Consider the following 72,089-nt stretch of genomic DNA (forward strand, 5'->3'; position numbering starts at 1 on the left):
TGGAAACACGGAAGAGGATATTAATTTTCCCAGTGTCACACAGCTAATACGTAGTAGGGCTGGAATTTAAACACAGGCAGCCTGGGTTTTGATTCTGTGCACCTAAATCTAAATGTATTACCTCCCTCAAAAAATTATTTTTACTCATTAAAAGAAAAATACCTAATTCATACTTGTTTGGAAAAATTGGAATGTGGATAATGTGAATCTTTTGGTTTACTTCCTTCTAGGCTTTTTTCTACCTTTATTTGATCCGAGGTATAACCATAACCTATATGCAAAGTTACAGCTTTTCAAAGGGACTGGTTGCATAATTAACTCCACTACAAGTTCTATAAAAAATGTTTGCAAAGTGAAAATTTGAAAAACCTTATTTATTACTCACAAAACATTGGAATCCTTCCCAGCCCTTTGGTCGTAGGGGCTCTGACAGAGCTTTCCTCCCAGAATTTGAATTTGGAATATGGAAGCTGATAATGCTTAATTGGTGCTTATCCCTTGATTTTATACACTCAAGACCAATCTGCTGTTCCTCACGTCCAGCATCATTGTTTCCTTCACAATCTACTCAATACCCTCTTCCCCTCATCCCACTCCACACAGCTCCTTGTTAGGGGTCTATTTGGACAACTGCTATTGAACACAGCAGGGGACAGTAAGGACTTTTAACCTCTGAGTTCTTGTTAGTTTGTTCCTCTGGGGCCTGTGAGTACAATCTACAGAAAGTGGAGTCTGTGCTTTTCAAGAGCAGTTAATAAAGTTTATACAGCTGAACTTTGTGCCTCCTCTGCCCATTGCTGCTATCCATACGCAGCAGTTATTATTAAGCCTTCCTACGTGGTGAAAAGATGTGCAGGGTGCAAGCATTGAAAGCCTTTATTTTTTCCTGATATTGACCTATGATTTCCCAGCGAGTCCCCTTATTTCTCAACATTCCTTCACCTAGAAAAATATGGACCAAGGGAGTGATTCCCAATTTTGGTTGAATGTTGGGCAAAGAATCTGAATAGACATTTGTCTAAAGAAAGGCACCCAAATGGACACCATAAACAAATGAAAATATCTCAACATTGTTAGTGATCAGGGAACTGCAGATGAAAACCACAATAGGGTAGCACTTAATACCATTAGGATGGCTATAATCAATAAGACATATAATAACAATCGTTGGTGATGATGTGAGGAAATGGGAGCCCTCATACACTGCTGATGGGACTGAAAAATGGTGCAGCCACTGTGGAAAACAGTCTGGAAGTTCTTCAAAAGATTCAACACAGAGTTATAAGATAACCAAACAACTCCACTCCTAGGTACATACATAGGAGAAATGAAAATACATGTCCATACCAAAACTTGTACACAAATGGTCACAGCCACATTAGTCATAACAGCTCAGAAGTGGAGACAGTCCAAATATCCATCAGCTGATAAATGGGTACATAAAATGTGGTATATCCATACAATGAAATATTATTCAGCAATATAAGAGAAATGAAATATGTACTGATTGATGCTACAGCATCGATGAACCTTGAAAACATTATGCTAAGTAAAAGAAGTCAGCCACAAAACACCTGATATTGTATCATTCCATTTATATGCGATTTGCATAATAGCATATAAATCTTCACAGATAGAAAGTAGATTAGTTGTTGCTTTGGGCTGGGGTGGGGGATGGCAAGTTGGGAATGACTGCTAATGGGTGCCGGCCTTCTTTGAGGGGCTGTAGAAATATCTTAAAATTGATTGTGGTGCTGGTTATAGGACTCTGAATACACTGAAAACTGTTGTGGTATACAGTACCCCGCCTTATCTGTAGGTTTGCTTTCTGTGGTTTCGGTTGCCTGAGGTTAACTGTGGTCCTGAAGCAGATGGTCCTCCTTCTGACATATCATCAGGTCGGTAGTAGACTTACACGGCATCAGTATTCTCAGCATTCACCACACTGCATCTCACCATGTAGGCATTTTAGCGTCTCCCATCATCCCAAGAAGAAGGGTGAAGGGCACAGTATAATAAGATATCTTGAGCGAGAGAGGCATATTCACATAGCTTATTAGAGTATATTGTTATAATTGTTCTGTTTTATTATTAGTTATTATTGGTTAATCACTTACTACACCAAATTTATAAATTCAACTTGACCACGGGTGTGTATGTATAGGATAAAACATAGTATATAGAAGGTTTGCTACTATCCAGTTTCAGGCATCCACTGGGGATCTTAGAACATATCTGCTGTGGATGGGGGGGGGGAGGATCACTGTACAATTAAAGTGGATGAATTTTATAGTGATGAATTATATATCAGTAAAGCTATGTTTTTATAAATCAAGATAGTCAACTAATTCAGTCAGACATTTGTCATTTCATCATTAAGAGGGTAAGACACACCAATCAGAAATTTTGAACCCAGTCTTTTCCTTTGTTTAGATATGCTAGCCACTCAAAAACAACACAGTGTCTTATAATGGCAAGCATTTGTTTAGCTCATAAATCTGTGGGTCTAGTGGGTGGTACTGCTGGGCTGGACTGAGCTAGGCTGATCTTGGCCTGACTTGCTCATATGTTGGTCAGCTGGTCATTCAGCTGAGGGTTGGCCAGTCTAGGAAGGTGTAGGTTGGAGTGATTATCTCTGCCTCACATGGTCTCTCCTTCTCCAAAGGACTAGCCTAGCTTTGTTCACATGGAGATAGTGGGGTTCTAAAAATAAATGGAAGCCTGCCAGACTTCTTGAGCCCTAGACTGAAATTGGAAATTGGCACAGAGTCACTTCCACCACATTTTTTTTTTAAATTTTAGAGACAAAGAAAGTGCATGAGCAGGGGGAAGGGGCAGAAGAAGAGAGAAAAAATATTAAACAGGCTCCACACTTAGTGCAGGTACCAACGCAGGGCTCAATCCCCTGACCCCAGGATCCTGATCTGACCTGAAATCAAGAGTCAGACGCTCAACTGACTGAGCCTCCCAGGTGCCCCAACTTCCACCACATTTAATTAGCAGGTCATCAAGTCGAGCAAAATTAAGATGAGGTGGAGGAAGGTTCTGAAAAATCACATTGCAAAGGGCAAAGATACAGGAATCAGTAAAGAATTAAGGCAAGTTTTATAATCAATCTATCCCACAATTTTGGGGGCACTATGTCTAGCTTTTAATTTCATATTAACCACTCATTTTGTGGGTAGCTTTGGGCATATTTACTGCTTCTTGTAAAAGAGATAAGGCACACTTGACCTTCAATCAGATTTCCTGGTTGAAATTAGATTAAAAACTTCTTTAGCCTACTTATTTTTTTAAAAAATTAAGGTTATATACAAAGAGGATTCCCTACTTATTAGCAGCAAGTGTCTTATGATCCATGGATATAAAGAAGGCAGAGTTCAAACTATCACCTACTAGAAAGACCTGAGACTTCTGAGAATTAAAAATCTATTTAGGAAATACTTTCCTTGGAATGAAATCAGAGTACAGAAATTTTTTATATAGCCTGCATGATTCACCCATTTTAATCCATTTGATTTATCATGACCGGTAGAAGACAATAGGGATGAATTACAAGAATAAATAAGACTGTACCCATTTTCTCTAGGAGCAGGTTGAGGTGAGGACAGGGAAAGAGAAGCTGCATCCCAGAATCCAGAGGACTAGAGAATTTCAAGCAGGAAGGACAGTCAACAGCAGGAAACGCATCTGAGAAAACCAGTAAAGTGACAGTGAAAAGGACCCATTGGGTCTGGCCGAGCACATTCACTCAAAAATGTTAGCTGAGAAGATACATATGTGAGGCCCTTGGTTGAATGCTAACACACAGAATTAATGTCTTCTTGATCTCAAAGAGCAAGCCAGTGGGAGAAACTAGGCATCAAAAAATAACAGTACAATGTGAAAAAGAGTTTTGATGGAAGTTATTGGTCTCCTTAAAGAGTATGCTTTTGGTGGACAGAGAAAGACAAAGCAAGTCAGCTGCAGGTTGGGTAACGAAGGAAAGATAAAGACTAATAATAGTAATTGAAGAGAAGAAGCAACTGAGGAGCAACATAAGGGAAAGATGGAGTTCTGAAAAAGTTTGCTTTGGTTTGTCTTTGTTTTTGTTTTTGTATGGAGACGACCAAAGCATGTTGGAAGGCAACTGGGAGAAGCCAGTAGAAAAGAAGAGCTTGAAGAGAGATGGGGGTGGCGAGGGGGAAGCAATAGCATTGCCTCCCGAAAGAAAACTGGATACAGGACACAATAGGGAGGAGTTATTTTGGAAAGGAGGAGGAACCACTTCACCCTGTAAGCAGGAAGGGAAGCAAGAATTTGGACAAGTGCCCCTATTTTTTACCCAAATATCCGAACACAGAGCAATTTGTGTCAGTTGCAGTCAATGAGAGGTGATCCAGGGAGATTTACTTTAGATTCAAAATGATTGGCATCTGCAGGTATCCCTAAGGTTTACTGGGAGAACACGACAGGATCATTGAAATTGGGAGTTTCCAGGGGCGCCTGGGTGGCTCAGTTGGTTAAGCATCCGACTTCAGCTCAGGTCATGATCTCACTGCTCGTGGGTTCAAGCCCCATGTCAGGCTCTGTGCTGACAGCTCAGAGCCTGGAGCCTGCTTCAGATTCTGTGTCTCCCTCTCTCGACCCTCCCCTGTTCATGCTGTCTCTCTCTCTCTCTCTCTCAGAAATAAATAAAAAAATAAAAAAAAAAAAAAGAAATTGAGAGTTTCCAGGAGAGTGGTGCCATGTGTTTGCTTAGAAATCCTTTTTGGAGACAGATGTGAGGGAAGCAGGTCTGCGTTTTCCTGCTGGGGCTGGCATCGGGTCATCTGTGGACAGGGGCAGGTGGAGTGAAACAAGGGACTTGATGGAGAGAGTTAATCACTTGGAGCCATGGAGACAGGAGGGGAAAGGGTGCCAACCACGGGTCATCTCCCAAATTATCGAAAACTACTGCAGAGGGATTGATGTATTCCGGGAGAAATGCTGAAGAGGTCATGCTGGTTTATGGGAAGCCTAATTAGGAAAGTTAATCAGATGCAAAATTATCCCAATGAAGTCCATGCATTCCAAAGCTGGAGAGTTATGATTCGGGGATTGCCTGCTGTTCTGGATCTTGTGTGCTGCCAACTCCCCTCTATTACTGCAGATAATTGTGTTAGCTCCATAAAGTGTCTCTATATATAAATACGCAGGGCGTGTCACACTTTTCCTGGGTGCCACTTGTCTCTAGGACAGCGTGTTGCCTTTAAAGCTGTAGTCCTCATGGTTGTGTCTGGAAGAAGGACCGTGCAGCCAGACATGAAAGCCACCAAGCCTTCGATGGTGTGCGAGCGACATGGGTACCATACTAAATCCTGAAAAGCCATTATCTCCATCCCTAAAACATTAGCTCTGGTTCCTCTTATTAAAATATGCTTTCTTATTTGCTAGCAGCAAAACATGTTGAGGAAGATCACTGATGCTTTTGTATTTTTCTTTCTCGGCAGTAAAATTTAAAGTAACCTTACTGAAGATGAATTGCTGATGACGTCTAGTCATAATCTTGATGTATGTTTGAGAATTCCAGCACAGGTTTTGGAGTTGACAGTTCTAGACTAGAAAATCAGCTCTGTTGTCTGGAGTCTGTTAAGCCTTCTGAGCCTCTGCTTTGTTCTCTGTGCATTGCACCAACTATATGCACACAAACCGGTGTGTAGGGTATGCAGAGAACAGAAAGATGGGTGATTGATAGAAGCAGACAGACAGACAGAAAGATAAAGAATAGATATGGTGAACATGATGAAGATGGTGGGTAGGTAGGTAGGTAGATGGACGGATAGATACATAGGGATTATAGGGAAGGAGAAAGGAAAGGAGAGCATGTTATTCAAGGTGTACTACTAGTTAGGAGCACAGGCCTTACAATTAAACTGCTAAATCAAAGCTGAGATGTTTCAGTTACTAGCTATGGAAAGTTGGGCAAGGTCTGCCTCATTGGATGGTTGTGGGAATTAAACTCAATAATCCTATGGGGCTCCTGGATGGCTCAATTGGTAGAGCATCCGACTCTTGATTTCAGCTCAGGCTATGATCTCAGGGTCGTGGAACTGAGCCCCACATCAGGCTCTGCACTGACTGTGATGCCTGCTTAAGATTCTCTCTCTCCCTCTGCCCCTCTCCCCCACATTCTATCTCTCTCTAAAATTAAAAATAATGATAAAAATCCTATCTAATAATCCCTAGTACATAGCCACATTCATAACCAATAGTTATTCATGCCAATTCCGTGTCAGCTACCAAGCTAAGCCATGTATGCATGTTAACTTATTTAACTCTTCTGCCATCGCCCCAAGGAAGATATTGTCCCCGTTTCCAGATAAGACGATATAAGTCCAGGACACCATAAATAGCCAGGAGGTCTATGCATTGCCCACCCTTGGGGCTGCCATCTGCAAGGAATAGATGGGGCTGGGGCTTTAGAGAAATTGAGTAACTTATCCCAACTCATATAGGAAGCAAAGAGTAAAGCATTGATCTAAATCCAGGTATACCTGACATCTAAATGTGTGCTTTGAATGCATTCTACCATAAGCACTTATTATTATGTTACCCAAATGAGGCTGGTTGACAAATCAGTGTAGTATTCAGATGAATAAAGAAGGAAGAAAAGAACTGTTGGAAAGATAATCTTGACATGTCTCCATTTCTTCTCTGACCCCCGTCTTGGACACTGCACAAATTTCATTAGCAAGCCTACAAAGCCCGTTTACACTGGAATTTCCATCGTTTGCATTTAAAATCTGGTTGTTCCTTACTCCCAGTTAACTGGGTGTGGCTTGTCCTTTGCTAAATCATCTGCAAATGCCCCTTATTTCCCAACCAATAGTTACTGCCCCTTGTTGCCTCTCTGTCCTAGTGTTTGCTGAGGGAACAAAAGCCAATTTAAATCCTAGCCCTAGGAAATCTTAATTAGGAAGTCAGGGTGCTGTTCTCTTCCTCCCTGCTCTGACAGATTCCACAGCTGAAGGCCCAGCCTCAGCACAGTCAGGAGGGTGGAGACACTCATCAGCATTTAGATCATTCAGCCTGGAATAGACACTGAAGGGTCCAGGATTCAGGTTCCAACACATCTAAAAGTTGTCAGCACAACTTAGCCTGTCTTCTCCACATTGGGCTCAAATCCAGGGTTGAAGAGCAGCGTGACTAAAACATTTGAGGAACCCCTCTGTCCATGGTTCTAAAAATTAACACCTTGGAAGCATCCTCCTTCCTTTCTTTAAATACCATTGACTTCTGTCCAATCTCTGTGAGGACTGCAAAACTCAGTGCCTTTATTGTCTGTCTTGTAAACATTTCTGATAAGGGCAAAGCTTAGTGTTGGAAATGCAATGTTTTGACCCATGATGAACAAAATTTACATAAGAATGCAAAATATCCAGTTATTTAAAAGTAAATTATTCTTTTGTGTATTTTTTATATTTGATGGTGATTTTCTAATAACCATCTCAGTGGTTAGATCAACGGATACATTTAAATCACAATGCAGCATTTTATTTTTTAAATGTCAATGTTTATAATTCACTAAAAATTATATCCCTGACAATTATTTAAACTTCAGATGAAAATTTCAAGATGTGGATTCAAAAACTTTTGCGGAAGTATATGAATTTCCAAAATTATTTTAAGAGATAATAAGCAAACACATTTGGAGACTGCAGTTAAACCAAAGAAGAGCTATGATAGAGGAAAAATATGGAAGTGCAAAACTTTTAAATCATTTTTTTGGAGATATATGCTAAGTTTTAAGCACCCGTCCCTCTCCAGCTACTCTGCAGATTTGTTCATGGCTGGAGCTAATTCACAAGAGCGCAGCCAAGATGGATGATGCCTGCCATAGAAGCAGGCACACAAGCATAGAGTCCTTATGTAGAAGTGACAATTTCTCAAGGCTCAGGGGCTACCCATCACCTTCATCTCATTCCTCTGGCTTTCTTCTCCAGGTCCCTACACTGCTAGATGTTGCTCTATGAGGCAGGGAAGTTTCAACAAGAAGGCAGTGGTTAATAGAGTTTCCCCGACTCATACACTAATTGAAACATATTTATAATAACCTCAATTCTAAGTATGTTCCAAGTGGCAAGGAAGGCTTTGCTGTGGAAGAGACATTTCAGCCCAGACCTAAATGACTCTAAGGAGCTAGTGATGGAAAGTCCAGGAAAACAAACAAACAAACAAACAAACAAACATTCCATTTGTATTTCCCTGGTGATGAGTTATTTCCCTGGTAATGAGCATTTCCCTAATGATGATGAGCAGGTTAGTCATCTGGATGTGTTCTTTGGAAAAGTGTCTGTTCATGTCTTTTGCCCATTTCATCACTGAATTATTTGTTTTTTGGGTGTTGAGTTTGATAAGTTCTTTATAGATTTTGGATACTAACCCTTTATCTGATATGTCATTTGCAATTATCTTCTCCAATTCCATCGGTTGCTTTCTTAGTTTAGCTGATTGTTCCTTTCGCTGTGCAGAAGGCTTTTGTCTTAATGAGATCCCAATAGTTCATTTTTGCTTTGTTTCCCTTGCCTCCAGAGATGTGTTGAGTAAGAAGCTGTTGTGGCCTAGGCCAAAGAGGTTTTTGCCTGCTTTTTCCTCTTGGATTTCTATGGCCCTCTATCTTACATTTTGGTCTTTTATCCATTTTGAGTTTATTTTTGTGTATGGTGTAAGAAAGTGGTCCAGGTTCATCTTCTGCATGCCACTTGTCCAGTATTGCCAACACCATTTGCTGAAGAGACTGTCTTTATTCCACTGGATATTCTTTCCTGCTTTGTCATAGATTAGTTGGCCATATGTTTGTGGGTCCATTTCTGGGTTCCCTCCTCTGTTTCATTGACCTAAGTGTCTGTTTTTTTGCCCGTACCATATTGTCTTGATGGTTATAGTTTAGTAATATGTCTTGAAGTCCGGAATGGTGATGCCTCCAGCATAAGGATTGCTTTGGCTATTTGGGGGTCTTTTCTGGTTGATACAAATTTTAGGACTATTTTTTTTTTTAGCTCTGTGAAGAATGCTGGTGTTATTTTATAAGGATTGCATGGAATATGTAAATTGCTTTGGGTAGTATCAACATTTTAACAAATTTTGTTCTTCCAATCCATGAGCATGGAATATTTTCCTTTTCTGTGTGTTTATTCAATTTCTTTCACAGGCTTTCTATAGTTTTCAGTGCATAGATTTTTCACATCTTTGTTTAGGTTTATTCCTAGGTATTTTATGGTTTTTGTTGCAATTGTAAATGGGATTGACTCTTTGCCTTCTCTTTCTGCTCCTTGATTATTGGTGTATAGACATGTGATTGATTTCTGTGCACTGATTTCATATCCTATGACTTTGCTGAATTCATGGATCAGTTTTAGCAGTTTTTTTGGTGGAACCTTTTGGATTTCCCATATAAAGTACTGTGTCATCTAGAAATTTTGCCTATTATTACTTCCATTTTATAGATGAGACAACTGAGACTCAGAGGAGTTAAATAATTCTTGTATAATTATAGGGCTCATAGGCAGCAGAGCTGGGATATAATTTAACCAAACTGGTTCAAGAGTGACCACTTTCGAATACTATACAATGGGTTCTTAAACTTGTCTAAGCCATTGACCTCTTTGGCATTCTGGTGAAGCCCAGGGACCCTTTCATTTTAAATGTTCCAGCCAGAAGCAGCAGCATGTGTGAAGATACACAAGTGTGAAAGCTGCAGCAGTGTGTTCTTAAGAACACAGTAGCTCCCTATTGTTAGAGGGACATATTTTCCATTCCCCTGATGTCTTTCCTGTGGCCTCTTTCTACCCTTTTACACACTCCATCCCAGGGGAAGTAAGGTGACTTATTGGTAAGTTTAGAAAAGAATAAAACAGACCTCCCTTTATCCTCTGGTGAGAAAATTACATGCAAAGAGCAATTCTGTGCATCTTCATATTATGCATTTTACATTTGCTGGTTCAAGATTCCGTGACCCAGGATTGCCTGTGGCTAGATGGGGAACTTGCCTGGTTCAAGGGAATCTTCTGGCAGGTCCATGACACTCACAGAAGCTGTGTCATCTAACTTAGCCCCTTTTTATTTATTTTTGAGAAAGAGAGAGATTTTGTGAGTGGGGCAAGGGCAGAGAGAGAGGGAAGCAGAGAATTCCAAGCCGACAGCACAGAACCCAATGTAGGGGCTCGAACTCACAAACCATGAGATCATGACCTGAGCCAAAACTCAGAGTTGGATGTTTAACCAACTGAGCCACTCAGGCACCCCTAGCTTAGTTCTTATTAGAATGAGAGGTGATAATTTAGTGTTCTGGCTCCGTTGAGTTATTTTTCTTGACTTGTTCGAAACCCAGATGAAGAATAATAATACTATGCTCCTCAGAGACTCCAAAAACCACAGCTCAATCTTAATGGATGGGAAGTGTGGGTAGATATAAAACAAGGGTGGGAAATAGGAGGGAGACTGACGAGGGAGAAAGCTGTGGTCCGTGCTTTGGAGTTCTGATTTTAACTTGAGGGTTTGAAGTAAGGGAGAAACATAGCCAGATTTTCATGTTGGAGAAAATCATTTGATAGAACAATAGATTGGAGCAAAGGCAAGGCTAATAAAAGGAGATGAGTTTGAAGCCTATGTCAACCTGTCCAGAAGTCAGGTTAAGGAAGTAGACAAGGATTAGTAGGTAAGGATTCTAGAAACATGGAAAAAACTTCTTAGGGCACCTAGAAGGCTCAGTCGGTTAAGCATCTGATTTTGACTCAAGTCATGGTCTTGCAGTTCTTGAGTTTGAGCTCCACATCAGGCTGTGTGCTGACAGGTCAGAACCTGAAGCCTGTTTTCAGATTCTGTGTCTCTGCCTCTCCCCCACTCATGCTCTGTCTCTCAAAACTAAACATTAAAAATTTTTTTTTAAATTTCTTTATGTGACTTCCACCAACTCTCCCATTCTTCCCCAACTTCAGGTGAGCAATGGGCTCTCAAAATCCCACTTTGTTTTGTTCATAATTCCCTTATGAAAATCCCTTGACCATTTTCACCACACATGATAGTTATCTGCCATGACTTACCTACCCAACTGGGTTGCTGCTTCATGACAACTGAGGCTTTGACTAATCCATCTCTATTACTCTCACTGACCCTGGTCAGAGTTAGCCATAAATAAATTTATAGAATGGATCCGTCTTTATAAAAATTAGGAAAGGAAGATTCTGGCAAAATCAGTGAAAGGTAAACCTGAGAGGAAGGCTGTAGCAGTTAGCTATTGCAGCATAACAAACCATCCCCAAAATGTAGTAACTTAAAACAGGGACCATTTTTTAGTGCCCACTAATTTCCAGGCCAGGTGAGCGATTCCACTGACCTGGGTCAGGCATAAACTTACTGGCTGGCCTCAAGCACATGTGGTCACCTGGCAGGGGGCATCAAGCAAAGATGGCTGTCAGTTGGTGAAGACTCCTGGACCACATGGCTCTCATCATCCAACATGCTAGTCTGGACTTGTTCTCATGGTGGAAGTCAAGTTTCCAAGAGAGCAAACAGAAAGATTCAAGACTACTTGAACTGGGATAATAATACTTCTTCTGTATTCTGTTGGCCAAAGTCACAAAACCAATCCAAATTTGAGAGGTAGAAAAATAGAGACGGGAGGAACTCAAAAATCACACTGTCAAGGGCACAAATATAGGGAGGAATGGAGAATTGGGGACATTCCTGCAAAGAATGTACTATGGGGAATTTTCAGACATAATTCTGGTTGCAGCAAAATAATCCCCTTTTCAGCAGTGACCAAGAGAAAGACTTGTTTGATGATTGTGGATGTGAGGATGAGGAGGAGGAAGATAGGGAGGAGGAAGAGAAAGATAACACCACAAGTCTTCTTCACAATAACTCTGCGAGTTAGATACTGTTGTAATCCCCATTTTACAGATGTGAAAATTCCATCTTCAAGCAGGGAGGTACCTTACTCAAGGTTATCAAGCGACTGAGGTAGTAAGTAGCAAGCCTAGAAACACACGTACACAGTCGCCATATGGAACAAGACATAGCTAGCTTGGGCCCCAGCTGCAGGGAAAATTTGCCCAAAGTTTCCATATGTGGCTGGGAGCTGCAGGAGACTTTTCATCCAGGTTTGTATTTCCTGTTGCGTCTTTCTCTGTTCATCCCTCTTGATTATCCCTATTTCTGTTAAGTCTATTTTTCAGATTTAGTTCATAATGTGTTATAATAAAAGCCTTTTTTTCACTGCTTTATAGACGCATGGAGAGGATTAACAGTTAATTCAATGTTTGCAAGATGCCTTGAGCACCATGGAATTAAACATGTCATGTACAAATAAATAAATAAAGGCTTTAGAGTATAGAGACATTGGTCTTCTCTGAATTACACGCTCACAGTGTCTAAATGCATGCATACACACAGCCAGCTGAACGCCTACTGATTCCACTAGACAAGGACCAGGTGACCTTAGAATTTGTGCTTCTGTGTACGGTATTAGGAGAGATGTGAGCCAAAATTCCATCACCCGCCACACTTTTTATCTATATGTCAGGGATATGAAAATCAAGAAAAAAAACCCTCAGTATTTGATAACCCAAGTACTCACACACAAACACATGCCCCTTTCTAGGATCCAACAATCTGATGGGTGACGAAGCAATGACGAAGAAGAGGAGGGTCTGATTTAAAATAGAGACAGCAAGAGGTGCCTGGGTGGCTCAGTCACATAAGTGCCTGACGCTTGGTTTCAGCTCAGGTCATGATCTCACAGTTCATGAGACTGAGCCCTACTTTGGGCTCTGTGCTGACAGCATGGAGCCTGCTTGGGATTCTCCCTCTTCTCTCTCTGCCCCTACCCTACTTTAAAAAAAAATTATTTTTTTAATGTTAATTTATTTTTGAGAGAGAGACCACAAATGGGAGAAGGGCAGAGAGAGAGCGGGGGAGACCCAGAATCTGAAGCAGGCTCCAGGCTCTGAGCTGTCAGCACAGAGCCCGACGTGCGGCTCAAACTCACAAGCTGTGGGATCATGACCTAAGCTGAAGTCAGATGCTTAACCAACCGAGCCACCCAGGCGCCCCTGCACCTACCTTACTTACCCTCTCTCTCTCTCTCTCAAAATAAATACACTTAAAAAAGAAAATATAAAATAAAATAAGAGAGAGCAAGACGTTTGAGACTTAGATAGTGGCAATGTCTAGTTTATGAATAAGTTTTGGGCTTTTTAAAATGTTTTACTTGTTTTTGCATTCTTTCTTTTGAAGTGGGCTCCATGCCCAATGTGGGGCTCAAACTCACAACCTTGAGATCAAGAGTCATATGCTCTACTGACTTGAGCCAGCTAGACGCCCAATGAACATGTTTTTCCATTGATAACCAGTGTATTGGCACTACCCTCTCTGGCTACTGCAGAAAGGACTTCCACCCCAATCCTAGCTTCTTGAGTCTCAGCTAAGTGAAGTATCTCCTGAGAACACAGGATTCATGGATGCCTGAGGTTCAGGGAATCTCTAGAGCTCATAATTTACCTGAAATTACATGTGCATTTAATAGGTCTTTGTGAGGTGCCCAAAAATCATTTAAAATGTCTTCTTTTTGGAAAACCCACTTCAAGTCTTAAACAACTAATATATCAATGGATTCTCAGAGTAAAACTTAAGGTTACCACGCATGTGGATTTATAATCAGATACAACAGACCTGATGAGAAAGTCTCCAATTTCTAGACCCACCCTTCCAACCACATGGTGCATCTTTTTTTAAAAAATAGATTTCTTTTTTTATTAGAGCAGTTGTAAGTTCACAGCAAAATTAAGAGGAAGGTACAGAGATCACCCCCACACATGCATAGCCTTCCCCATTATCAACATCATTCAGGATATAGTTGTTAAAACCAATGAACCAAAACAGATACGTTTGCCCAAAGTCCATAGTTTACAAGTTCACTCTTAGAGCTGTATAATTTGTGGGTTTGGAATGTAGGACATATGGAACCATCATCATACAAGGTAGCTTCACTGTCTTAAAGCATGGATGGCACATCTCGGTGAATTATTTTCCCTTCAAGGCTGCTCTTGGATTTCCCCTTGACCAGATTAGAGTAGCAAGCAGGATAACACATCTTGTGAGTGGCCGTAACTCCCAAAAGTTAGGAGAAACAAGGGATGGAAGACGGACAAAGGAATGAAGGTATCCTGGGCATCTCTAGACCCTGGTCAAGTTTGGCTTTCCTGCATTATCTCACTTAGCCCCCAGGCCCTTCAAGGGTGGATGTTTTCACCTACACTTTACTTATGAAGTCGAGTGAGGCTAAGTACCTCCTACAGCTCTGAAATGGACTGTGGACACCTGGAGGAGAGGACAGTCTCTTACTCATCTTTATACCTCCCCGTACCCAGCACAGCATCTAGCACAAAGTAGGCACTCGGTACATAAGCACTAATGGAAAATTAAGGAAACGGCAGAGGTGGAATTGAAACCCATCCCTGTGGGTGTCCAAAATCTGTGCATATTTCCGTAGAGCCAAACTCGTGTGTGTGTGTAAGTAAGACCATAGAGTTTTCATCCTGGCAAAGGAAATGCCCAAGCATGAAAACCTGCTAAGCTATTTGTCTGTTTTTCCCTTCCTTCCTTAAAATAAAGTATCAGTATAATACATCTTTGACAATACAAGGATTTTTTATTCCTCTTACACACTTGTATCCTCATTGCCTCTTCCTGCTTCGAGAGATGGGCTCTGAGCTACAGAAGCTCCCTACAGATTCATTCATCCCTCTTAATGGAAAGACATTTGAGTAAGACACTTGAATTCTTGGCAAACTACCTATTTAGGTCTGAGAACTATATACAAATAAGAAATTCTCACGGTTGTGGGATTGAGCCCTGCATTGGGCTGAACACAGAGCTTGTTTGAGAGCCTCTCTTCCCCTCCTCCACTCACACATGTGCTCTCTCACTCTCAAAAAAAAAAAAAGAAAAGAAAAGAAATAAATAAAGGCAGCCATAAGTGGAAATATTGACACCATGGGAATCAGCAAGTGCTACAAATAAGGATTTGTTGTTGTTGTTGTTGTTGTTATTGTTTGTTTGCTTTTGGGGGGGTTGAGAAGCCCTTGTGAAGTCAACACACCACTTACTAGACCCTGTGCATTTTAGGAACCAAGGGAAATGTGGAGACAAGTGCCAGGTTTCTTTCCTCACCTAGAGCAGAGTGGCCTAAGCCACTTGTGGGAGACTTCTGCCCCAGGGCCCCCAATCCAGTTTCTGTCTGGCCTTATGGAGGATCTGGGGGTGAAGGAATGTGTGCCCCCAACAGGAAGCAGTCTAGGTCACAGGAGACAGAGATAACAGCAGCTTGCCCCATGGAAGGGCTTTTGCATCTTTGTTCCTTCCGTGGAAAACCATACTCCATCCCCAGGAGCATCTGGGGACATTCTAAGACATCTCCCCTCCTCCTGGGTGGGGAAGTGAGGTTTGGGGAGTGGGAGGGGGCCTAGAGAGACTCTGATGAGTGTGGTTTTCTTGCTTCAGAATCTCAAGGTGCATGTTAAAATGTACACTACTGTGCCGCCGCCCCCCGTGAGCTGATCAGACTCAGAAAATGGGATTTAGAAAAATGCATTTCCATGAGCACAACAAAATGACTCTTATGAGCACAATAAGTGATTATTAGTCTTGCTAAAATGAATCAGACTCTCTTAGGGAGGTCATTTAAAATGCATAAGCCTGAGCCTGAGATCAGGAGACTCTGATTCGGCAGGTCTAGGGTAGGGCCCTGTGTTCTGTGGTTTGATAAAGCATCCCAGGTGTCTTGATGTGAGTTGATGTTAGGCTTTGTGGTAAATACAATTTTTTTCCTCTCCTTTCTTAAGATAGGCTTTTCAAAATTCCATACTTCATTGCAAGAGAACATGAGTACTTTCACCAGATAACACTGCTAAACACATATTGAACACTTAATGTGAACAGGCATTATGCTGAGCCCAGAAGGTGGAAACTTTTAATGCAGACGTAGATGCTATTATTGTTCTCATCATAGAGATGAGGAGACTGAGGCCTGGAAGAACAAAGTCGTCTATGCAATGCCACAGGGCTAATGAGGCAAAGCTAGAATGTACACCCAAGTAGTTTAACACTAGGACCTTCGCCCTTAATTGTTAAGCTTACTGCTTTTGAAAGACTTTCAGAAATAAAAAGACAAAAACTTTGAGAATATCACTGAGCAAAAGGATTAAACACACACACAAACACACACACACACCACCACCACCACCACCACCATCACCACCACCACCACCAACAACAACCACAAGGAATCCTAAACATTTCACTAAAATATCAAAATTCCTTTTTTGTGGATTTTCCCCATATAGAGTCTGGACTGGTTGAAATAAATTTCTATGGGTGGAAAGCAATCAAAATAATTGGCTTGAGTAGAGCAGAGTAACCAATAAATTAGCTTGAACATGACCTTTCCAAGGCCGCCTCTATTTTGTTTCTATTCTCTGGCCCTGAATTGTCACTTGATAATTGGTGATTTGTCTGCAGACAAGCTGCTGGTTTCTGACACTGGGTAACGCATTATGAGATAATCTACTTTCTGTGACTTCACACAGTTCCCATGGCAACTGTCAATGCCATTTCCCTGCAGAGCGGCTCCTTCACGTGTTCCGAATGTGTTGCGGGAATGTAAACATCTTCACTAGAAATGTCCAGTAACATGACAGTCCAAGCAAAGAATGACATTTCTATAATTACGAATGGGAAACAATCCTGAATTATCCCAACTCTCCCCTTGGACTAAATAAGGGGAGGTGCAGGGTGGTTTTGTTGTTGCTGTTCTAACTTCTATTTGAGGGAAAAAGTAAGGAGAAGGTTTCACAAGACTTCCTCGAAGAGACACAACACTTCTTTCGAAAGACCTGTTCATTAAAGCTTTGGTTCATTAGAACCAAGGTGGCAGCATTTCTGGATGAAAAGAACCAGATCCTTCAACCCAACTACCATGACTCAAGGCACCTGCTCACTAGGAGCCTCAGTGACCTACTCCTCCTGTTGTTCAAAACTAATAATCCGAAGGGACGCCTGGGTGGCTTAGTCGGTTAAGTGTCTGACTTTAGCTTAGGTCATGATCTCGCAGTTCGTGGGTTCGAGCCCCGCGTCGGGCTCTGTGCTGACTGCCAGCTCAGAGCCTGGAGCCTGTTTCAGAGTCTGTGACTCCCTCTCTTTCTGACCCTCCCCTGCTGGCGCTGTCTCTCTCTCTCTCTCTCCTAGAAATAAATAAAAAAAACATAAAAAAAAAAAACTAATAGTCCGAGATTTTCTTGGTTGATGGAGAGAATTCTTTATTTTTAACTCTTGCAGGCTAGCTATCTGTGTTCTCAAAGTGAGCTCCTGAAGACATTTCTCCAATCAAAAACTTCAAGACACAATCCCGAAGTAAAGGAAGTCATTGTCTGGATTTTTCTTTTAGTTTTATTGAGGTATAATTGATAGGCACAAATCCACATGTTTGTAATGTGTACAGTTTGATGAGGTTAGACATAGTGTCTGGATCTTGATGGCATTTTTCAATGCCTTCTCTTTCTTTGTATGTGCTGTTCCTCCCACCTTGCATGTTCCCCCCACTTCTAGGTCAGTTCATTCCACTGTTTTCTTTTAAACTAAGTTCAAATGTCACCTACTCTGGCAAGTTGTAGTAGGCAGAATTTTAATATGGCCTCCAAGATTCCCACCCCCTGGTGTATTCCCATCCTCTGGTGTGTATTCTGTATGTAGTCTCGTCCTGTTGAGTGTGGGTGACACGTATGTACACATGGAATTAGACTAATCAAAAGGGATCTGAGTGATCTGAGTGATCACTTATTCTGAGTGATCCTGACATAATCAGGTGCACTCTTTAAAAAAGTCAATACGGGGGGATGCCTGAGTGGCTAAGTTGGTTAAGTATCTGACTCTTGATTTTGGCTCAAGTCATAATCTCATGGTTTGTAAGATGGAGCCTGGTGTCAGGCTCTGCACTGACAGCACGGAATGCTCTCCCTTCCTCTCTCTCTCTGTCCGCCCCCCCAAATAAATAAATAAGCATTTTTAAAAAGTCAATACAGGATTGTCAGTTTCAACTGACATGTAAAGAGCTTGGAAATTGTTATTCCCATCCTTACACTAAGAAAAAATTGGACGACGTGAACAATCAATGAATTTTTTGGATTCATGAGATGGCTGTAGATGCGAGAGAAACTGCCACCCTAAAATTCAGAGAGACACAGGTGGATTTGCTTACCCAGAAGAGAGACCTCTGGGGTCATAAGCTGGTAGGAAGACTCAGAGAGCAACTTTGACAAATTACTGGAGGCTCAGTGTGGACGACTGGGGGCCACAGTCTGGAGGACCCACACTTGTGAGAGCTTTACCTCCAGAAACCCAACCAGGTTCACATGCTGAAGATCCAAGAAAGATCTCTTCTTGGCTCTACCAGCAGGAAGGAAATACACCAGAAGCCTTCTCCATTACAAAGGCCTGACCTTCAGAAGAGCTTTGCCAGGGCTATCCGGCTGGAGGGATCCTCCCTCAACAGCCTGCTTCAACATTCCCAGATCACCTACAGGGAGGAAGAACATAGTCAACAAGGACAAGGCCTTCAAAGAAACAGATAAAAAATACTATCGCCAGGGAAGGAGGGAGGAGACAGGGGAAGGGGAAATATCACTGGAGAAATAGTTGCGAAGGTCACAGCCCCAAGACACAAATCCAGAGAAAGACTGAGATATCTATCTATCTATCTATCTATCTATCTATCTATCTATCTATTTTGGAGAGAGAAGAGTGTGTGTGTGCACATGCAAGTTGGGGAAGGGCAGAGGGACAGGGGAGGAGAGAATCCCAAGCAGGCTCCAAACTTAGCACCAACCCCAATGCAGGGCTCACTCTCAACCATGAGATCATGACCTGAGCCGAAGTCAAGAGCTGGATGCTCAACCGACTGAGACACTCAGGCACCCCCAAAGGACTTGAGATTTAACTGGAAGGTGTAGAATGTTCCCCGATCCTCATAGCTTTCCACCACACCAACAGGACTCCCATATAATAATAGTGGATTTGGACCGAATCAGCAGCAAGGGACAGATTGTCTCTGGGGAGTGTACTAAGGGAATCTCAAAGTCAAAAAGAGATACAAATAAGGACACTGAGGAACGGGAAGCCTCTGACACCTGTGGCTACAACAAACATTAACACAGCACATTTTCTAGACAGATTAACATAAATCCTTACACTAACTCATTTGCCTGATCCCCTATTACCTGATACAGCATGTCTGGCTTTTAACAAAAAATTACAAGATTGATCAAAAGGCAAGAAAAACAGTCTGAGGAGACAAAAGAATCACCACCAGAACCAGACTCAGATATGACACATGTGTCAGAATTATCTGACAAAATTTAAAATACCTACAATTAATATATTAAGAGATCTAATGGAAAAAGTAGACAACATTCAAGAATGGATGGGTGATGTAAGCGGAAAAGTGGAAACTCGAGGAAACTATCAAGTGAATGCTAAAAATATCAAAACACAGCAGGGCGCTCAGCCGGGTGGCTCAGTCAGTTAAGCATCCAACTTCAGCTCAGGTCATGATTTCACAGCTCATGAGTTCAAGCCCCACATTGGACTCTGTGCTGACAGTTCAGAGCTTGGAGCCTGCCTCAGATTCTGTGTCTCCCTCTCTCTCTCCCCCTACCCCATTTTGCTCTGTCTCTCTCTTTTATTTATTTAAATAAATAAATAAAATCAAAATACAGCAACAGATACGAAGGACACCTTCAGTGAGCTTGACAATAGACTTGGCTTAGCCAAGAAAAGTCCAGTGAGCTTGAAGATAGGTCATCAGAAATATCCCAAAAAGAAAATTCAAAGGGAAAGAAACAAACAGGGATAAAAAACAAAATAAAGCATCCAGAAATTGTGGGTCTACATCAGAAGGGATTACACACGTAATTGAAACACTGTCAGAAAAAAGAGTGTAGCAAAAGAAATATTTGAAATCATAATGACTGTGAATTTTTTCAAAATCAATGACAACACTAAACTATAGATATTCCAGACAACATCAATGAGGATAAGTAAAAACAAAATCAAGTGTATCAGGACATTCATATTCCACATGCAGAAAACCAAAAGCAAAGAGAAAATCATAAAAGAAGCCCCAAGAAAAATATACCTTAGCAATAGAAGAACGATAAGAACCATGGGGAACTTTGTATCAGAAGCCATGCAAGAGAGAAGACAGTAAAGTAAAATCTTTAAAGTTTTGAAAGAATAAAACCCCACCAACTTAGAAATCCATATCTGGCAAAATTCTTCAAAAGTGAAGGAAACATAAAGACTTTGCAGACAAAATTGGAGGGATTTTACTGCCAACAGACCAGCCCTGCAATAAATGTTCAAAATTCTTCAGGATGAAGGAAAATTATATGGGTCTGAAACTTGGAGGTGCATAAAGAAAGAGAGGATGTTGTAGAAGGAATAAATGAAGGTAAAATAAAATGTTATTGTTGTTATTCTTTTTTATTTTAATTATAATTTTTTGGTTAATTTTTGAGAGAAAGAAAGATAGAGCATGAGTGATAGAGGGGCAGAGAGAGACAGAGACACAAAATCTGAAGGAGGCTCCAGGCTCTGAGCTGTCAGCACAGAGCCCAACATGGGGATCAAACTCATGGACCACGAAATCATGACCTGAGCTGAAGTCTGGCACTTAAGCAACTGAGCTACCCAGGCATCTCTGTTATCATTCTTAATTGATGTAATATAACGTATCATTTGAAGCAATAATGGTTACAATGGGCCAGATGAGTGTATGTACAGATAAGCAAAGGACATAACAGTACACGGGAGGGAAGAAGAGTGAAAAATACTCTTGAGGCAACTGTACAACCTCTGAAGCACTATAGTGTTTTCTAAAACTAGACGTCGATTCTCCTAAATGAAGATTGCAAACCATAAGTGGGATGTGGGGTCCTGAATGGGATCTTGGAATGGAACACAATAGTGGGAAAAACAAGAGGAAATCAGAATAAAATCAGAATTTTAGTTAATAATAATAGCAATGGTTCATTATTGGTTTATTCATTGTGAGAAATATACCATACTAGCTATGCTGTTAATGATGGGACAAGAGCCATGTGGGATATATGGGAAGTCTCTGTCCTATCTTGTGACTTTTTCACAAATCTGAAATTATTCTCAAAGGGAAACAAAGTGCAACTCAGAGAGATGATCCTACCAGCGTCCAGAAGGAAGCACAGCTGCCTCGGAGAAGGGCAGTCTCCTTGCTGCAATGGCCTGAGTCACAACCACAAGTCAATGAATTCTGCCGATAATCACAACGAGCCTGGAAGAGGACCCCGAGGTCCAGCCGAGAACCACAGTGTGGCCCAAGCCTTGACTGCGCCTGGTAAGTCAGAGGATCTGTCTGAGCTGTGTCTGGATTCTTGACCCACAATAACTGTGAAATGAGGAATGTATGTTGTTTTAAGCTGCTGTGTGCGTGGTGATTTGTTAGGCATCAATAGAAAACGAATGCACAAGGGTTTCCTGACTATTCTAAGTCAGATGTATGTGTTTCCCTGGGGGTGGTGTACTCACGCCTTTTATTCATTCACTCAGCTTAGATATGGTGAGATCTACCATGTGTTGCATACTGTGATTGTGAGTAGTGAACGGTGAGAGAGGTATAGTTCTTGCCTTCTCGGAGCTTGGACGATGGTAGAAGACAAATACCATGTAGATGTTCAATTTACAAACTATGGTAAGTTCTATAAAGGGAAAACAATGGGGTAGGAGATCGAGTCTTTGAATAATGGAGGATCAGAAAAGACTTCTCTGAGGAAACTGCAATTAGGCTGAGACCTGAAAGGTACATGTGTATTGGCCAAACACCAAGTTGGAGTAGAGAAGGTAGCATGTGGCCAAGGTCCTGAAGAGGAATGGGCTGGAATGTTTGAAAGACTTGAAAACCACCAGCACGAGAGAAATCCAAAGACAAAGAGAAGCTCCTGGAAGAAGCCAGAGGCAACCACCAGCATGGCTGCTGTGACTGAATCGGGGGGGGGGGGGGGGAAGGACAGGAGGCACATGGGGGTGGTCCAGGCAGGGTCTCATAGGTGCTAGAACAGATGCTAACAGTTTGTGCAGAGAATGATGGGAAGCCTTTGAAGGGTTTAAGCAGGAGCATCCTCAGATTGCTGTGTGGGCTTCAGCAGAACAAGGACACGATTCCAGAAGTCTAGGTAGGAGACTAGCTGGGCAAGAATGATTGCCATAGATGTGGAAAGAAGAAGGCCTGAAAGCAGCTCAGAAGCTGGAGTACACAGACATAAGATGGATGGATGAGACAGAAAGGAGGCAGCATTGCCAAGGAAGATTCCAAGGTTCCCCGCATCCTGGATACAGAACACCATTTGCCAAGGTGAAGAAGTCTAGGGGAGGGGACGGCTGTCTCTTTTAACCTTTCTGTTACTATTACCTCTGCCTCATGTGCCCTTCCCAGCCATCACGGCCTAGCCAGCTCCTACTCTACCTTCAGAACCCCACTCAGGTGTCACTTCTGGGAAGCATCCTCTGATCCTGAGGTCATCTAGGCATCTCTCTGACAGCACAGAGTGCTCTGTGGCATAAGTGTCCGGCTACTCCCTTGTCCTACAGAAGCAGGAGCTGCTCTTTGGGGGGGAAGCAGTACTTCAAATCTCTCTATTTCCCACGGGAACATGTTTGGCACACAATCATGGTTTGCTGCATGAGCAAATGGAGTCAAGATGTAGGAATGATTCAATACTACGAACCCCTGTTCTTCAGCGCACAGCCCAAATGTGAAGAATAAATGGAAGTCCTCTGAAACATGAAAGCAAATGCCTTTACAGGAGGCCGGCCAAGTTCATGGCCTCCCCTACAGGGCGGGACATCCTGGCCAAACTGAGAGCCAGTTCACAATTTTAAGGAATTTGAATTATATTGTTTCTGAGTCCAGAGCAGATTAGATGAAATTTATGGGAGTTGCCGCCCTAACAATGAACCCAGAGTAGGAAAATAAAATGCACTTGACTGTTGAAATTGAGGCGTTTTGCTGCAAAAATGCAGCAAGTGGGTGTCTGATCTCCAGTCTGTAGCAACATAATGATTTTGCAGATTTAAAAACAAGGCAATTGTAATAACGGGCATCTGCATTGTGCTGTCTACAGACAAGGTTCATTCAGTCTTCTTAGCAAATGTGTGAGAAATTAAGATGCTTGCTTGCAAGGAATAATAAATGTAAAATTCAGGAAGTAACTGGGATGGGGGAATGGTACAGAGTACAGAGCGGGAGGGATGTGAGACGGAAGAGGATTCACTGGAGACTTCAGGGGTACCGCTGATGGTGTGGGAGTGGCGGGGATACCCGGGGGGAAGCACAGCATCTTTCTTGGTTAGTACCACAAAGCTTAACAATATCAGTGCCATCGTTGTGATTGTGCTTATAGCCCTTGCAATGCATGGATGTGCACTGTCTATGCCGTGTCTGTTTTATATATAGAAAACCACTCAGTTGGATCAGAACTGCCCTGCAAGGCAAGTCGTAGAATTCCACGAAACAGGAAAAGAGATTCAGGTTAAGTAACTCATAACTGGAGTTGAATCCACTTTTGCCTGATTTTAAATGTTTTATTTTTATTTTTGAGACAGAGTGAGTGCAGGGGGAGGGGCAGAGAGAGGAGAGAGAGGATCCAAAGCAGGCTCTGTGCTGATAGCAGAGAGCCTAGTGTGGGGCTTGAGCTCATGAGCCTTGAGATCATGACCTGAGCTGAAGTTGGATGCCTAACCCGCTGAGCCGCCCAGGCGCCCTTCTGCCGGATTCTACAATGTCATTCCAGCCGCCAGCCTCTTCTTATAAGGTAGGCCCCCACTCTCCATCTTTTTTTCATGTTTCTTGGAAGTCAAGGATGAAGCAGGCAGGATCACTGAGACTGACTCACAAATCAGCCTTCATGATTACTCAGGGACAATTACAAGGTGGTGGTCAAGGCTTCACTTCAGCTGGAGTTTCCTGCAAGCTCATTTCTTCACTGCAGAGTTCAGGTAAGATGTTGAGTGTGTGGCTCAGATGTGAGGTATAAATGTCTTACTGCTTTCTGATGCTAGGGATGAACACGTTCATGTAGGCATGCAGCAAGAGTGACAGACAGACAGACAGACAGAGACATGACTCCTCAAGAAGGCCCCAAGCCCACCTGCTCACACAGCCACCTGAATGGATAAGGGATGGGATGTTACCGTTCATGTCTTTGTAATCAGATGACCTTGATTTTCTATCAAAGCCTAGCCTGGTGGATGTCCTGGATCTTCAATGATCAGGTTAGTAAGTCCAAAGTGTTTTCCTTTCTTTATGGCAAGTCAGTGCCTAAAATGTGCTGCTGGAAATAAGGTATTTATTTGAGACCCAAGTGATGCTTTCTGTCTGGCTTCCAGCACCAGTCTAAATAAGTCTGGTCCATTTGTAAACTATACTTAGCCATAGGGCGCCTGGGCGATTCAGTCTGATAAGTATCCAACTCTTAATCTTGGCTCAAGTCATGATCTCATGGTTCATGAGGTTGAGGCCTACATTGGGCTCTATGCTGACAATACAGAGCCTGCTTGGGATCCCCTCTTTCCCTCTCTCTGCCCCTTCCCTGCTCTCTCTCTCTCTCAAAATAAATTTAAAAACATTAAAAAAATAAACTATTCTTACCTATAAAATCCTCTTTTTGAGTGAAATCTGTCATTACACAAGATATAGCATAAGGATAAGCAGGAGGGAATTGGGGTTTTGCTGAATTCAAATCCATCTCATTGGACACAATTCTTACATTATTTATGGAACCCATAATAGCTCCTTTCTCAGCATGAAGATTAAAAATCATGATCTAGATCAGTCTCCAAACCTCTAGACCAAAGAAGGGTCAAAATGATCCTTAGGGGTGTTGGAAAAAGTACTGGAATTTATCTTTATTTTCAGTTTATTTTAAATTTTTATTTTGGGTGTCCTATGATGACAAAATATATGAGAATAGTAGTACATTTAAATGTTTTCTAAATAAATATATGTATATAGTTCAAAGGATATGGGCGTGTGTGTGTGTGTGTGTGTGTGTGTGTGTTTACTAATAGGAGCACACGATCAAAATAGCTTGAAGGTCTCTGAACTAGATGGGGGGTCAGTAAACTTTTGCTGTAAAGAGCCAAACAGTAAAATATTTTAGGCTTTGGAGACCATATGGTCTCTGTCAAAACTATTCAACTCAGCTTTTGTAGAATGGAAGTAGTCAAAGACCAAATGTAAATAAATGAACATGAATGTGTTCCAACAAAATTTTATTTGCAAAAACAGGTGGTGGCTGGGTTGGTCTGCAAGGTGTAGTTTGCTGACCAAGGTGATCATGGCCAAGGTGATTTCTGGAGACACTTTCAGCAGGAGGGTCTTTTGGCTCAATTCCAATTGACAAACTGTAGAGGACCAGAGTGGACTGTCTCCAATATCACCAGCTCCTATATGTTCTTAAAAGGTTAATATCGCCTATACCCACTCGATCCTAACCTTCTGCATATGCCACCCTTTCTTTAACAGCATTGAAATCTATAACAAGGGGAAACTGGGTGGCTCAATCGGTTAGGTATCCAACTTTGGCTCAGGTCATGATCCCCCAGTTGATGGGTTCGAGCCCTGCATCGGGCTCTGTGCTGACAGCTAGCTCAGAGCCTGGAGCCTCCTTCAGATTCTGTGTCTCCCTCTCTCTCTGACCCTCCCCTGCTCGTGCTATGTCTGTCTGTCTGTCTCTCTCTCTCTCAAAATTAAAATAAAACATTAAAAAAAAAGAAATCTGTAACAAAACCTCTTCAGAAATTACCAAGTGGTTAAATCTGAGGTACTGGAGTTGAACAGAAGTTAGGATGCAAAGTCCCCCGCTAGAGCTGGGCTCAGTTTAATTACTTCTCCATCCCGGGCACGTGTAAACCCAGGACTCTGACAGCTACCCAGCCAGCGCACTGCGCTGATAGAGAGGGATGGTGTGCCCGGAAGTGCCCGGGCACGGAACCTGTCACATAGCCCGTTATTCTGTAAGTGCTAGATTCCAACCCTGTCTTTGCTCTGGCCTTTTTGCCCTCCAAAACAAAAAGTAGAAAGAAAAAACAGAGTAAGAGCAAAAGGAAAAAGAGAGAGAGAAAGAGAGAGAAGAAAGAAGGTTTTGCTATTCCTTTGCTCTTTCTTCCAAATCTTTTGTTTCTTGTGCTGGGAAATCTGCAGCTCTTACTTGCTTTGGTCCCACACCAAGGCCTCTCTGAGGACATGGGACAGGGACAGAAAGATGGGTGTGGGCAGCAGAATATATAATGTTGGTTACTGGTCTCCCAAAGGAGGTGTCTACACCCGGGTTTTACAGCATGATCCATTGGAGGCACAGGGAGACAGGGAGGAAACGTTAGCCCTTCTATTCACATTTATTTATTTTTATTTTTTAATGTTCATTTATTTATTTTGAGAGAGAGATAAGAGAGCCAGCAGGGGAGGGGCAAAGAGAGGGAGAGAATCTGAAGCACATTCCACACGGTCAGCAAAGAGCCCAATGCAGGGCTCAAACTCAAACCATGAAATTATGACCTGAGCCAAAACCAAGAATCAGGCACTAACTGACTGAGCCACTCAAGTGCCCCATATTTCTTTTTTATCTTGTCTTTTTAAAAAATTTCTATTTTTGAAATAGAGGTGTTTTCTTAGGGATTTAATAAATTACCCTGTAGTACCTGCATGTAATTTATCAACAATTATACACATATTAAAGAATAGGTTCACACAAATTTCTTCATTGTAGTATGTGGTCAAAGAGATAAAAATTTGGGGATGGGGAGCCTGGGTGGCTCAGTTGGTTGAGCATCCAACCTCAGCTCAGGTCATGATCTCATGGTTTGAGTTCAAGCCCCATGTCGGGCTCTGTGCTAACAGCTCGGAGCCTGGCGCCTGCTTCAGATTCCGTGTCTCCCTCTCTCTCTGCCCCTCTCCCACTCATGCTCTGTTTCTCTCAAAAAAAAATAAACAGTAAAAAAATTTTTTTAATTTGGGGAGACCTCTGCTTTAGGGTTTGACAGACACACTGATGTGTCAGGGGACTCAAGAAGCGGCAGGATAAATTTGGTGCATCTTCTTGGAGTATCCGTGTTGTTCAGAGATTTTTCTATGATCATTAAAGCAAACACAGGTTTTGGACTTAAATCCAAATCCACACAATTTTTATTTTATTTTATTTTTTTAGCTTAAAGTTCAACATAGGACATCTAAGAAATTTTGAGTGATTGGTTCCTTCAGGTACACCATCTGGAAAGGGAAAGTCTGAGAAACAGTGTTGTTGGCAAAGGATCTACCCGAGTAAAATTGCTCTTGGCTGCCTGAATCTAACTTTTTCCAGCGTACAGAGTAGGGGATATACTGGAGGCAGGCCCTGGCGACTCGCATGAGACTCCTCTGTCAATACAAATAATAGTTTATAGTCATTAAGCACTTATTCCATGACAGGCATTTCATCTATGTCACGTTGTATAATTATAACAATATTACAATGTAGATGCTAATATTATTCTTCTTCTGCAACTAAAGAACTGTAGTGGGTTGGGGCGCCTGGGTGGCTCATTCAGTTGGGCAACTGACTTTGGCTCAGGTCATGATCTTAAGGTTTGTGGGTTCGAGTCCTGTGTCGGGCTCTGTACTGACAGCTCAGAGCCTGTTTTGGATTCTGTGTCTCCCTCTCTCTCTCTCTGCCCCTCCCCTGCTCATGCTCTGTCTCTCTATGTCTCAAAATAAATAAACATTAAAAAATTAAAAAAGAAAAAGAACTGTAGTGGGTAGACTTTTAAAACAACCTTCGATGTCCCATGCTTTTGTATAACCCCTCATCCTGGACTGTGGGCAAGACCAGTGGCTCTGATAAGATGTCACTCTTGTGGTTGTGTTATATTATACAGCAAAATGGATTTTTGTAGATGTGATTAAGGTTGCTCATCTGCTGAGTCCATCGAAAGGGAGCTCATCCTGGGTGGGCCTGGCCTTATCAGTTGTGCTCTTAGGGGGTCCAGCAGTCACAGACTAAAGAGATGAGAGAGACGTGCTTCTGCTGGCCTGGGAGAAAGCAGAGTTATGTCGTGAGCCACCTAGGGTGATGATGTGTTAAGAAACTGCAGGCAGCATTTGGGATCTGAGAATGTTCCATGGCCAACAGCCAGGGGCAGAACAAGGACCTCAGAAGTACAACCACAAGGAAAGGAATTCTTCCAAAGAATCATCAGCTTGCAAGAGGCACTCAAACCTCAGCTGAGAACTGTAGCCCCAGCCAGCACCCTGATTTCAGCCCAGTGAGACCCTAAGCAGATTCCCATCCCACACAAACTATGAGATAATACATTTGTATTGTTTTAAGCCACTAAGTTTGTAGAAATTTGTCAGGCAGCATGGCAAATAAATGGGGGAAATCTAATCTTGCTTAACAAGAAGTGGTACCAGAATGCAAACCCAGGCACTCCTGGTACATTCATTTGCCCATTCATTCATTCATTCATTCACTCATTCAACCCTGCTCCTGTTCTGGAAGTACAGCAGTGAATAACAGGTGTTCCTGCTGTGATACAGACACCATTCTACGTCTCCACAACCCTTGTTTTTAGTGCCATGCCACACTGCCTCCCTCTAAGCAAACGGGGCTGTAAGACAAAGGCTAGTCCTCCAGGTAGGAGAGGGACTTCAGATCCCCAGCTACAACTTCTCAGGAGAAGGCGGTTTTCCCCAAATACAAGGATGGGAATGTACAAGCTGAGCTGAGATCACCCCTCTGCTCTGTCTTTCTTCCGGGACTCAGGGAGCCTCTCCCATACAGACCAAAGAAGGTCAGTGTAGACGGCTTCTGTCACAACGTGCGTCGTCATATATTTAATCTTATTTAATCTGGTTTGTTTCCATGGATTTTTTTCCCTAATCCATGTGTAATTCTTTTAAAGATATTCAAGATAACTAACAAATCTTCCAATATGGTTTTCTTTACTATTTTTTTGTAGATTCAATACTTGGATGCCAATGCCTGGAGAGAAAGGACTGGAAAGTTGCCATTAATCTGGGAGAGCTCTGGTTGAACCATGTTTAGGGATTTAGTCCATTATGCCTGCACACTAGAACCTGACAATGTGGCAAATGAGAAGAAAGTCTGTTTCATGTCCATGTCCTCAGAGGCGGGACAGAAACACACACAAATATCAACACCTGACAGTATAAATCTTCAGAGATGTAGACATCAGGGCACACCCAGGAAAGCCCGTGGGCTCTGGAGCCACCCAGCCCTGGGTTTGGATCACGTTTCTGCCCCTCTCTACCTTAGTAGATTTAATCATAAAAAGAGCGATAGCCACAATTTTATTAATGGCCCGCTGTATGCCAGGCACAATGCTGAGCCCTGTACATACATAATTGCAATGACTAATCCCCATGAATCTGGAAAGTACTGTATACTCTTTTTTTTTTTATTTTATAGATGGGCCTGTGAAGCTCAGAAAAGTTAAGCAATCTGTCCTATATCACCCAGCTGAATAGTGGGAGAGGTGAGATTTCTGTTGACCTTCCTAACCTAAAATTTGGGCTTCAGTTCCCTCAGTTATAAAATGAGTTTAGTTGCATGGAGGAATAAATGAGATAATGCCCTTACTGCCCCAGGCCAAAGCAGTCACTCAGGACACTGTTAGTTTCCCTTGGAAAGAAGGATTGGGTTGCAGGAGCACCGGCAGGCTTCCTGGAGGAGGTGTGGCCTGGGAAGGGTGGATTACACTCAGAGACTATTTTGAGTTCCAAGGCATTAGAACTACCTCCAGTTTGCCTTGGCAGTCAGACTGCCGGGCACCATGCAGAACAGAAAGAACTCTGCCTGATTTAATAACAGCGATTCATTCTCTCTTCTGCAGGTAAGTGAATCTGGCGACGGCGTCTGGGATTTCCCTCCTGGTGCACACACCTCCGTGCTGGGCACACACCAGGATGCTTGACTCGGCTGCTTTGCAGATGAAGGGGAGCACAAGTTGTGACCCCACAATATGCCACTTTGGGAGTGTGGATTATTTTGAGCTGAAGGCAATCAAGGCCGAGCAGATTCAAGAAAAACTTTTCTCTCTCCCTTAGCTACCTTTAGATAGGAGGACTGGCCCAGAGAGAGAGCTATTACCAGCGATGACTTTTTATCTGAATGACCTATCTGTAAGGCAGGGCAAGCATCTAATTACCAAACACTCGCTCTTTTGTTCTGTGGATCAGCCTCCCCCACGTTGAAGCCCCAGGCCCCTAGCGCATTCCTTAGCTCAGGATAGCACATCAACCACAACTGCCGGGCTCGTCCTTGGAGGTCATATTTTTTATGGCGCTCCAGGATGCACGTAATTAAATTTGTTTCTCTCCTGTTAAACTGTCTTATGTCAATTTAATTATTAGACCAGCCAAAAAACTGGAAGGGCAGGAGGGAAACATTCCCCCCTCTGCCCCGAAGCACCGCATAAAGAGGAAAACGGTGCCCTTCTTGAGAAGGTATAAGCTCTTTTCGTTTGAAACTGACAGAGAAATATTTATACCAGGGTTGCAAAAGTCCTCTAGGAGAGCATTACATTAAAAAAGAAAGGAAGGAAGGAAGGAAGGAAGGAAGGAAGGAAGGAAGGAAGGAAGGAAAGAAGGAAGAAGGAAAGAAAGAAAGAAAGAAAGGGAAAGAAAGAATGAAAAAAAAGAAAGAAAGAAAGAAAGAAAGAAAAAGGAAGGAAGGAAGGAAGGAAAGAAGGAAGGAAGGAAGAAAGAGAAGGAAAGAAAGAAAAAAGAAGAAAGAAGAAGGAAGGAAGAAAGAAAGAAGTTATTGGGGAAGCAGTTCCTCCCTGTTGACATTTCATGCGGCATAAATGTCATAGCAGCCGAGGCCCCAGAGACCGGCTGTTAGGTCAACTTCAGGTGAAGGCGTATTGCCTGCCGAGGGACAGGGGGAGCGCCGTGTCCTTGCCTTTGTTATCCGGAGCACACTTGTCGGCAATGTCTCTGGTGTCATCTGTCTCCAAGGTTAGCTCGCCAGAGACTCTGCCTTCCCGTTGAGCCTCTTCAAAAGCATGTTCTAATCGACGCCCCTGACTCCCTGGCACGGGTCCTGATGCGCAACAACTCCAGGATCTGAATGTGAGAAATTTGGCAGAGCTGCCTGGGGCCTTGCTGTTCCTGTTGCTTCTGGGTTACTTCTTACTGTCACCCCTTTGGGGAGGGGGCGGCGACGGTGGCTGCCTTTAGGATGAAGGGGAGGTTTCGGACCAGATTCCACCATTCACTCAGTGAGACCAGCAGCTCATGGCAGGTTTCACAAAGACATTTGCTGCACCAGCTTCGGAAAACAATTTATTTATTTAAAAGTTAATTTACTTCTGAGAGAGAGCGCATGAGCAGGGGAGGGTCAGGGAGAGAGAGGGGCAGAGGATCCAAAGCGGGCTCTACGCCGACAACATTGAGCCTGATGTGGGGCTCAAACCTACAACCCTGTGAGATCGGGAGCTGAACCAAAGTCGGAGGCTCAATCGACTGAGCCACCCAGGCGCCCCACAATTTTGTTTTTTAAATAGTGACTGGGTAGAGTTCAGAATCTGATCCTCTGTGAGATGAATTTAGGGATCTCCTTAGTTACGTAGAAGACATTGGCTTGCTGCGGTGCTTGAACTTTAGTGCATATGTGATTTACTTGTTTGGGGCTGTTTGTTTGTTTTTTATAGAAATTGACCTTTATTTACTGTACTCAAGTCTGTTTCACTTTTGATACAGAGTAAATCTCGTTTTATGTAGATTCCTAACGTCATTCTAGGAAGGTCTTATTCAATAGGGTGGGAGCCTTGATTTGCATGTTGCGACGCTTAGGTGCAATTATATATATGTGTATTTATATACATATATATACACATATATATATTTATACACATATACATATATACACACACGACTTTAAAGTGATCTCGACCTCCAACACAGGCTGGAATTTACAATTGCAAGGTCAAGAGCTGCATGCTCCACCAGCTGAACCAGCCAGGTGCTCCAAGCCTTAGGTGTAATTTTGATGCAAATGGCTAAGGAGTCAACCTGTGGAAGCTTCAAGAAAGGACTCTGGAGTCAGGAACTAGCCTCTGGCTCAGATTCAAACCCACTAAGGCATTTACTTGCTGTGTGACTTGGGGCATGTGACCTAACCTCTCTGGTCTTTGGTTTCCTCATCTATAAATAAACCTTTCTCTCAAGATGTCTGTTACCTTTTGGAATCCTAGACTACTTGAATCTTTGGATGGAAAAGGAGAGGGGACAGGAACCAACATTTGGTGGAGCCCCTGAGGTATGCCATGTTTGTTATCAGAGCCCCCTCCAGGTCCCCTTCAGCTAAGTTTTTCTCCTTCCCAAGTCAAAGAGCCTGTGCTAATCTGTTTGAGCTTCTGAAAAATGCCTTCAGGGCAGTGGTTTCTGACCTGTGTTCTAACAACACAAAATGTGCATGGGGGATTAATTGTGTTCAACACACCTTGGTTGTTTTGTGAAAGGCAAGTCTATGCAACTGAGTTCATTCATTCCAGCAAGCATTTTTTGAGCTCCACTGTGCTCCAGGGACTGTGTACGATGCTGGGGGCCCCACGGTGGGCCGTCTTTGTGGAGCCAGGCACATTGGCCCTCCTTGCCGGCCGATCGTGTGAACTCATTCGCAAGCAGCTGGAGCAGACATGACCCCGTTCAGCCTGGGTTAGGAGAGGCTGAAGAGAAGTTGTGCGAGTCTTCTCTGGGAGCTGAGCCGAACTGCATCCCAGCTTGGCTGCTGGGAAATGAGGGAGACTCATGCCAGCTAAATTCAAAACACCTGCCTGAGATAAATAGCAAAATAATAATAACATGATATTTAAACACTGGCATCCAGGCTTCTCAGCCACTGTGCATGCTTGTAGGGTGAAGCCTCAAACAATGGAAAGATCACACACACACCCTTAAACAGAAATAATGAGATGTGAACAAGCAGGTTTCCTCAGCATGTGGTCCCCAGGCCACTGGCCACACAACCAGCCCGGGGAGCTTATTTTAATTTCAGGCTCCTGTTCTCTTTCTGAACTTACTGATTCAGAACCCCAAGGAGGAGGGCTTATAAACTGTGTATTTAACAAGATCTGCAAGCCTCTCCCTTCCCCTCACAGTGAGCTGACAGCGAATCTGAGAATTACTGGAATCTTGCTACAGCTAAATCTGCATAACTTGTGCAGTAGATGTGTCTCCCCCCTTTCTGGTCTTAGTGGTAATAAAAATAATAATTGGTAATGTTTACTGAGCATTCTCTATATGCCAAGGAGCGGTAGATCAGGCATTTTACATACAACTCATTTAGCCTTCACAAATACTGTATTTTGGGCCTATCTTCATCCCCATTTTACAGATGGTGAAACCGAGGCACAGAGTTTGGTGACTTGCCCAAGGTCTTACTCATTAGGAATGCAGCCACGTTTCAAGCTCAGATCCACGGATCACACAAGGAAGGATCCAACTTCTTGTAAAAACAAAACAAAATATAAGCAGGATGTTGATGGCAGCTTTGGGGTGCTGGGAACACAAAGGAGTTTAATTTTTGTCTATGTCCTACTAATTTTTCCTACAATAAATATGTATTTGTTTTTTGTATGAAAACAGATCTGTGTTCATATTTGTTATCCTGCACTTATTTGCTGTACAAACTCAGGTAAATATCTAATCTCATTGAAGTTCAAGGTTCTCATCTGTAAAATGGGTATAATTTGTGTTATTGTCAGACTGAAAGAAGATACTTTAAATTAGACAATTCATTGCAGTTACATAAAAACCCATGAGGTCCTTTCCTTATTTCTTTTCCTCTACTCCTCTCCAACCCCCCAAAAAAGGCAACATTGTTTCCTTGTCACTAATGACTGGAGCTACAACCGTACCCTGAATCCCAGAGCCTTCCCACCCCAAATGTGGTCCTGGACTAACAGCATGAGCATCCCAGAGAGCTTGTTAGACTCTCAGCCCCCAACCCAGGACCTACAGACGCATAATATGCATTTTAAGAACTGCAGTGGTTCTCACAGAAGCATGGTCTAGAAAATTGTTCTCGACGGGGCGCCTGGGTGGCTTAGTCGGTTAAGCATCCGACTTTCACTTAGGTCATGATCTCGCGGTTCGTGAGTTCGAGCCCCGCGTCGGGCTCTGTGCTGACTGCCAGCTCAGAGCCTGGAGCCTGTTTCAGTCTGTGACTCCCTGTATTTCTGACCCTCCCCTGCTCACGCTGTCTCTCTCTCTCTCCTAGAAATAAATAAAAAATATTAAAAAAAAAAGAAAATTGTTCTCGAAAAGGGGGCGTGTCACACAGGGAATAAAAACACTGATCTACTGGGGAGCAGGAAGAAACTATTAGAACTTCTATTTATGTTGATCTTTGATGTCCTTTGTTAATGTCTGATATTTGTGTGTGTTTTATGATGTATTTAACAGATTAGTAGTGAGGACACACAAACACACAGTTTGTGAGTAAACATTGTCCTGAAGGAGAGGACCCTGAAATGGGGACCCAGAGTGCTGCACACTCAGATAACATTGGCCTGCAGCAGTACCTGCAGCAACTTCTGGAAGTTGGTTAGAAAGGGGGATGCCCCTCTCATGCTCCTGCTGTTTGCTTAACCTTTGGATGCTACTTCTAACCTCTGTCCTCCCTGGGAAGGCAAGAAGGATTTAACTGCTGAGTGAATTGGTGACTCACCTTCTTTTTCTCCTATTCCTTGGGGAAGAGAACATTTCACTCCTTCCTCCCATGGTGTGCATTTTAAAGGGGCTTCTCTGCCTCTGTGGGGTACCCCATCCACCATCACGCCATCGAGTCTCCCACCTGCCCTTTATCCGTCGTACTAGCTTGGCAAAATCCAGTCCCAGTTAACCTCAACACTCTGCCGGCTCCGTGCCTGCTCAGCAAGCAGGCTGTGGCCGAGAAAACACATCCCCAAGCTGACAGCACTCTCCTTAGCTTCGTGTCCCTGAAGGTCAGATGGACCCTAAATTCTGCCTGCCTTCCCCCACACCCCTACCAAGTTTCCCTCCTTCCATCGCTCTCCTTTCCCTCAGTTCTCAACATCGCACCCCAAGTCCACCCCCCAGCCCCAACCTCAGATCGGAACCTCCATCCCATGCTTCACATGTCAGGAAGGGGCTGCCCTTTGCCAGGCGAGCCTGGCCTGGATGTCGTATTTAGATACTTCAGTCCTCGGGAAACAAATCAGCTCGTCTCTGTGTTGTTCTTCCCAGCACACACCACTGCCGGCTCTCTGTCCATGCTGAATCCAAACACCACGGTTTTAGAAACAGCCCTTTTTCCAAGCACCGTATTAATCCTCAGAGCACTTGTGAGCTTTAAAAAATTGCGCTAGCAGCATGTGACATGTGTGACAGACCACAGCTTGCACTCCCCATTTGCCACACCAGGACACCTGGGACAGCCGGGCTGAGCCCCTGGGCCGGCATCGTCCAGTGAGTCAAGCCAGACCTGGAGGGGCTTATCGCCTTCCTAAAACCCGCTGCCTCTTTGGGACTGTACTCTAACAAAAAGGAATTAAAAAAAATGCAAAATGCAAAGACGTCTCCCCTGCCCCCCACGTGAGCTTGAATGATGCGGTCTGGAAGGTGTCTACGAATATAAGCTCGTTTCAAGGCTCAGGATCTAGGATGAGAGCTAGAGACCCCAGGAACACGTCAGTGTTTTTATCCAATGAGACCTTTTATTTTTTTATTTTTTTAATGATTTTTTTAAAATTTATTTGTAGGAGAGAGAGAGAGAGACAGCGTGAGCAGGGGAGGGTCAGAGAGAGAGGGAGTCACAGACTGAAACAGGCTCCAGGCTCTGAGCTGGCAGTCAGCACAGAGCCCGACGCGGGGCTCGAACCCACGAACCGCGAGATCATGACCTAAGCGAAAGTCGGACGCTTAACCGACTAAGCCACCCAGGAGCCCCTCCAATGAGACCTTTTAAAGTAACAAGAACGACTCCAATCTGGGCTGACTGTTCAGTTTTCCCTGTGGCTGTCAAATGCCAGGCAAGCTGGTCTTTGCAGAAACACCGAAGCCACTTTAAAATGCCTCTTCCTAGGCCCCCAGCTAGACCTACAGAATCCAAATCTCCAGGGTTGTCTCGGAAAACCTTGATTTTTAAGACACCCCTCAGCTCCTCCTGATGCATTTGCAGGTTTAGGAACCCTTGAGTCCTTGTCATTATGGATCTATTTATATCCTAAAAAGGCAAAACCAGCAGGGACTTAGAGGGGCTTTAGTCCAACGCCTCATTTTACAGCTAAGAGAACAAAGTCTTGGAGAGAGGTGGCCTGTCCAAGCTCCTAGACCCAGGCTGAGTTAACTGTGGCCCGTTTAACTTTGAATTCCAGTAGCAGGATCTAACTTCGGGATCAAATTGGCACCACAAAAATATATTTGAATATTAACTTTTTAACTCTGCTAAAAAGCAGAGCCAGGTTTTCTCATTTAGATTCTCCTATCCAGTAAAGTAGGTAATTTAAATCGTAAGAATAGGCATCCTCACACCCCGTAAAACTCAATCAAGTGATTTCCATCTTGAACGGGGGAATAAAGCATCCTGGGAACCTTTTTATTTTTCTGCATTGGCCTTCAACTATTGAGCAGTATTGGTCCTGAAATCGGGTCTCTACCTCCATAGACAGCACCCAGGAACATCTGCTCCCCGTCTCTCATTGGCCCGCTCAATTAGATGGATGCCTGTGGCCGGTTGGCGTCTTTCAAACACTGAATGATCAGGTGGTCTCCTTAGTCGGACCTTCAGGGCCACTCACCTGAAACAAACAAACCGCAAATACATTGTGTGCGTGCTTTCTCCCTGTGGTAGGTTTGCAAACAGAGGCTGTACACCTGATGTGGGAGGGGAAAAAAAAAAAAAAGCTCATGCTCGTTGGCCCAGGAACAGAGTAGCTGACAGAATAAATACCCTATCTTAGGGAGTATAAAAACTTAGAGGGCAGCCACAGCAGTTACCTCCTAAAGTCCCTACCCCTACCGAGGGCTCTTCATTCAGGGTTTCGTTCCTACCGTCTTGGCTTGAACTGTGTAGCCCAGGCCTGTGTATTTTGCTACTGGCATGTCGTGTGCTTTCTTGGACACCTGCTTCCTTAAACCCAGCAGAGCCTGCTGGGAGCCTTGAGCCCAGCACGGTGCCTGGAACTTTGTGTAAACTCACAAAAAATATTTGTTGAATTTTTGAACTGGACTCACCCTCTCTGATATCCATATGTTTCTTGGGCTGCTTCCAACCAAATAGCTGATGCCAAAGTGAAATCTATTGGATTTTTCTCCAACAAGCATTGAGTGCCTGCTGTTTGCTGTAGCCATATTAAGATCAGTGAAATAGAGGCCCTCCGTGCCAAGGGGCTGTAACTGAGGAGGAAATGCACACATTCACGTCATCCTTACATAAGGTGGCCTGTGATAAACGCAATTCAAAGAAGCGCAAAGAGGCAGGCAGCACAGTAGGAAGATTTCTGCTTGACTTTCTCCTATTTATATAGATTTGTAACAGTTTTATGGAGGTATCACTGACATTAAAAACTGTATATATTTAAGATGTGTGGCCTCATGTTTTCATATGCACATACATTGTGAAATGATCACCACTATCAAGCTAATTAACATATTTATCACCTCTACCCAGTTGCGGTTACCGTTTGCGTGTGTTTGTTGAGAAGATTTAAGATCTGTCCTCTGAGCAAATGTCAAGTATATAGCACAGTATTGTTAACCTTCATCACAGTACTACATATTAGGCCTCCAGAACTTATTTATCTTGCGTAGCTGCAACTTTGCGCCCTTGACCCGTATCATTCCATTTCCTCTCCCCGCACCCCAGCCCCCACAACCTCCATTCTTCACTCTGCTTCTATGAGTTTGACTATTTTGGATTCCATGTATAAGTGAGACCATGTAGTATTTCTTGTTCTGTGTTTCACTTAGTTTGCCTTGCATAATGCCTTCAGGGTCCATCCATTTTGTCACAAACGGCAGGATTTCTCTCTGTTAAAGGTTAAACAATATTTCATTATATATATGTAACATTATTATTATATTATTACATATTACGTGTATTATGTATTACATTATTACATGTCCATTTATCTGCCTGAGGACACTCAGGTTGTTTCCACGTGTTGGTTATGATGGATGATGGTGCAGTGAACTTGGGGCTGCAGACAACCTCCTAACCCACTGCAGGTTGTTTATTGCCTGTTGCCCCTTCACCAGACAGTAAATTCCTCAAGGGTAGTCGTCTTTGTTTCTATTCACTGATCTTGCCAAGCACTTAAAACAGTAGCTGGCACATAGTAGGTGATTTACAAATATTTCTGACTATTTTGATTCAGATGGGATCTGGATTCCCACCGTCTTTTTGCTGCTTATCAGCTGCACGACCTAAGACAATACTTTTCTTTCCTTTAAGTTTTAGTTTCCTTATCAACAAATTTAGAATAATGACAGTTGAGGAGAATGAAAATTTTATTTTATTTTATTTTATTTATTTATTTTTTTTAATAATATTGTTTATGTGGGTTTTTTTAATTTTAATTTTAATTTTTTTATTTCTAGGAGAGAGAGAGAGACAGCGTGAGCAGGGGAGGATCAGAGAGAGAGGGAGTCACAGACCCAAACACGCTCCAGGCTCTGAGCTGGCAGTCAGCACAGAGCCCGACGCGGGGCTCGAACCCACGAACCGCGAGATCATGACCTAAGCAAAAGTCGGACGCTTAACCGACTAAGCCACCCAGGCGCCCCAGGAGAATGAAAATTTTAAAACAAGTGGTATTCAACCAATGGCATTAATGTCACTGTGACTATCACATCCTCTTAAGTAATAATATTTTTAAAAGGCACATATCTTGGGAGAGAAGATGATTAATTATAACTGACACACTGATTCTATCTTTTCACTCTCCATTAGGTTGCTTTCAGCCAGAAGTCACAGAAAACCAACTCACAATGACTTGATATTTTTTTTTCCTCGTATAACGAGAAGTCTAGAAGTGAATCCACAACATCAGGGCTGGCGTCTCTACAGTTCTCTTGACCAGGGATTGACAAACGATGGCCCACAGGCCAAATCAGGCTTGCCACCTGTTTTTGCAAATAAAGTTTTATTGGAACATGGTTATGCTCATTTGTTTACATATTATCTTCAGCTGCTTTTGGGCAACAATGGCTGAGTTGAGTAGTTGTAACAGAGACTACATGGCTTGAAAAACCTAAAATATTTGCTTGTTGGCCTTCACAGAAAAATTTTCTGACCCCAGCTCTTACCATTCCTTAGTGTGCTCTGGAAAGCACATTTGCTTTCAGGACAAGGTGGGAAAAGTGGCATAAGCCCCACCCAGCCCCAGCTGGCTTCCCTTTTCACCTCACTGGTCAGAACTGGGTCACATGATCACCTTTTGCAGAAAAAGAGTCTAGGATGGTAAGAGTTGGATGATTACTATTCCCTAACCTTGAGCTTTCCACTAATGGAGCCACTAGCCACACGTGGCTATTAAAGTCTTGACATGTGATTGGCCCTGATGGAGATGTGCTAGAAGCATAAAACAATACAGCAGATTTCAGTACCAAAAAGAAGGTAAACCATCTCATTGATCATTTTGTATTGATTTTGTGCTGAAATGCCAATATTTTAGATATATGGAGTTAAAATATACTATCAAAGTTAATTTTACAAAATGTAAATATACTGTCAAAACCAGTGATACAAAAACTAAAATATACTAGCAAAAGAAATCATACAAAACGTAAAATATACCATCAAAATAAATTTCTCTCTGCCTTTTTAATGTGGTTACCGGAAAAAATTTAAATTACATACATGCCTCACAGTTGTGGCTCTCATTCTGTTTTTCTTGGACAGCACTGTGCTGGGCTAATCATGACCTGTTGCCTGAGGCTGGGAAAATTGTTACCTTAACTACACAGGCATTCTGTCAGCAAGGAGCACGGGGGAGGAGTGGGGAGGCAGATTTGGACAGTAATTAACAGGGTTTGCCATACCCATTTATTTGATCAAAAAAAAGAAAAGAAAAAAAAAGAAAAAAGAAAAGAAATAAGTACCCAATCCATGCCATGCACTGTGAGAGATGATAGCAGCATACACATGGTCGAGCCATCATGGAACTTAAATCTTCCCAGAAAAGGTAGCATTGGACCTGGACCTTGTAGTATGGATTGAACTTTGCTGGGCAAGTGACAGGTAGTGTTGGGTGGGATAAGCTGGAGGCCTTTCCAGATTCCAGACTGAGGGTGGAGAATGTAAAGATGACCGGGAGGTAGCAGGGAATGGGATGAGGAGGAAGGCTTTTACCCTCACCCAGTCTCCTCTTCTCCCTCCCGTACCCTAATCCAGGCAAACTCACCTTCTCTCCATTTCCCAAACATATCATGTGCATTCCCACCCCTGAGACTGAAGTGTCCTTCCTCATTTTCCTCTCCCCGCTGGGGGCTCAGTCAAATATCATTATATTTTCAGGCTCAGCATCCTCTCTCCAGGAAAACTTCCTTGACCCCTAATCCCAGAAGTTAAGCTCTACTTCCTTTGTGCTCGGGTAAAAAAAAGTAATAACAGTATTAAAGTAATAGTCGTGAACATCTGTTGAGCACTTATTATGCCTCTGGTGTCATGTTTATACCGTATATGAAATAGATTATTTAAGTTGCATGACCACCTTATTAAGTAAAACTTGTATCCCATTTTACAGATGAAGAGAATGAGGGTTAGAAAATGAACGGGTCCATTTCACAAGTCCTGAGCTAACACTGAATGCTAAGAAAGCATAGGAAGCTTAATCCTAATAGTAGATTAAGGATAGAAAAAAAAGACATTTTAGAGAACATGGCGTTTCACTAAAGCAGGTGATTCCTCAACAGGAGGGGCAGATGTGGCAGGAATGAAATGCAGGGAAAGAAGGAGAAGCAAGTAAAGGTCAGACAGGGAGGAGCCCAAGTGTCACACAAAGATGTGAGAATTTTACCTTAGGTGACTGGGAGCCACCGAAGAAACCTACACAAAGGGCATTGCTCAGTTTGCATTTTGGAGACAGGAGAACATTTAGGAGGGGACCCCATCCATCCAGACGAAAGACAATGAGTTGTATCAGAGGACAGTAGCAGCCGGGGCGCCTAGGTGGCTCGGTTGACTAAGCATCCGACTTTGGCTCACATCATGATCTCACGGTGTGTGGGTTCGAGTCCCACATCGGGCTCAGCACTGATGGTGTGGAGCCTGCTTGGGATTCTCTCTCTCTCCCTCTCGCTCTCTGCCCCTCCCCCACTCGCACTTTCTCTGTCTCTCAAAATAAACTTAAGGGGAAAAAAAGGACAGTAGCAGCAGAAAGAGATTTGGGGGAGCTTGGAGAGGCATGACTGCCCTGGTAATTTATACCCTGGGGTAAGAAGATGAAGCTCGCTCCCCTACTTCAGGTGTGGCTACACCGCTCACCTCATCTATCCCCACCTCCCTCTTCAAGTTAGGCATCCGAATTTTGTGTTTCAGATGAGGACACTGAGACCCAGGCCGATAAACGGCTTGTTCAAGGTCACACCAAGTATATGATAGAGGCAAATAATCTGTCTGGCCTTTCCAGAGCCCAAGATCTTGTTTCAACCCCGCATCACCTCTAACCCTAAAGTGGGAAATGAGTCTCTATCCTTAGCTCTCTTGTTTGTCAGACGTTAAATATGAGGGACTCATTCATTTATGAAGTGTTTAAATTCCTCACTCATCTGTAGAGTGCTTTGCAGCCTGCGTTCTTTTTTTTTTTTTTTAAATGTTTTTTTTTTTATTTATTTCTAGGAGAGAGAGAGACAGTGTGAGCAGGGGAGGATCAGAGAGAGAGGGAGTCACAGACTGAAACAGGCTCCAGGCTCTGAGCTGGCAGTCAGCACAGAGCCCGACGCGGGGCTCGAACCCACGAACCGTGAGATCATGACCTAAGCGAAAGTCAGACGCTTAACCGACTAAGCCACCCAGGCGCCCCAGCAGACTGCGTTCTTCACTTGACTTGCATTTTGTTCCCCTTGAGGAAACACCATGTTTGCAGACAGATAGCAGTCCTATTTTGTATATACTCATGCCTTTAACAGTAAGAAATTAAGGGCCAGAGACGTCCAGTAAATTGTTCAAGACCCTACCATCAGTAATGAGCAGAACTTGGGTTTGAATTCACATCAGTCTGATCCCATGTTCTTGCTCCTAAATACTACACTCTCCAGCTTCCCAGATAAAAGGATTAGGTCCAGCCTACAGAGGGGAGAACCTGAAAAAAGACTGATAAGGAAGCCACTAATTTTTTGATTCCCCATTACCTTTTTCACCTACCTACCAGGCACTTTGCCCTTAATTCTGCAAAATGCAGAAGATAATAGTATTTGTTTGAAAAGGATGCTGCAATTCATGCAATTAGCTCATGCACACAGTAGGTGTTTGATAAAAGGAAACACTATCTTTTATCGTTGAACCGCTAGCTATCCCTTCAGTTGTATAGGCTGGCTTTGCTCTGGCTTTAAGCCAACCTTTCTGCAAAGATTGACCCTTCACTGACCCCTACATCAAATTCAATTGTTCAATCATGGCTTTTGCAGTTTTGGTAAATTTTTGTAAGAATTCAGTGAAGAGGGTGTACTATTTCAGGAAACAGTTTAGAAAATGTCCCATGGGTGTAGCGAGGATGCGTCCTAATCAGGGTGAGCCCAGAGAATCCATGTCTGCTTATAAGCTAAGGCATATACATACAATGGAACATTACTCACCCTTAAAATAGAGGGACATCTTGTCGTGCTACAGCAGAGATGAATCTTGAAGACCTTATGATAAATAAAATAAGCCAGCCAAGGAAAGACAAATACTACATGAATCCACTTATAGAAAGTATCTAAAGTAGTCAAATTCAGGGAAACAGAAAGTAAAATGACGGTTTCCGTGATCTGGGGCCAAGGGGAAATGGTTCAATGTATTTCAGTCATGCAAGATGAAAAAGTTTTGTTGTTCTTCTGTACAATGATGTGAATATAGTCAATGATACTATATTGTACTCTTAAATTTTTGTTAATAGGGTAAATTTTATGTTATGTATTTTTTAGCATGATATAAGGAAAGAGGAAGGAAAGGAGGGAGGGAGGGAAGAAGGAGGAAGAAAAAGAAGGAAGGGAAAAAGGAAGAAAGGAAGAAAGGAAAGATTCCTCCCTTGAGCTTTCAGAGGGGTCACGGCCCTGCCAACACCTTGATTTCAGACATCCAATCTCCAGAACAGTGAAAGAACACATTTCTGTTGTTTCAAGCTGCCTAATTTGTGGGCATTTGTTACAGTTGCCCTAGGAAACTAATCTAAGAAAAAATACTAAATTCAATACATTGAAAAACTATTACCCAAGGAAATCGGAGGGCCAAAATAGAAAGAAAGAAAGAGAGAAAGAAAGAAAGAGACTTTAAAAGAAAGAAAAGTAAGTGTTTGTGCAGGGACAAGGAAGGATATCCATGAAATAGGAATAGGCTCTTAAGAAATAAGACCAGTTTGCTATCATAGATAATATAAGCCATAAAATCAAAACAAACGTGATAGTCTAAAGAACAGGCTGGACATGTACACAGAAAACAATGTGAGAAATTGGTAAGCTGAGCCTAGGGATTCTCCCAGAATGCCCTGCCAAAGAATAGAAAGATAGAAAATAAGAAAGAATATTAAGATGGAGAAAATAACTTGAAAAGCGAGAACATCCTCCAATCAGGATGCTAGAAGAGAGAACAAAGAGAATACATTGGACTCTTGAACCAGCTTTTGGTTAGGGGCCCTGATGTATAGCTGTTGACTCCCCCCTAAAACTTAACTAATAGGCTACTGTTTACCAGAAGTCTTACCATTAACATAAACAGTTGATTAACACATGTTTTATATGTTATGTGTATTATATACTTACTATATTCTTATAATAAAAGAAGATAGAGAAAAGAAAATGGTATTAAGAAAATCACAAGGAAGAAAAAGTGCATTTATAGTGCTCTATTGTGTTTCTTGAAAAAAATACTTGTGTGTAAGTGGATCGTGCAGATCAAACCTGTGTTGTTAAAGGGTCAACCGTGTCGAGGAAGTAATAATAAAATGAATGAGAAGACATTCCCCAGAGTTAAAGAAAGATACAAGACTAAAGACTCAAAGGGCACAAGACCAGTTTGGATGAAAAGTATGTTGATATTACAAATTTCGGTACCTAGCGCATGAGATGCTCACAGGTAATTGAGTTCCCCACCCTCCCCCCTGACATTTGTCCTAAACGTATCGCTCTATGGAGGCTGTCTCTTTGCTCTCTTGTCTTCAATGGAACTTCTCCATCATCTAAAATGCAATAAAAACACCAGTTCCAAATTCATCCTTGATTCTGGGCCAATATTTGTGGTGTATGGAATTGGAAGTATCCATTACAGAAGAAGTCTGTGGGATAATTAGAGTTTATTAGTCTCTGTAGCGTGTGTTATTCAGAAGTTCATCCCGTTTGACACAGTTTTGGTCTGTGACAGGCAACAGCTTTAATCCCTGCCAAACTGGAGGGAAAATCAAAATAAGAAACCATCTCTGAGGTCCTTTATTGCATATCAAAAGTGCTAAATGCTAAAAAAACCAAACATGTCATGTAACAATCTGTATGGGTAATATTTCAACATATTTATTGGCGATGTTGGCACTTAAACAAGACAATTATTGTTCATCAAGTAGAGTGGACTGGGGATTATAAGAATCTCTGACCAAGTAACAGAAATAAAGAGCTACATAAACCTATGAATTTTTAAAATTAAAACAGCATTAATCTGGGATGCATGGTATTAACTTTGAATGCATGGTTCAGGGCTGGCACTTGGTAAAGTCCAGTGTCTCTTGGGGGTGAGCAGTTCACAGGATTATTTTGTTAATCAACTCTTGGAAGACAAAACTGAACAAAAACATTTTACTAGTAAATGGAACATATTTAATTTGCTGTCTCATTCTGTGCCAGTCTGTCATTAGAGGGACCTACATCGAAACTTATAACAATAGCTTCCCATCAATAGTTGTTGACGGTTACTATGCTACTGGGTGCACCTTTCAAATGTCTAATTAGGAAGACCTGGCAGATGGGACACCTTGATCAATAACATAGTCAATTTTCTATTATGGAAATAAATTGATATTTCCACTGTAAAAACATTTCTTTCAGTACCTCAGAACAACACGATTTATTTCCAGCAAGAAGGTAACTAAGAGGAAGCATAATGTTAAGACAAATAATAGTAGGCACTCACCAGTCCTTTGAACTACACTCCATTTCCAACACCCCTAGGAGATGTCAGGTTTGCTTAGCCACTTCCTCCCAAGAGATTTGTTCTCAGAATCCTGCCTTCGGGCAGGAGATCTGGATCCAATACTTATCTTACTGCTCATCCAACCAGGGCCACTGTTATTAGACATGGAGTTGGCATTGGTGGGAGATGTGATACAGAGGAATACAGATACCGAGCCCAGGTGCAGGAATCAGATCTGGATATAAATTTTAGCCTTGAACTTGAACGCATTCCTGGCTTTCTCTGAAATTTATATGCCTCGCCTATAAATTGGAATCAACTAGACCTAAATTCAAATTGTTTTTCTTCTGCTTACTAATAGCTAAGAAACTTCACCAGTTTACTGGACCACTCCTAGCCTTGTTTTCCTCAGTGGGCGGCATGGGAGTGAAATGACATGATGTACCCAGGTATCACAGCACCAAGGGCACGCCTCGCAGATGTCAGTTCCTTTGTCCTTCCTTGTAATATGAACAATGTCAAAACAATGCACCAGTCTAGAAATTTGAATCTTGATGTGCAAATTGCTCAGTACTTTAGTATTTTTATTTTTAAGAAAGGCAGGCTGCCACACGCAGTGCCCCATTGGATGTGTCTGGAGCCTTGGAAGCTTAGCTCTCCTTTCTTCTAGAAATGGACCTTGAAAGCTTGTTTGGAGGTTCTAGCAGGCAAGGGCAGCTATTCATATACGCTTGACTGAAGAACAGTCTTCCTGTATCAGGAAAGTTCGTCCTCTTCAACTGAGTGTACAGCTTCGAGAGGGACGCACATGGAGCAGTGAGAGAGGAAGGGGTCACCCGCCTAGTCAACCCTGTCTGTCACTGAGGTGACAGAAGTCACAGCCAGGTCCCCCTCCATCCTGCTCAGTCCTTTTAGGTGTTGTTTTCTCTAAGAACCTGACTGTATACTCAAATACATTTCATGTAATGCTTCATCAATTGTTGATGCTGTCTGCTTGATCAGGCCAGTCTCAGATGTTTGATGAGAGGCGCTACACAAGGTATGCGAGCTGACGGACAGAAGACCATGTAGTGACTTCCAACATCAAGAGGGCTAAATCTAGTTGGGAAGTCCCCACACCAACTGAGATCACCTAGTCACAACAGTGACACTAATGTCTCCTAAGGGATAAAGGGTGCCAGACTCTTAGAATGTTAGGAATTCTCACTGGTGCCCAAGTTCTGCCAAAGTATCTCAGAGAACATCGTGCCTGAGTCTTCTTTCCTGTTACCTCCCTTGCTCACTAGGAACCTAGCCAGCTTGAGGAGGAGGGAATGGTATATTCCTGCTTCAATTACTGACAGCCTCATCATCTCCAGAGCCCACCTCAGGCTAAGGAACCATCTGTTCTCTCCATTATAGCCTCTTGATATTAAAGAATGCTCAGGATCTGAAGAAAGTTTGGTTACTTCCTTGGGACTTGGTTCTTGGATGCCTTCTCAAGATGGTCAAGGACAGTCAGTGGTCTAAGGAAGACTAGTAAAAGAACAGGTGAGCTTGTTTGGGAGGGATGAGAGAATGGGGAATCAAGAGTTCTATTTTGGACATGTTAAATTTTCATTCCCACTCAACACCCATGGGGAGATGTCAAGTGGCTTTTTAGATATGCAAATCAGGAATTCAAAGGCGATGTCTGAAATGGTGAACTGATGTTATAAATTGGGGAATCATTATCACACGGAGGCAAGTAGAATCTTGGAATTGCTATACATTTCTGGGGGAGTGTAGAGACGGAAAAGTAACAAACTCAAAGGAAGGCCTCCAGGCGAGAGGCATTGAAGGATTGATAAGATTTAGATGGATGAAGACAGAGAGATACCCCCAGGTAGGCTCAGGATTATGAACAAAAACACTGCAGGGCAAATACAGTGTCTTGTTTTGGCAGCTAGTGAAGATACTACTAACTGGGTTTTCAAACTGTAGCCCATGGAACCCCTGGGTGTCCTAAGCCCTTCAAGGACTGTCTCTTGGGATCGAAAGGAAGTTCAGCCATGTGGGTCTCAAATCCCCCATCCCCGCCTCAACCATAACAGTTCCTTTATTGCCTCTTTATATTTTTTAACTTAATATTTTCTGCAAAGACAGGACTTTAATGCCTTTTAAAGAAGTTGTTTTGTGACAAGCTCACAGATCCTAGAGTCCTAAGAGATACCTTAAAATTTAAATTCTGGCCCTTAGATGCTATATGACCTCAATCCGTTTTCCTCTGGTATAAAAGAGAGGCTACTGCTAATACTTCTAATTGGTGAATTTATTGAGAGAATTAAATAAGAAAATGTATATAAAGTACCTAATGGAGTACCTGACGCTCAGTAGGTCTTCACCCCTTATTGGTTTCCTTCCATTTTCAAGGGAGTGCTGACCCAGGAGAATTCATTCCAGACACACCATTCTCCAGGTTCTCCAGCATTGCTAGCCTGATGCAAATACCTTTTCATTATCTTGGAGAGTTTCTGCTCTCCTACTGTCAACCTCAGCAACCTGACATGCACATGCACGCACGCGCGCGCGCACACACACACACACAAATGCACGCACACACATGCACACATCTTCTGTTTTATTTCTTTCTGGTTCCTGCCTCCCCCATGCACATTCCTTCCCACTCTCACAAATTCCCAGAGGTCAGCTGTGATGGGTCAAGGCTTCCCCAGGACCCAGTGGGCTCCCTGGCACCAGACAAAGCCACCGAGTCCTCTCTGGAAACCTGCCATTCTTAGGAGACAAGTTTGGATGGGAGGATTTCAGCCTTCATGAGCTCACTTCACGCCTCTGAAGGCCAGAGCTGAAAGGTGCCCAGAGAGAAAGCCAGGGGCCTAGAGAATACAAGAGAGACATTTTGAAGACTTAGTGGAAAAGCCATAAACTGCTGTTTTCCTCTCCCAGACAGACCGTATTTTCCAAAGATGGCTGCCACATTCTGTCCCATCCCGCATGCTCTTCTACAGAGTAACTTGACCCTCCTCCCTGAGAAGTGGGCTCTAATTCTCCTGCCCTTGAAATCCGAACTGATCTCATGATTTGCTCACACCCAGCAGAAGGCTACAGAAATGGATTCTCTGCCTGCCAACCAAGGCTGGGTCAGAAAAAGGACAAGTATCTCCCTCCCCCCCACCTGGCTTTCCTGGACTGCTCACTCTGGGCACGCTCCCTCCTGGACATCAGGCCCCATGCTGGGAGAAGGCTGAGCCACATGCAGACACCGCCTACCATCATGCTCCAGGTGAGTCATCCCAGTCCAGGGAGCAGGCAATACCTCTAAACGCTCGCAGCCCCAGGCGTCTGAGCCGCCACCAGCATTTTCGTTCTCCCCAAGTGAATCCCAAATATTATGGAACAGAGACAAGCTATCCCCTTTGCTTCCTGTCTGAATTCTTGACCCTCATAATCTGTGACCTGAAGAAAATGCTCATCACTCAGTTTTTACATCACTCAGTGTGGGATGGTTTGTTATACAGCATTAATGAAGGGAATGCAACCCCCAAAACATACAAGCAAGCACGCGTGCGCGCGTGCACTCACACACACGTGCGTGTGCATGCTCACCCATGCTTAAAGAAGAAAGAACAACTCACTAACACTGTGTCCCGGTTTCCCCATCTGTCAGCAAGGTGCAGCTCTAGGCTTCCAAGGACCCTTCCTGCTCTGACATTCTGCTCCTGGGACCTTCTGGTACCTTCCCTCCCTTCCCTCTTCTGCTCAAGCCTCATCTGAAATCCTTCAGATTCTTTGAGGCATCCCTGACTGAAGACACCCCAGCTATAGTGGCATAGGTATATACAATTTTATTTTATTTTTTTAACGTTTATTTTTGAGAGGAAGAGAGAGCATGAGTGGGGCAGGGACAGAGAGAGAGAGAGGGAGAGAGAGAGAGAGAGAGAGGGAATCCCAAGCAGGCGTCAGCGCAGAGGCTGTTGAGGGACTCGATCCCACAAACATGAGATCATAATCTGAGATGAAATTAAGAGTTGGAGGCTTAACCAACTGAGCCACCCAGGCGCCCCTGGCTGCATTTTACACAGCATGAAAGCCTCCAGGGAAAGGAACCAAACTTTGATGGTGGGATTTCAGAGCCAGCAGCTATTTTTTTTTAAATATTTTTATTTATTTCTAGGAGAGAGAGAGAGACAGCGTGAGCAGGGGAGGGTCAGAGAGAGGGAGATACAGACTCTCAAAGAGGCTCCAGGCTCTGAGCTGTCAGCACAGAGCCCAACGCAGGGCTCGAACCCACGAACCGCGAGATCATGACCTAAGCGAAAGTCGTAGGCTTAACCGACTAAGCCACCCAGGCGCCCCAGCTATTTTTTTTTTTAAGGGAATTGGGGAAAGTGGTTATCTTAAGTCTTGAAATTATGACAGTATTTGTATATCATTGTTATGTAATGCATTATTTATACACAATAACTGTTATTACATAGTGTTACCTCATGCTGATGCTGACTGTGTGCTGAGCGTTCTTGCAAGCACAGAACGTGTTTTATCCAGTTAGCCCCTCCTAACAGGAGATGGAGTGTGTCACCTGCCCTCACACCATGTTAAGAAACACAAGGACACCTGCCATGTGGGGAGACCAACATACCTGAGAATTCTACACTAAATGTGGGTGTGCCCAGCCCCGGGTTTCCAAAGCTTGCTGCAGTGAGATACGTTTTATGCTCTGAGCCATTGTGCTCCTCTGATAAAACAGAATCATGTTCATGTCTTCATCTGCAGAGGAAATATATTAATGAAGAGGATTTTCTCTTTTTCTCCCATAATTCTTTTTTAATCTCTGGCATTCACCACCACTTGCTGACTAGGAAAATCAGTTCTAGCTCAAAGGAGAGGAAGATACTGCAGTAATTAAGAGAATGGGCCTTGGAGTTAGAAAACACATGAAGAAGGGCACTTGGGTGGCTCAGTCAGTTAAGCATCCAACGTCAGCTCTGTGAGTTCAAGTCCCTTGCATCTGGCTTTGTGCTGACAACTCAGAGCCTAGAGCCTGCTTCCGACTCTATGTCTCCCTCTCTCTCTCTTTGTCCTGCCCCTGTTGATGCTCTGTCTCTCTGCCTCTCAGAAATAATAAATAAACATTAAAAAAAAAGAAAATGAAGAAAATAAAGCAGTCACATATTGCCATGTGACCTTGGGCTGGTCACTATTCTAATATTTAATCTTGTCATGTTACAGGGGTCATGAGAGCTCCTCCCTCATAAAGTTGGGTCAGGATTAAAGGAGATTATTTATTAGGTACAGTGCCTGGCACATGTAAATAGCTAATACAGGCTCATTGCTTTTATTTACCAATCATTCCGATATTATTACAGGCAAATTCAAGACAGAAGGTGATTTTCAAGGTGATTTTGGCCTGCAAGAAAAAGTCTCAGGAATAAGAGAAGGTATGTGTATATATGCATGCACATCTGAGTTTCATAAATTAGATAATGTCTCATAATAAAAATGTCCAGATTAATTGTTAATTTTCCACTCTTCTGACAAAATTACCCTACCAAAAAATAATATTCTGAAGCAGGAAATGCGTACCTATTGGAGCAGAGCAGAAATAGATTCTAATCCTGGATTAGTTACTTACCTTCTCTGAATCTTGGTACAGACACGGCGTATTAAGTGCTCAATAAATATTTGCGTCACAAAATTCTAAAAATTACTATACCAATATCTACCTTTTTCTTGTTTAGGATTAAGTGAGATATAAAATAAAAGTGCCTAGCTCACAGTTGCTAGTTGGCAAATGTTCATGTTCTTTATCCACCAACTATATTTTAAGTGCCTGACATATTTTATTAAGGAACTCCAAATTTGATCAGTTCTTTTCATTCTGATGGATTTTAATTCCTTTATCATGCAGATAATGGCATTTTAGCTACTGAGATGGTTTTACTGAATATACTCTCTATTCATTCTAGAGATTAATAACAACAGGCTCTATGGATAAAGTGATGGTGTTTCTCTGAGGAACTCAAGAAGCTGTGCATATATTAATCCTCATCTTTGTGAAGAAAGTAGAAAACATCTCATTTTTCATTGGTTTAAGAGATGGCCGAGTTTGCGTTTATCATGAGTGTGTGTGTGTGTGTGCGCGCGCACACACACACACACACACACACCTTGAATACAGTGTCTCTTTACAACCATGAAGTCTGAGATGGTCATGGAATCATTAAACCCCCTTCCTCTGGAGGTAAATTTAGATCTCCGTGACTTCCTGAAAGGGGATCATTTGTTTCATCTTTAAAATTAGGGAGTAGTGGGGGAAAGTTCCGTTGATTCTTTTTTAATGCTCAGCAATTTCTAGTCTTCCACTTAGAAGCAACTAAATTCACATCATGTGACTCACCTTCCTGCCATAAATCTGGTGATCAATTTAAAAGCTTCAGTCTGCCAGCCATTTCCTAGGTAACCAACCCCAAGTGACTTTAATGGACAGCCCATAACAGACAGAAACCAGCAAGAGAAAGGAAAAACTTGTCAGTCTGTACTTTTTTCTCAATACGCTTAAATAATTAAAAATGCCATCAAGAAACTAATCCATAGACACAATGGTATGTAAAATATGATTGCATAGCGCTTTACTACCTTCATTGATTCACTCTGAGAAGGGGAAGAACCATTTACTCAAGACTTTACTTGTCCCCAAAGGAGTTTCTTCCAACCTTTGAAATGAAGTTAGTTATCAGGTCAAATCTTGTTGAGTGGATGAGTGAAAAAAGAGCTCAGTATTTACAGCATGACCTCAAAGTTTCCTTTCAATCTGGAACTATCACAAATGGATTCTTTCTGGAATGCACACTGGATTGCATTTAGGGACTCAAGAAGCAAATCTTTCTCTCCTCACCCAGCCTTTAGGTGATGACAGCCCTGTCTCCTTCTTGACTGTAATCTCATGAAATATCCTGAGCCACAACCAGCTAAGGCATTCCTGGGGGCCCTAACCCTTAGACTATGTGAGATGATAAATCTGTTGCTCTAAGCTGCTAAATTTGGGGTAATTCGTTACACAGCAATAGACATATTCTTAAGTGAAAAAGCAAGGGACACACCATGAGGCACACTATGATTCTTTCTGTTTGTTTAAAGCATACCTATGCATATGCAGAAAAAAATCACAGATATGGCTAACTCTACACGGAGAGATTATTTGCATTTTTCCTTCTAACTTCTCTTTATTTTCCTAGCTTTCCAGAATGAATCTCTTGTTTCCGTAATAAAAAAACAATTGAAGTTAAAAATTTTTAGTAATTCAACGAAGCTTAAAGGTTAAAGCTTATCCATTTGGGAGTCAGTCCTCAGTGAATCCTGCATTAAACATATATCAGCGCATGACCTTTGGAGAAGATACATAATCTTTCTTAGCCCCTATTTTTTCATTTGTAAAATGTTAGTAATGAAAATAATTGTATCTCATTGGGTTTGAGGGATGCTTAAATAAGGTAATGCAAGCCAAGCACCAAGCACAATACTGGTCACATAGTAAGCACTTGATAAAGGTTAGAAATAAATTTGAAAAGAATCACCTTCCTATATGTAAGTACTTTCTGAGTGTCAGGTAGCAGGTTAAGGTAATTAAACACAGAAAATACCAGGGCAATAAAGAATTAAATGGCTCTTAAGTTGAAAGAAGGAAAACCATTAACTCCGGAATAGCAGCAGCAGCATCGTAAACGGCAAACAAATACTGAGCATCCTCCATGTACAAAGCAGAACTGTAGATGGGAAGAACATGGGTTTTAGAATCAGAAGGAAGTACGTTCAAATCCTGTCTCTTCCTTATTAGCTGTGTGATGGTGGAAACACAGCCTTCCCTCTCATCTGCAAAATGTTTGAGTCCATTGGGGCCATGGTTGCAATTGACATAAATGGATTGGGCGATCTTAACCCCCAAAACACAAGTCATTGAAAGCATTTGGACTTCTACTGTCAATGAGACAAGAAGACCAGTTCGGAAAACTGGTTAGTTTGGGAAGGTTCCAGGTGACTGGACAGAAACCACAGCAAGACCATGCGGCAGCAGGAATGTGGTTAGTGACCTTTATGCTGCTGGCATGAATATGACCTCCAACTGGCCCCATGTCCTTAAATTGATCACTGGCTCAAGATTCACAGTCCTCAGTTGTGACTGCCACGTCACTCTCATGCTGCTGTTGGCTCTGCCAGGACAGAAGAGGTCTCTTCAGCCACCATCATGGGAGTGGTTGCTATGTCCACCGTGACCATGTGTGTTGGGCTATTTCAGGAAAGAGAAACTGGGCACCAGAATGCCAACAGCCCACCCTCATAGGAATGGTGATATGAAGTATTGCAAACTCGTTATGAGGATGAAGGCAATAAGTAGACTTTAACATGCATATCACAATGCCCAGCACATAGTTGGCACTCAAAAACTGGAAGCTATTATTATTAGACAATCAACATCTAGCCTCTGGAACAGAGCAAAATTCAACTGACCACCTATTCTGTGCCTGGCTCCATGCTAGGCTGAGGATAGACTAGTTACAATATTGCTTAATATAGAGTTACATCTGCTTATAATAAGATTACAGGATAATGGGACAGGCAGAGAAATCAGAAACAGTAATGGAAATCTGGAATCACCATGATGACGGCCAGATGCTCTGGAAAGGAGTACAGTACTCGGATTCTCCAAGGAGGGACTATTCCTTCTGTCTTGAGTGGCTGGAGAATGTGGAAAGAAAAAGGAATTCCTCACTGGAATGGTGGCATTTGAGCATGGAAGATATTCTCCTCTTCGTCTATCTTCGTCCTGTGTATTCTTCAGGGTGCCTACTCGAATAAAACAGCCTTGCTTCTCAATCCAAAATACAGATTGAGCAATTTGAATAAAGCAAAGTTCTGAATGAATCCTTCCAGATGAGCTAGGGGTTGCCAGTCAAAAGTATGCCTTTTTTTCCCCTTCATTAACTTCCATTGTCATCCCTACATCATGCCCAGGGGCTACTTCTCCTTCTTATTAATGGTCTAACTCAAAGCAAAGGTTTTTCTCTCATTTATTCATTTGTCATTTCAATAGAGGCCCAACACTTATCGAGGCGGTAACCCAGGCAGTGATTTCTAGCGGTTAAGCACCTGGGTTATAAAATCAAGCAGATCCGGTATAGATCCTACTTATTCCCTTAAGCTCCAGGTAACCTGGGACAAGTAACTCGCCAGAACTGTTTACGCATGTGTAAACCAGGGATGAACACGGTAAACATGATTCTCAGAGTTGTGACACCACATGGGTATAACCTTGCAGGATGATAGATGCCCAGTAAATGTTCGCTATGTTGTTACTACAAGTAGGATGCGTGTTAGCAATGCAACTACTCAAAGTGGATTGTGTATCATTAACAAAGAGAAGACAGGCTGGAGTTTTCAAAAGCCTTTGTTAGATACTAGCAGAGACGGGAAGGAAATAAAACAAATTTGACAAATACAACAGTTTGACATAATCAAGGACAGCTTTCTGACTCTTGGCTACCTATTCCTTTACTGTTTCTTCACGTCAACAGTGGTGGCCGGCCCCATGAAGGTGCTCTATAGATATTTAGCGATTTATTTAATTAATAATGTATGTTTACTCAGTGAGGGTTAGCCCAGGACCGTTACCTCCCACAACTCCGGGGATACTATTTTACATATGACACATGTAGATGACATCTTGCTTCAGCAAAGTGGTTCTTTTTTTAAAAAATATTTTTATTTATTTCTAGAAGAGAGAGAGACAGCGTGAGCAGGGGAGGGTCAGAGAGAGAGGGAGTCACAGACTGAAACAGGCTCCAGGCTCTGAGCTGGCAGTCAGCACAGAGCCTGATGCGGGGCTTGAACCCACGAACCGCGAGATCATGACCTAAACGAAAGTCGGACTCTTAACCGACTAATCCACCCAGGCGCCCCTCAGCAAAGTGGTTCTTAAGCTTAGCTGCACTTTAGAATCACTTGGAAACATTTCAAAAAATACTGATGCCTGGGTCTCACCCCTAGAAATTAAGGTTTCATTGGTACAGGGTGTGGTCTGGGCATCAGGATTTTCTAAGGCTCCCCGGAGAGAATAACGTGCAGCTAAGTGTGAGAACCAATTCTCCAAGTATTTTGCATGACTTTTGATCTCTGGATTGCATAGCAGGGTCATCCTGTTATCAATGGCTCAAAGTGCTGTGTTTTCTAAGATGTACAGTGAGAGGGGGAAATGACGGGGCTGCCTGCCGGGGTAATTTATTATGGTGGGAGAGTGGAGGATTGCAATCAGGTGGCCTGGATTTAAGTGTAGGCCAGCTTTTCACTAAACTGTGTAACCTTAAGCAGCTTGCATTGGTGGGGAGTGTCTTAAAAATTCAATGAACTGTGACACAGAGTGCCTGGCAGAGGGTTGGCCCTCAATAACAGCTGGTTGTAACTAAGGCTTCTCTGACTTTCAATGCTGACCACTTCGGCAGCCTTCCCTCACGTTCAAGCTAAGCGAGTAATTAGCAAAGTACAACCAGTAGGTCAAAAAAATTCAGCCACCTGTGTTTTTAAATAAAGTTTTATTAGAACACAGCCAATGCTCATTCCTTTAATGGCTACGGCTGCTTTCACACTTCACCAACTGAGAGACTTTTATGAACTGCAAGGCCTAAAATAGTTACCCATCTGGCCCTTTACAGAAAAAGTTTGCCTGTCCCTGATCTAATCACCAATGAAAGACATTTTCTGTGCACTTTATGATAATGAGGATCTATTGTTATTTGAAAGTCCCCTCCCCCACATTGTGATCTAGGATCTTTGAAGCCGGACCAGCTCCTGTCATTTTTCTCTGATGATTCTATTTCATATTCACTTCTTGCTTTTGCCAAAGAACTTTGATGTGTGAGCTGTCATTTCCCACAGAGTCTAGCATAGTGTTGAGCAAACAGAAGACACTTGAAAAATATTTGACTGATTGATTGCCTTTCTCTGATTTATTTCAAGCTCGAGCAATTGGGCCAATGGTTATTTTTGTCACTGACGTGATAGGTCACGAAGACTATCACAAATCCTATATCAAATGGGGACGGGATATTTCAAACCATTGTATGAAATGGCTTTTTTATAACATTTCTGATCGTCACTAGTTTTTATCCATTCCTTTATAAGCATTCTGCGATTCTTCCCACATGAGACAGTGCTACTTCTGTAGAAAAGAACAATGTTTGGGCTTGAGCTAAAACCCCAGCCTGGCCAGTTCCAAGCTTTGAGGCCTCAGCCATATGGCTTATGATTCCATATCATTGAGAACCTAGACAAGTCAGAAACATGCTCTTCCCTTGGTCTCTCTTCTCTACCAGTTCCTGGGAAATCTTATTGGTGAATTGTCTTTTATAACAGTAGACAAGGGCACAGACCAATCTAAAGTCAGTTAAGTCTGCTGAGAAAAACAGCGAGGAGAAGCAAATGTTCAAGACAGAAGATAAGAGATGTCGTGAAATGCACATGCCTATCTGTGAGACTACAGAGTAATGTGACATTTCTTGTCATTGATTTGACCTGCTTCCAGCTCTTCTGTATAATAAGTGGCAGGGCGTTCAATACGATTAACTATTCTATTTCCATACAATGTAGAGTTCACTTTAATGATGTTTTCCACTTATTTTGTGCTTGTTATCATACTAAGAAGACCATTTTTTTTAAATAATTGAATTTACCAAGGAGACTGCATTACAAAAACAAGCTGAATATTGTCCAGTTACTTAATACTGTTGCTTAATGTGAACCTGATGTTGAAGTTTTTAAACGGGAGACTTTGTAATTACTTTGAGTTAATTCTGTCTTTATTCCAGACATTGGATGATCCTTTGTTGGAATTTTGTGTGTATTAGATTCTTTTGTCTGGGATAACTTATAAGAGAGCCTCTGAGAGAGATTATGTAGCTGGAAAACAAGACCAAGTGTGGAAGAGATATTTTTCATCTCTACAAGAAAGTGGCATGGTTGGAACAGTCTGCACACCGTTGCAGGTAACCCAAGGCACAAATTCTCTTCCTTACAGCCATGTATTTTGCAGCAAAATGGATTTTTAAATTTATATTTGAATATGGAAAGGTCTTATATTATGGGAATTCACTTCAAATTAAATAATGAACCATGAAAAATTAAACCTGAGCACTCTTCAGAACTCTGATAAAGTAAGCCTTAGCTAATAAATAACAATAATCTTTCCATGATACATACTTGATAATCACAATGATCCTACCAGGTAGGCATAGCAGGCATTAAAGTTACTATTACATACAAAAAGAAAGTCTTAGGGAAGCAAAACCCATCCATACAAACTGGGTTTTAAACCCATACCTGCCTTCAAATTTGAGGTTTTCAGTCTTTTACAGATAAGTCGTCTTCTGCTCCCCGGAAGTGCGGCAAGCAGGTCTTTATCATTGTGCTGTGTTCTCCTTCCCTACAGAGTCTATCCAGCTTCTGACTTTTTCTTTGGTCTTGTCTCTTGGCTCTAATCTGCACCCTTCCCTTGGGAACCATTATAGAATTTAACCTTCCTCTTTATGGCCACATTTTTTTTTTAATATTTTTATTTATTTCTAGGAGAGAGAGAGAGAGAGAGAGAGAGAGACAGCGCGAGCAGGGGAGGGTCAGAGAGAGAGGGAGACACAGACTCGGAAACAGGCTCCAGGCTCCGAGCTGGCAGTCAGCACAGAGCCCGACGCGGGGCTCGAACCCACGAACCGCGAGATCATGACCAAAGCGAAAGTCGGACGCTCAACCGACTAAGCCACCCAGGCGCCCCTTATGGCCACATTTTTGGCTCTTCCTTGTTTTAGGGTAACTGTCCAGCCCTAGGCAACTCTGCTGCAAGACCTGAATCCATTCTTCTCTACACTTGGCAGACAGTGTCTGCTCTCGTGAGGTGTTTTGTCTGGCAATGAGGCTGTGCACTCCGTTTACTCCAGGAGCCTCTGTTCAGAGCTGAGTGGTGGAGACCAGAGTTCTGGCTGGAGGCTGGAGACACAAGAGGGGATGGAGATTATGAAGGAGATATTCTCCAGCTGGCAGATTGCGGGAGCCAGTTTTGGTCCTGGTCACTAGAGGAATAAGACAGCTTTGTTTTCATGAGAAACTGTGAGACTCAAACCCTAAGATAAAAACTGCTTTGGAGCCTAGTATTGTCATTCATTCAACAGATATTTAATAAACAGCTACTGTGGGCCCCACACTGTTAACAGACATTGAAGATATGCCAGGGAATGAAATAGGAAAGAATTCCTGATCTCAAAGACCTTATATTCCAGTTGGATAATACAGAGAATATACATATAAATAAAATACATATAAATAAAAATATGCACAGTTTAGTCTTCCAAACTTCAAACGTGGTATGTTTCTATTTAGTTATTTTATTTGTCTCAGCAGTGTTTTGTGATTTTTTAGTGTTTAGACCTTGACTTTTGTTATATTTAGTTCTAAGTATTTTATGTTTCTTGAAGCTATTATAAATAGAATTTTTACATTTCATTTTCTAATTGTTTACTGCCAACATAAACCACACAGTTGATTTTTCATATTAACCTTGAAAAGTGCAAGCTTGTGAAATTCACTTATCATTTCTAGTCATTTTGTGGATTTCCTAGACTTTTCTACGTAAATAATCATGCTATCTGCAAATAGAGAGTTTTACTTCCTCCTTTCAGATCCGTATGTCTTTTACTTCTTTATCTTGTCTTATTGCAAAAGCTAAGATGTGTCCTGTACAACCTTAAAAAGCGTGGTGACAGTGGACATCCTTGCCTTATTCTTACTCTTGGGTGAAAGAGTTCAATTTTCACCATTAATTATGATGTTATTTGTAAGTTTTTAATAAAAAGCCTTTAAAAGTTGGAGAGAAGTTCTTTTTTATTCCTTCCTGGTTTTCAGACTTTATCATGACTAGGTATTGACTTTTGTCAGATGTACTTTTGCATCACATGGCTTTTCTTATTTATTTTGTTAATGTTATAAATTATATAAAATATAATATGAATATTATACATGGCATTGTATATGAAATATGTAATACAGAGTATGTATAAGATGTAATGCTATGAATAACACAAAATTATATTAAAAATTGTAGTATACATGCTATAAAAAATAAACAAGTTCTATTCCACATAGGAGTGAAATCACATGGTATTTGTCTTCTCTGATTTATTTTGCTTATCATTATACTCTCTAGCTCCATCCATGTTCCTGCAAGTGGCTAGATTTCATTCTTTTTTGTGGCTCAAAAATATTCCATTGTATATATACACCACAACTTCTTTGTCCATTCATCATGTGGAATTTAAGAAACAAAACAAAAAAACAAAGGAAACAGAGAGAGAGAGACAAACCAAGAAACATACTGTTAACTATCCAGAACAAACTGGTGGTTACCAGAGGGACAGTGTGCGTGTGTGTGGGGGGGGGGGGACGATGGGTGAAGTAAGTGATGGGGACTGAGTGCATTTTTCACGATGAGCACTAGGTAATGTATATAATGAATCACTATATTGTGTGTCTGAAACTAACATAACACTGTATGTTAATAATACTGGAATTAAAATTAAAAACAATAAAAATAAAATAATAAAGGGAATAAACATAATGGGACAACTGTTTCAAACAGTGGGCAAAGAAGGCCTCGCTGAAGAGATCACACTTGAATAAAGGCTTAAATAAAGTGGAGGAGCAAATTGTGCAAAAGTTTGAGGAATATCATTCCAGACACCAAGTGGTAGAAGATGGGTTTGAAGAGATAACCAGGGGTTGACTATGTAAGGTTTTGGTTGCCATTGTAAAGAGTTTGGGATTTTATTCTGAGTCCCCCGGGAATCATTAGATTTTTTTTTTTTTTTTTTTTAGCAAAAAAGCACCATGAACTGATTTATGGCTTTTAAAGATCTTTCCAGTTGTCTTGTGGAGAATCAGATGCTGGTGTCAAGAGCGGGTGGGAGTCAGTCAGGACTGTTTTATCAGGCCGCCAGGGACACTGGCTCCCTGAATTAAAAGGTAACAGATGAGGTGGTGGAAAGGGGTCTGTCTGGGGTTGCTGTTGGATTGGATCTGGGGTGAGGGGAAAATGAAGATTCAAGGAGACTCCTAGGGTTTGAAGCCTGAGAAGCTAGGTGCCACTTACTGATGGGAGACAATATTGGGAAATAGAATCCAGAAGCCTGTTTGGCCATGTAGGCACTCACCTTTTTAAATGAATCCAAAATAAACAACCAGGGGCACCTGGGTGGCTCAGTCAGTTAAGCATCCGACTTCGGCTCAGGTCATGATTTCACTATTTGTGGGTTCGAGCCCCACATCAGGCTTAGTGCTGACAGCCAGCTCAGAGCCTGGAGTCTGTTTCGGATTCTGTGTCTCCCTCTCTCTCTGATCCTCCCCTGCTCACACTGTCTCTCTCTCCCTCTCTCTTTCTCAGAAAAAAATAAAAATAAAAAACAAAACAAAACAAAAAACCCAACCAGACATATAGCTCTGGAGCTCAGGGAAGAAGTGAGTAGAGAAAAAGTAATGGGCAACCTTAAGAATATAGATGATGTTTAATCCCACTGGGGTGAGGTGAGTTCACAGAGGAAAGAGAGTAAGTAGAGCTTTGTGCTGGGGAATTCTAACACATGTAGAGTCGGGAGGAGGGGAGAAGTCCCAGAAAAGAGGCAGAGAAGGAACAGCCAGAGAGGTAAGAGGAAAACAGGAGGAGTGGGGTGGCTCAGGAACCAAGAAAGGGCTTTGAGAGAAAGGAAGTGATCCACTGTCCCCAGTGCTCCTGAGAGGCCAAGTGAGATACGGATCAAAAACTGACCATGGACTTTGGTAAGGTGGAAAAGAACAGTGGGGATGGAGGAGACAGCTTAAATAGAGTAGGTTGAATAACAAAGAGATTTACAGTGAATGGGTTGAGTGGGTTGGAGATAGCAAGTATATGCAAAGTTTTTAGAAGTTTCACCTTAAAGGAGAGCAAAGAAATTACTTGGGCTTGAGATGGGAAATGGAGCCTAAAAATGGCTTGTTTAGTTTTGCTTAAACATCACAGCTATCTCCCATGTGCTTATATACTGATGGGAGTACGTCCTGCAAAGGGAGAAGCTGTCCATACCAGAAATGGATAGGATCATTCAGAGTAGCAAAGTCCGAGACTAATGGGGCAGGATGAGAGCCAATGATCACCCCAGGGACTGGCCTGACCTGGGAACTGGACCAGTTCTCCACAGAGGACGAGAAGAGGAAAAGCGAAGAAGGTTGATGGGTAGACCAGGAAGAAGCAGGGCGAGGCAGCTCTCTCCCTCCAGATTTTGTCATCGATGGCAGGGAAAGAAGAGAAGGAGCAAGTGACAAGGCCAGAGCAGCACTGGAATTGTGGGGAAGGAGGAGACATGATGAACTGGTAACCCTATGGGTAGAGAATGAGGGGTTCAGGGCATCCAGTAGGACAGGCAGGTGGCCCTATCGTCTGCCTATGACTTATCATAATTTGAAATGAGGTACATCAGCAGGGATGTGTGTTTTTCTGCTACAGAACATTTTTCCACGTTCAGCTACTTGGGCTGAGAAGCACATGGTGAGCAGTGTTGGGGTCTAGCGTGCTGGCTCAGTAATGGTGACGTGTACAAGTTGTGTTAATTGCAGTGGTGGTCTGTGTTTTGTAAGCTGAGTTGAGAAGTAATTGATAAAGAGTAAAACAGTGTTAGGGTCTTTGGAGGTCTGAATAAGTTGGGAGAGTTCTGTTTGTGGGGTGGAGGAGGGGGCAGTCGTCACATAAATGAGCTGGAAAAACAGAATCAAGTTGTCAAAGAGTAAGATGCTCCAAACAAGAATTGGAAGGTGGTTCAGCATTGCCAATGACAAAGTAGGGGGTGGGGGGGAGTCATGTGACAAGATGCTTGGGCTTTGGTGGAAGAAGAGAATGAGAAGGACATAGGAACGCGGGACAGAAGCCTGGATGTTGGATGGATGGGTTACCTCGATGTTCTCCTTGAAGGCTTCGCACATTGTTTCTCTCTCGGACACCTGCGTGGTTCACTGCCCATCAGATGCACTTTCTCCTGGGTCCTAGCATCCCAGTTTCTCCCTCTTCCTCTGCCTTTTTACCCTCTGCTTTACTGTTTGCATGTTTCATAGGTATTTGTTATTTGTGGCCACCCCCACCCCCTTCACAAAGGCAAGGATTTTATCTGCTTAGGTTCACAACTGTAGCTTCAGCACGAAGGGACAGTGGGTCTGGATGAGAAGCCCTGAGGACACGTATCTTGTACCCTAGCCTTCAATCCTTGGGGGTGAAAATAACAACCAGCGCGTGAGAGGGCCACTCAAGAGGTGGTTCTCTCAGGGGAGTTATAGGAACAAGAGGAGGGGACACACGGACAGAGGTGGGGTGACAGATGTAGATTTTTCTTTTTTCCTTTTTTTGGAATACAGAGAAGAGTGAAAGGGATCAGGAAGTGAGTGTGAAATTGGGTCAAGCTCGTGATGTGCAGGACAATTTGGGGATGTGTCCAAGGGACCAGGAATGGCCAGAGAGGCTTGCGAATGTGACGGGGACTGAGGTAACAAGGCATGGAAGGCATAATGGGATCAGTGCTGTGATCTTACAGGACAAGATGAGCTATTGATTTTCATTATGGCTTCCCCTTAGGGATTAGCCTCATGAATAGTTAGCTACAGGAAGCGATTGTAATGGTCTTGCCAAGAGTGCATGCATATCTGGTGGCTTCCTTAAATACTCTGGTGGGTTACATCATGAGACGTCTCTCCCGCCTCTGCACAGAAGCCTGCACCCCGAGTCCTGGCAGTTTGGAGAGGATTGGGTCCCTCTGCCCTGCATGGGCCTTGATATCCCTGCAATGAGCATGTGGGACAGTGATTAACTGTAGGAAACCTTTCAGCCAATTCCAGACTCCAGCGTGGCACAGCGGACTGATGAGAGCCGGAGCAGGAGAGGGTTCCCCAAAATGACCTCCATTCCCGCATCAGAAGATGTGAGCTGGAGAGCTGCCTGAGTCACTGTAATTTGGGCATAAGTATGAAGCGACTCTGTCCTATAATCACAGGTACAGGAGGCCAGAGGCCATAGAAGTTACACGCAACAGTTCCCATATCTAGACTCTGCCAAACCTTTTGCTAATAACTCACTTCTTGCTCATCTCTTAAAAAAAAAAAAAGGAAAATTTGCCGTTTTAAAAACCTTCCCTAGAGCAGAGGTGGTTCTTAAGCACTTATATTTGAAAGGACATCTCAGTCTGCAGAGCTATCCAGGGTTGAGAGGTCAATAGAGGAAGTTAGAAAGTGGAGAGTGGAGGGCTGGGCTGCCACACAGCATTGTGAAAGTTCCGCACCGGGGCACCCAGAACAAGGAGCTCCATTTACTAATTTGAACAAAGGCACCTTATGAGCAAATGACAGTCCTGAGTCAATAAACTTGAAAGCAAAACCAGAGCATACGTCCAAGAGCAAACAGAGTACTCTTCATCTGTATAAAGTGGGAAGGCAGAGACCTCATTTAAGGGATGAGAGAATCAGGTGAAAGGTGGAGAGAGACGCAGGTATTTGAGTGGTTCTAAGGAGTCTTAGAAAACAGCCTTTCTAGCAAGGCTTGCCCAAAAAGGCAATTTACAATATTTTATCTTCAGTTCTGCATGGAATGGAGGGTCCCTCTGCGTCTCTTTTAGCTCTCAGAATAGGTTTGCTTGTGTTTCCTTTCCCTTTCTGGGTGTTACGGTTCTCATCTAACGGATCTTTCCATTCCAAGGACTTGGCCAACACTGGACACAAAGAATATGTTCATTGAGCAAAACTGTATGATATGCTATATGTCCTAATGTGACGTTTCAGTTCTAAGAGAATTCTGAGCTCAAAATTTTAATATTACAAACTCAGAATGGGTACTATAAATAACTCACTTTTATTAGGACAGCTGTATGAACTCTATGATTTAATCCTCACAGCATAGTCTATAAGGTAGGTATTGTTATTACCTCCCTTTTACAAAGAAGGAGAAAGAGGAGGAAGAGGAGCAGTGGCAGCAAGAGAAGAAGTAGAAGAAATACATACATAGTGTTTAATATGTGACAGGCTTTGCTCTAAGCAGTTGTACTTATATAAACGAATTAAATCCTGCTGAGAAAACTTTGTGGCAGCTATTACCATCATCTTCATGGTACTGATAGCAAAACTAAGTTGTAGTAGCACATTTAGTAGGTAACAGAGCTTGGAAACTTCCTGAGGTCCAGGGTCCATGTGATGAACCAACATTATCCCCAAATATATCCCCACATTCCCTATCTAAAATAAAAACATCTCAGGATCTCCCAAAACATCTATACCGATCTCGTCCAAAAAATCCATATCATTCTGAACTCTGAATCCGAAAGATCCTGTCTTCTTAGGAGAGGGGAGAGTAACAGGTAATGGGAACATGGGAGAAAAAAAATGGGAGAAAAAAAAATCAAGAGTTTAGAACTGTTACTTCAAAGCCTGACAGCACCCTTTCAACGATCCACGTGCCACCCCTCACAGTAAATGGCTCAAGTATAGATTTCCCATTTGGTCATTAACACCCATTATCTCACTCCCCCTACAGACTTGCCAAATTTACTTTTAACTGCTCTCAGCACTGAGACAGAGGGGGGCAGGATAATGAGTCTCCACAATGTATAATTATTATAAATGAGCAGAGATAAACTACACCTGTCAAAATAAATGATCAGCATCCTAAAACTGCTGGTTTCTCCATTCACTGTTTTGCAAACTGGGAGTTACCTGCCCTTGCTAATTTCTTCTACTGCTGTTGCCAGGACTTCCCCCTCCCCCCAATTTGAGCCCCTAGAGTTAGCTCAGAAGGTGCTTGTCACCCACAAATTCTTCTGAGGATAAGAGAAAAGCTCGAAGTAAATTGTTCTGCAGGAAGTGAATTACTACATAACTAGAGCTCCCTGAAAGGATGTCAGACATGGGCTGGCTCATTGTGACTCCGTCTATCAATGTGAAGCTTTTCAATAAGACCCCATTTTTGTTCTTTTCCTAAGGTTCTGCCAAAGTGACAAAAAAGACAATGGCAACACAGTATAAAAGTCAAGCTAATTTTAAGTATAACTGTATTTAAGGAATGTTCACCCAACAGTATTTTGGATGCAGAAACACTTATTTCCATAATCATTGAAGTTCAAATCCAAGTAACAAAACTTGGATAAAACAAAACTTCATAGAGTATGAACTCTATGATTTAATCCTCACAGCATAATCCATAAGGTAGGTATTGTTATTACCTCCCGTTCACAAAGAAGAAGAAAGAGGAAAGAGGAGAAGGAGAAGGTCTACACTGACTGGTCTACATCAATGTGACATAGTTGTCTATGTGGTTTTTAATGATAGTATGCTTACATTTTTTTCCTGCGAAATATTTTCCTTATTAACTTGGATGTATTAGGATTCTCAGGATGTGAGCAACAGAAATAAGAAAGGGGCCTTTATTAGAAGGACAATGAGGTCGCTCAGCAAATCAGAGAGAGAACTGAATGAGCATCGGACAGGAAGCATAGCAACTCTGAGCATTTCAGGACTAGGGATACAGTACTTTCTAGGAAGACCAAATCAGATTAATTCTAGCACCGCCCATTCCTTTGAGAGAAGATCTGATTGACCTTGATAGAGCCATGTGTTCAACTTCAAGGGTGGATGAGCAGGACATTGTGAAAAGTGAGCCTATAACCAGAAGAAGGGAAAATAAAAACAAAATGAAAACAAATGGAGCTCCTATCTTGTGTTTGGTTTGTTACTCCATCTAGGAAACTCTCAGCTTTCCAGAATGTAGTCCATGTTCTGATTCTCCGGTCCAACGTACAAATCTTTTTCTCTTTGAGTTCTCAGGTGACAAGAAGCTGTAAGAAATGAAGGAGCCAGTGGTGGTCAGTACATGAGGCTTTTTAGACAACTCTGAGTCCACAGATTTGCTCTTTGTTGGACAGGTTTGGAGATTAAGAGTGTCAGGAGAATAAAGACCGTGTAGTTGGCCTCTATTTACCAAATACTTCCATTAAACTTCTTAAAAATCTCTCTCACATACCCTCAATCCATTGATAATCCTGTGGTTAGCTTTACCCTGGGGATGAATTCATGCAAGGATGACATTCCAAACCTGTGAAAACCTGCATGAGTACAGCCTCCCATTCTCCCCAGAACAGATCCAAACCCTGCTGTACCAGGAATTACCCCTTCAGTTGCTGGATCATGGGAAGTCCATCGGCAGATATATCCCAGCACCAACCAGAAGTTTCTCTCTCATCCCAGGTGAGGCTCCACCCAGCCTCAAGCATTCTGCTCTCTTGCCCATGGCTGTTGCCTCTTGAGGTGCACCTGCCACCCAGGAGCATTCTGGGAGCTCTGGTCAGAGCCTTGGTACCAAGCCATTTTGCTGTACATCTGAATCCAAGTTTCTTCTGTTGGATATCAGGGTTTCAGTCCTATTCTTAATCTATGGCCCCCATGGAGTGACCTGATATTGAGTACAACAGCCACCCTTTGTCCCTTGTAACCAGCTTCTGTTCCAATAACAGTATCTCATTCCCAACTTATGACTGGGGCATCGCCTGCTATGGACCACGTCCCTTGCCATTCATCCATTTGTCCATTCACAAACATTCCTTGGGGATTCTGAAATTAATTAAACACAATCCTTGTCATTGAAGAACAAATGGGGACCCTTGAGCCCCACTCTGTGCCAGGGGGCTGACTACAAGCTCATGGGCCTCTTAGAAAGCAACAGCCTACTGGGACATCTGGGTGTTGCTGCATCTAAAATTGCTGAAGCTACACTCCACCCATTTGTTGGGAAATCTGACTACTGGTCACTGTAGGCTGAAGAAATTGGATATTAGGCCCAGTCCTTCCTTCAGCAGCAGGAGAGTCTCCAACCCTCCCACCCCCCACCCCACCCCTGCCAAATGAAATTAATTTAACTCTCTGAACCCCTTCTCATCTTCCTTGGTCTTATTAAGCAACCAGACACACCTAGTCACATCCCCACATATAGCACCCTTGAACTCTCTCTAAATTCATGCTCTGTTGTCATCATGGGAACTCTTGTGTTTTCCCTGTTCCTTGGGAACTTTGAGGCTAAGGGTTGTATTAGTAGGCATGAACTGTGAATGTTCAGCTTTCCCAAAAGACTCTGCTTTAATATAAAAATATGATATTAGCTCAGAGATGTCACCATAAAAAATCATCACCAAAAATAGGTTATTAATTCAGAAGATGCCTGATTTTGAGATGTCCTACTTTGTTACCCTAAATTTCAGACTTTGTTATATCTATGTCTGGCTCTGCTGGAAAGCTATCACAGTGTTTACAGAATTCAGAAAATTGGAAGAATTGGCCAAAATATATTTGAGGGTATATTTGTCCTTCAGGAGAAAGTAACCTCCCAAAAAGCAAAATGTAACTTCTGGGTATCAGGCACATTTTGGTTTTTATTCCAAAGGCAACCAGGACACATAACTGGGCAGGCACTAGATTGTCTTCCTTGGTGTGTTCTGTAGCAAAGACAAACCTGCAAATGTGAGTGGTCAACGTAGGGTTGGCTGCATTTTGTGAGTGCATTTGGTGAGTGTCCAAAGATGTGAAGAAGAAGCATTTGTAGGAGCAAGGGGCCATTGGCATTCGGCCCTGCAAGGGCCTGTCTCTCTGATTTATTAACCTGGATGTTCAATACCAAGTGTCACCTGGTTCTGCCCCCTCCTCTCAACCCCCCACCCCTGCCAGGTGCACTCAGCACAGAACATTCCAACCAGGTCCTAATTGCCCAGGCAACTCCATCCCTCTTTTCCCTGTTGATGGCCATGGTTCGTCCTACTGTTCAGTCCCTCTTTCCAAACTATGAGCTTGACTGACATTCAGAAGCCATCTCCATCTACTTTGCTTCTGGATTCTCTGAGTAACTACATATCCCAATTTGTTGTGGCCACAGGGCACTAGAATGGTGCCTCCTAAAAAGAGGATTGATGGCGAAGCATAGTCATTTTCTAAAATGAGCTAACATCTATCTTTCCCATAAACACTGGCAATGGCATAAGGCCATTCCTTTCAAAAGAAGCTGTGAAGTCTATTGCCTTGGTTTCTATCTGACATTTCATGTGGGTTTGTGTGAACAACAACAACAACAAACAATAGCAACAACAGAAACATGATTTGCTGCTTAACAGGTGAATTTGGAAGGTAAGGGGACATTGTGGCTTACCTTTGGTTACAACAGCAGGGTCTCCCAGCTGGGTCTTTTGGCGCAGTTCTTGGCTGTCGAAGCCAACTCTACAAAAGATGCTTGCTGCTTTTGGTTATTTGGCACATTGTAATAATTAGTTGGCAGTTTATGTGATTGATAATGGAGCTTTTAAAACACATTCCCCCCCCCCCCGCCCCTTGTAAAAAAATTCAGGGTTTAATTGTTCTTTCAGAGCACTATTGGAAGAACTGGGGTTGGGTGTAGAACTCAAAACAAAACTGGCGCTTGCATGAGAGCTTTTCTGAAAACGTTCCACCACGCACCTGCTTGCAAGGCAATGGAATTTGGGGGGAAGAACGTTTGAAAAGGAAAAGTGACTCTAGCTTCAGTGAGCTCCTGGACTTAGTTGTTTTTCAAAGCAAGGAAGTAAAAGTGGCTTTTGGTTCCTTCTGTAGAAAATGTAAGCATGCTATTTCTCAGTCTCACCGTGTAAAGCTCTATCAAAGTATGTTTTAGTAGCAAGAACTCTGGACTCTGAATTCTAGACCTGATTGCCCCTAAGACATCATGTGACACAGGATGCATATTCATTCACTCATTCACAATTATCTATTGAGCACCTACTGTCTGCCATACTCTAATGGGCTCCAAGAATACTTCAGCAAGTACATTAGACACCACCCCTACTGGTAAGAGGTCACATAAAATGAGAATTGGATCCAGCAAGATGGAAGCCATTGGGGACCTTAGCAAGCACCATTTTCCATGAAGTGACAGCATCAGAAGTTTTACTGGGAGGTGGGAGGGGTGGTGTTGAAGAGTGTCTGGTGGGACGTGAACTGCACAACGAGGGCCAACGTGTATTTCCAAACGCTCAAGAAGGCAAAGCTATTTGAATTGCCCACTTTTAGAGAAGAGATGTGAAGCGTAGGCCAATCCCCTGCCCCGCATACAGCAAATGGATAATTAACAGCCAACATTAACAGCTCGATGGGAAATTTCTCTCAATGGAGTTTAAATTCAGAATTATACAGATTCCATTCCCTTGGAACAGAATGATTGTCATCTTAATGAGGCTTAACGAAGGAAGATTTTCTCTCCAATGTCTACACTTCGGCCCTCGGATACCACTGGTTTCCTACAATGGCCTTTGGCAACTCGAACATGAGTTCAGACTAAGGGGTGGGCTCTTAAACACAATTTTGCTTGGAGTAGATACTCTCAGGGCTGAGGATTAACCATTTAAAAATTCTGTGGATGGTGGGCTAAAAGTGTTGGGAAAATCTTATGAGTTACTATTGACAAAATCCTTCCTTGTGACTCTCAAGCTACTGCTCTATTTATCTCTTTTCTTAACAACAAAACTTCTCAAAACACATGATACAAAGCACTCAGAACAGTATCTGGAACATAGCAGACATATATATGTATTTTTTGTTTTTGTTAGTATTATTTTTGTTTCCATGACTTAATCCCTTGTATCTCTAGGTAGGACTTCAGTGACGGGTGTCCACATGTCACTGGTAATTTTGAGTACTAGGCAGGCGTTCACAGACAGCTACTAAACAGAAACATTTTTATACACAGTAAAATTTGAAAAACCATGAAGTTGATCATTACAGCTCCGTTTTGGGGGGGGGAAGATGGGCATAAGTGAATGGCTCTTGAGATACATGTGTTGGGATGCATTCAGCTTCAAGTAACAGATAACATTGACTCAACCAGTCTAAACAGTGAGGACATTTAGAAATTTAAAATTGAAAGGATTCTAAAATAAGGTGCTTTCATAACTAGTTAATGCAAGGTGCAGTGACATTAAGGACACACATTTCTTCTAGTTTTCAACTGTACCACGGTGCTAGCTTTGTCTTTGGTGAGATTGTGGCCATGGGACATGGCTGCCACCATTCTGAGCATTACATGCAAACACAGCAATGTTCAAAAGAAGGAAAGGGACCATCTCTTTCACTGTATCCCTTTTTATCAGTAATGAAACACACCTCCCAAGCCTTCAGCATACTCCTCACATCTTGTTGGCCAGAACTTCTCTAAACCAACTTCTGGCAAGAGGACTGTGCCTCAGTGGTAGATGTAGACTAATTAGGATCTGCCCCTGGAGCTGGGCTTTGCCCACAAGGATGAAGGGAGAACGGCTTTGGCAGGAGGCACTGTGCACCATCTAAGAATTACTGCACAACCAGCTTTGAGCAGTTCGCAGAATGGTAGCTTTGCATTTGAGAATCAAAGAATAATTGGGCTTCCCTTCTGGGATTCCCTTTCAGCAGAAAGGTACACAGAGTAGCCTAGGAGTGTTTTACAAATAAATATTTAACAAAAAAAGCTAGTGTTCTGGGCTAGGGATGATAAGGGGGCAGAGTTGGAAACACAGCTTCAGGCTATTTCCTGCTGGACAAGCCTTTATGGCCATTGACCAAAAGCTTTCTATGGGCAATGGACACTCCAAACTTTCCTTAAGACCCTCCTGGCTGGAAAACTCAGTTACACCACAAATTTAGTGAGGTTGGGCAGTGTGATATTATGATTTATAAAAAGAAATATATGATCTTTGACCCTGTTTCTGGCACAGAGCTCCTAAAACCCTTGGGATTACCCAAGAAATGACTGAAATGTCTTTTGATGTGTTAATGACATGACTTTGGGGCCTTACCTAAGATGGTGTTAGTTGCCAGGAGAACCAATCACCTGGTTAGAGGGTTATAACTTTCAGACCAATCTGCCACTCTTCCACCCTAAAACCTCCAGGGAGGGCAGAGGGCCTGGAGATTGAATCTATAACCAATGGCTAATGATGTAACCAATCATGCCTGTGTAATGAAGCCTTCATCAAAACCCAAAAGGTTCATGTTCGGAAAGCTTCAGGTTTGGTAAAGAAGTGGAAATTCCAGGGGTAGTGGTGTGATCATGGAACATGGAAGTTCCAAGCCTGTTCCCCACACCTGGTCTTATGTATTTCTTCCATCTGGCTGTTCCTAAGTTGTATCTTTCCACAGTGAACCAGCGATCTAGAAAGTAAAATGTTTTTCTGAATTCTGTGAGCCACTGTAGGAAATTAATCAAACACAAGGAAGAGGCCATAGGGACCTCTGATCTGTATCAGGTTGGTGAGAAGCATAGGTGACAACCTGAACTTGCAACTGGCTCCTAAAATGGAAGTTGGAGGAGGGGTAATCTTGTCGGACTGAGACCTTCACCTCAGATTTGATGTTGTCTCTGGATAGATTGTGTTGCAACTGAGTTGAGATCGCAGAAACGTCAGGCATCACTCTCCCCCTTCACCCTCCCTGTTCAAATTGGGTGTAGGAATCCAAAGCAAGCAGTAAAACATTCAAGTCTTTCATGAAAATAACCCCCAAACAAATGCAACTGTTACCCAAAACTGGGTT

General features: G+C 42.6%; 1 long non-coding RNA gene across 2 annotated transcripts; it reads left to right on the forward strand.

The window, feature by feature from the left end:
• The first annotated feature begins 49,991 nt into the window (after positions 1–49,991).
• LOC120230709 lies at positions 49,992–57,485 on the forward strand. 2 transcript variants are annotated; one of them, XR_005528129.1, is made up of 4 exons: positions 49,992–50,084; positions 50,655–50,714; positions 50,792–50,863; positions 57,281–57,485. It is a non-coding gene; the product is annotated as an uncharacterized LOC120230709 (long non-coding RNA). The 2 variants fall into 2 exon arrangements; XR_005528130.1 differs by lacking the exon at positions 57,281–57,485 and adding an exon at positions 51,392–51,513.
• Positions 57,486–72,089: the final 14,604 nt, after the last annotated feature.

Source organism: Hyaena hyaena, unplaced genomic scaffold (assembly GCF_003009895.1).
Source record: "Hyaena hyaena isolate Hyena2069 unplaced genomic scaffold, ASM300989v1 scaffold_46, whole genome shotgun sequence".
Lineage (NCBI taxonomy): Eukaryota > Metazoa > Chordata > Mammalia > Carnivora > Hyaenidae > Hyaena > Hyaena hyaena.